General features: G+C 42.5%; 3 protein-coding genes across 5 annotated transcripts; 1 reads left to right on the top strand and 2 right to left on the bottom strand.

Annotated features, from left to right (window-relative positions):
- Positions 1 to 3,564: 3,564 nt before the first annotated feature.
- On the bottom strand, positions 3,565 to 4,275 carry LOC308290169 (tetraspanin-1-like; the record flags this gene model as incomplete). The annotated part of the gene is made up of 1 exon (XM_080731944.1): positions 3,565 to 4,275. One exon carries the CDS (start codon positions 4,273 to 4,275, stop codon positions 3,565 to 3,567), a length of 711 nt encoding a protein of 236 aa, XP_080588070.1.
- Positions 4,276 to 6,950: 2,675 nt separating this feature from the next.
- On the bottom strand, positions 6,951 to 56,039 carry ppp1r13l (protein phosphatase 1, regulatory subunit 13 like). Of its 3 annotated transcripts, none has more exons than XM_080730845.1 (13): positions 55,884 to 56,039; positions 42,189 to 42,258; positions 39,704 to 39,822; positions 34,195 to 34,846; positions 33,578 to 33,670; positions 33,264 to 33,352; positions 31,839 to 32,280; positions 27,203 to 27,711; positions 24,960 to 25,097; positions 12,606 to 12,739; positions 11,450 to 11,616; positions 8,273 to 8,466; positions 6,951 to 7,690 (listed from the first exon to the last, which is right to left on the bottom strand). In XM_080730845.1, exons 2-13 carry the CDS (start codon positions 42,229 to 42,231, stop codon positions 7,655 to 7,657), a joined length of 2,616 nt encoding a protein of 871 aa, XP_080586971.1. In that variant the 5' UTR covers positions 42,232 to 42,258; positions 55,884 to 56,039; the 3' UTR covers positions 6,951 to 7,654. The 3 variants fall into 3 exon arrangements, with proteins under 3 accessions (XP_080586971.1, XP_080586972.1, XP_080586973.1); XM_080730846.1 differs by lacking the exon at positions 55,884 to 56,039 and adding an exon at positions 46,444 to 46,564; XM_080730847.1 differs by lacking the exon at positions 55,884 to 56,039 and adding an exon at positions 46,127 to 46,233.
- Positions 56,040 to 56,957: 918 nt separating this feature from the next.
- On the top strand, positions 56,958 to 60,449 carry opa3 (outer mitochondrial membrane lipid metabolism regulator OPA3). Its single transcript, XM_080730858.1, has 2 exons — positions 56,958 to 57,108; positions 59,301 to 60,449. Exons 1-2 carry the CDS (start codon positions 56,967 to 56,969, stop codon positions 59,654 to 59,656), a joined length of 498 nt encoding a protein of 165 aa, XP_080586984.1. The 5' UTR covers positions 56,958 to 56,966; the 3' UTR covers positions 59,657 to 60,449.
- Positions 60,450 to 60,948: the final 499 nt, after the last annotated feature.

Here is a 60,948-nt window from a genome sequence, read left to right on the forward strand (position 1 = left end):
TAAAAGTTACTTTTAAATATAAATCCATGAAGTCTCTTTGTCTATCTGTGCAGTAAAATAACTACAAATATGGTCACTTTAACAAGGTATTATAATTATATTCTCCACACTTGTATTCTTCCCATCTTGACAAAATGGTATATTCCCAGGTTCTGCAGGTCAGCTGCACAGGTGCAATGCATTATTGTTAATAATGAATTTTTGCTGCACTTGAAAAACCATTCCAGGCTGCCATATCCAGCCCAAGAAACCTTAGAAACCTGTGTAAAAAAATGAAAATATTCTGGGTTTTTTGTCAGACATTGTGAAAATAGCCGATCTACATGCTCACAACGCCTCGCAGCGCGAGGCGTTGTGAGCATGTAGATCTGCTATTTTCACAATAGAACCGTGTTGTACAAAATGTAATGCCTCTTTTCCATGAGGACTCCCATCTTTGCCATACCCTAGCTTTTGCTGAACTGACGCCACTGATTGGAGGTAAGTCTCTGTGACATGGTGCCATGTCCAGGGTGTGTACTTGTACAACATAGCAGGGGGGTGCACTTGTATAAGACACTTAAGGCCAGGGACGTGCAGATAATGTTAGAAAGGCAGGGGCTGAAATTTCTAAAGGGGCCTTTTGGTGAAAATATTGAAAACAGCAGACCTTCAAGCTCACAATGCATAATCAAGTCAATACTGGAGATGTGGCGTACGGCATGTATGTCTACACAGAGAGGGCAATTCTTTCAACATAAGAGTTTGGACAAGGTAATTTTCTTGAACACAGCCTTCAGGTATGGCATGGAAAGAGGGCATTTGCATTTCTTTCACCATAGTAAAAACGGCATTCATGGTCTGGAGAGGGCACTTTTTACAGACGGATAAAAGGGTTCAAGCCCCCTTTGAGAGACAGCCGCTGACGGCCCTGTCCCTTTGATGTCTATGTGTGCATGTACCTGCTTCAGGCAACAGAAACAGGACAGGCTCATGCCCAGGGTTCATCGATGTGTCCGCACACAGACAGATGTGTCCGCACACAGACAGATGTGTCCGCACACAGACAGATGTGTCCGTAGCAAGACTTGGCCTTGTCCGTGGCAAATTTTAGATTTTCAGTCTGCAGGTTTTCCTCAGAATAATGTATGACACTGATTAACAACACTCGCATGACTAACATGTCATTTTGACCTGTTTTTGAGATTTAGAAATGGAATTAGAATGCTCAGGAAACACTCAAAACATTTTATTTCATATTTACAAAACGTCTCAAATGGTAGAAAAAAAACAAGACTTTGCTTGTATGATAAGGAAAAATCATGAAAGGGAACATTTCTCAGAGTTTCCAGAGCAAAATTAACTATGACACTATGTATAGCACATTGGCACACAGTTACTGTATATACAGTTGCAAAGGTATATATATATATATATATATATATATATATATATATATTATATATATATATATATATATATATATATATATATATATATATATTATATATATATATATATATATATATATATATATATATATATATATATATATATATATATATAATATATATATAATATATATATATATATATATATATATATATATATATATATATATATATTATATATAATAGCTCTTCATGTGTTTCTGGCAACATTATTGTCAACCCATTTGATGTTCATGCAACAAAAAAAAAGAAAAAAAGTTTTGACAAAAACGTACTACTTACTACTAGCTAGTACTACTACCCTTTATAGTAATGTTATACTAAAGGCTATAATTCATAGACATGGTCAAGAGAGAACCTTTTCGGGATGAAAGGAGCCTTTAAGTGTCTTTGTCTTTCCCTTCCTTGAGCTTTCTCCGTGGCTGGCCCAAATATTTGGAACAGCCTTCCGTCCACTGTTGGGTTCACACCCTCCCTGGACACCTACGAGTCCTACTGTTGGGTTCACACCCTCCCTGGACACCTACGAGTCCTACTGTTGGGTTCACACCCTCCCTGGACACCTACGAGTCCCGACTCTAAACATCTCTTCTCCCTGGCAATTGGTCCACCATAGATTCTTTCCATCCAGTCTGCAACCCTCCCCCCATGCTCTTACCTTGTGGTCTGTCGTTGTTTTATATCTATACTATAATTTTGCGAATGTCTGAGTGTCTGAGTGTCACAGCGTTTCTCCTCAGTGGCTGGAGCAATCGCATCACCATTAGCATATGAACACACCTGACATAACTGTGAAGCCCGTTTGTCACTTTCACAAATCGTATGCTGTATATTAGCATTTTTATGGTGTATCTACTATCTATTCTGCATCTAGCTTGAGGCTCATCTATTCTGCATCTAGCATGAGGCAACATGTTTAACCAGCTCTCTGTGTGTGTGTGTGTGTGTGTGTGTGTGTGTGTGTGTGTGTGTGTGTGTGTGTGTGTGTGTGTGTGTGTGTGTGTGTGTGTGTGTGTGTGTGCAGGCAGGCGGGTGTGTGCGTGGGCGGGTGGGCGGGCGGGCTGGGGGGGGGGGGGGGGGGTAGCCATTAAACGAAACGGGTATTTCTTACATTGATGCTCCTACATATTATCATGCAAGCACCAGTTAAAGTTACTTTCCATCCCTCATATACTGTATGCACAGTGCACATCCCATAACCCACACACTGCACATCATTTTGGAGCTCATATCTTTGAACGGGTAAGGGCTAGTTTCATATAATTTGCTGAATGTAAAATGTTTTAAAATGCTGTTTATTTTTGCTGTTGTTCTTGTTCATGTTGTACAGCACTTTGGTCAACCTGGTTGTTTATAAATGTGCTTATGAATAAAATTGACTTGACTTGATTTCTGTTCAACTGCCTGGAACTTTCCCTTTTTTGAGAGGTGCTCTTGGAAGGAGCTAAGCTCCAACATATGGCTTTGTCCATATGTAAGCCCAGGGTCACATTGGCCAATTAAGCTTCGCAGGACGCTTAATGAAATTAACTCAAATAGCACAGCTCACAATTTTTTTTTCTCTATTAAATAAATATATAACATGTTTGTCCAAAAATGTATCGTTTTGGCCTGGGGGTTCAATATAGCTTAATCTCTCAAGACAGCCTCAGAGTAAGAGAGACAGGCCGAGAAGGCGTCGCCCTTTCTTTGATGATGTGGTTCCCAGATTGAATATAGCTTAACAATCATTTTCTTCATAATAAAGGCCTTTGCAGGCAGAGCAAAGGTAATCGGGATCAGGACTCGAACGAGCAACACGCTTTCAGGCTCCAAGGAGCCTATGTGGTATGCGCCTGGACCGGTAGGCCAGCAGGCACCCAAACAGGCAGGGTTTTTCCGCATAGAAGAAACGGACAGATGGTGTCTCTATGACCTCATGCACACCAGGTCTGAATTTATTCTGACCTGGTTATATTGTCCGTCTTTTCCGTGCGGAAAACTGGACTTTTTCTGCAAAGGCCTTAAGAGTCCTCCTCTGGTCCGACTGTCCTCCAGTTGTCATGTAGCCTGCCCTAGACAACCTACCATGCATGCTTCCAAAGAATGACCTCTCTTCTCCAGTTTGGAGGTCACAGCATTATTAGTTTCCCTTTTATTTCATTTTGCAGTAGAGGGTCATGGATACAGCCATGGCACAGACCTCCACAACTGCAATGCCCAGGATCATTAATGTAGAAAAGTGTTTGTTGTCTTCAAACAGTTCTTTGGTCCTCTGGAGGCAGCCAGTTATGGCGATGGATGCATTGGCGATGGATGCATTGTCACACACCTGATCTGACTCACTGGGGCAACACTGGGCTGGGAAGGTCTCCAAGTTGTCGTTGTAATATGGAGAACCAATGAAGTCTTTGTAGTCGTAGACTCCACAGCAACCTAGCCGGTCCATGGTCTCACTCCAGAGCTTTGTGATTTCTGGCTTTGCCCCGTAGTATGTTTTAATGTTCTCCACTGCTTTGGCGCCCACCTGGCTCATCACTTCCTCCGTCAATGGATTGAACCCCAGGATGAGCCCTGTTCCGGTCAGCATCGCTATGAGCGCCATCAGCACCGTGGCGAAGAACAGGAGCAGGACAAACCTGGTTAACTTGACCGCAACGCAACAGCCCAGCAAACCGACGATGAGCAGGACCGCCCCCACGGTCATCATCAGGTAGCTCAGGTCCAGGAGCTGCTTGAGCTCTGCCGGTGCGTCCTCGATCTGACCGAGAATGCCCAGGTCCAGGGACGGAGACACCCTCATCCAGATGCCCAGAACCAGGGGGGCAGCGCCTGCCAGACAGATGATGCCATTGAAAGCAAACATCATGAATCTCAGGAGGAGTTTTAAACACCCCATCTTATTGCAGCTTTACTTCGTTGAAGTTGATGTTTAATGAAAGAGTCCTTTTGTGATCCTAGTTGATGCCAATGTTTGAATGTCTTTGCAACACACCTCATAAGTATGATACGGCCGACGGGTGGGAATGGGCCGAGACCCTGCTAAATAGCCCGACTGATGTCATAGAACTTACGTCGTAAATAACTGATATCATAGACTGGTCACATGTCGTCCATGATCCACATATTTTTGAGCGGTGCCAACCGCTCCTACATCTTCACATCCACTCCTTCAATCACACACAGGAATTTCATGGAGGCCATGAAGGCCATGGCCGCCATTGCCCCTCAGTTTGGCCTTGTGCCCGTCTAACCAATGTCATGACTTGAGGCCACAGTGGCCTTAATGCCCCTGTACCACTGTCTCTCTCTTGTCAATATGTAGCTAGTAAACACCAGTGTCTCTTTCTTGTCATGTAGACACCATTGTCTTTTGTTGAGATTGTTTACTTCCCGGAGTCCCCATCTTTAAACCAATCCAGTGACTTTGATTGGTGCAGGACTGAGCATGGATCAGATTGTAAATACCATCATTTATCTATTTCATTGCAGATTAGGTCCCTAACCCTTAAATTCAACAAATTATTTCAATGGACTAAAATCATGTTTTATTTGATGGCCTTCCTGCCCTGGCATTTGGCCTTTGTGCCCTCAAAAAAATGGACAACACCAAAGGCCAAGTGGTGTTGCCCCAAAAAGACAAAATTCCAGGCCTGGTATGTAGGCCTACCGGTACGTACAGTATAGGCTATGTATGTCGGTGTCTGCATGCAGCTGTCTAGTGCATGCAGCTCCTTTTGAGCGGGCTCCTATACAGTACGTGGCTGTGCGTGTGTCTGTAGCCTTTTTCCTCAGCGTTTTGCCATAGTAAAATGTGTGTACGTAGCATCATGTTTGTCTAGTGATGTCATATGTCGTATGTCTGTAGCCTTTTTCCTCAGCGATTTGCCACACTTATAGCCTGGAGGGCCGTCGGTGAGGCTGAGATTATGAATTCACAAGGGAACGCCATGGCCTCCATCTGTGGATCGATTCCAAACGGAGGGATTTTTTCAGATTCTGATTATAGATTATAAACATAAAAATACATTTTCAGGTGCATGGGAATACTACTAATGTTATCCAATCAGAAGAGAGGAATCAACACTCATATAAAGGATGAATAGAGAATTTAGAAGTGAGGAAACAAAAGAGAGAAAGAGAGAGAGAGAGAGAGAGAGAGAGAGAGAGAGAGAGAGAGAGAGAAGAAATGAGCAGACAAAATTGCAGTGGTGTAAAGTAACTAAGTATATGTACTAAAGCACTTTACTTAAGTACAATTTTTAGGTACTTTTACTTTGCTGGAGTATTTCCAATTCTCGATACTTTGACATTGCGATGCGACGCATTGTTAGCTTGTAGATCTGCTATTTTTATATAAGGATCTTTATACATTTTATACATTTGAAAACGTGTGCAATAGGATAGATATTCTACATAATGAGTCATTTCTACTTTTGGTACTTTAAGTAGGTCTACCTTTTTACGCCAATAAATTTGTACTTTTACTCAAGTACATTTTTACTTCCGGACTTTTACTTGTGCTACTGTGTATTTCTACACTGCAGTATTGATACATTTACTTAAGAGCTGGAGATACGGGGAGTAACATTATTTTTAAAAATGCAAAATACATTAAATTATATGTGTTTATTTTCCATCCAAGAAACAAATATGCCTACAATAGTCAAAAGTTATTAAATATGTATTATAGAAATACATTGAATAAGGCAAAGAGGCCAAATGAGCAATTATTAGGCCATTAATACCTTCTTTTGCTTTATTATCATCATGTTAATTCTATGTTCTACTACATCATACATTTCTAAGACAATAAAGAGATTTGAATAATAACTGCCAATAATACAAACTTACAAAGAACATAATATTTAGAAATGGTAGGAAATATAGCAGTCTAGTAGAACAAATAGGCTAGTTTTTCATATAGGGCTGGTGTTGCAGCCATATTTGACTATGCACTGACACCTACTGGTCATGGGTGGTAAGAACAAGCACAGACGTGGAAACCACACATTGTAAGCAGACCACAAAATCTGTTGTTTTGCTTTATCAATTTTATTGAATAGCTTGATAATTGCTTATTACCCAGGCAGGGGTTCAAGGTTAGTTGCGGAGCAGTCTATAAACAACAACTTGTCAGTGAAAAAAAGTTAAATGTAGCATTCAAACTCTTTCTCCAACTGGGTGAACATTACAATAAAAAAGTGGCTTTCATTTTCATTATAACGAGTAACATACAGATCTCCACGAGGTTGTCCCTCGTGACCGTAACATGCGGTGAAGGAATTCCAACTTCCACATTGCATAATCACTGTAATCATGGGGGAGTGAGCAGGGACGTGCTGGCCATTGGGAAAAGCGGGACAACTCCCGAACGACCGGTTCATTCTCGGCCGGTCCAGGCCGTGCCATTAGGAAAAAATTAAACTGTTTGCACAAAAGTAAAAATTAAACTGTTTGCACAAAAGTAGTGAAAACAGCAGATCTACAAGCACACAACGCCTCGCACCGCGAGGCGTTGTGTGCTTGTAGATCGGCTGTTTTCACTAGTTTAAATCATTTTTTAAATGATAAATACAAAACAAACAGTTTTGGACATACAAGGTTTCCACCCGACAACAACGAAATATAGGCCTAATTCATGTAATTGGCCCACTGGCTTGTCACTTGTCATGATCTGAAATGGCAAATCTTTGAGTAGCAGCAGCGCTATAGAGAGAGATCTCTCTATAGCGCGCAATGAGGGCCTCTCCAACTCTTTTTCCCAGGCTGAATCAGGGGCCCAGCACGTCCCTGGGAGTGAGACACAACATGGGCGAATGGAGAGATTCAATCCTCCAGCGCCTTTCATCTCACTGGATCCGGTCCGACTTGCCTAGCAAGAAATATCCAATAGTGTGAATAAACAACGGGTCTCTGAAGCACCTTGTCAAAACAACCAACCGCAATGAATACTGACTGACAGAGGAAGTGTCTCCTTCAACGTGGCTTCTCTCCCAGATTGACTCAAACTAATGGCTGTTCTTTAGGTCCTTTTTCATAGTTCATTCAATTGGATCCCATCCCATTAAAACAATGAGCCTGTAAAGCCTAAGCCTAATTAGGTCAAGTCGGATACTATGGCCAGGCAGGGAGAAAGACCCCCGCGTGTTGAGGGGTGGGTGAGGCGAGAACGTTAGTCCCCCGAAAAGGTCTGATTGTCCTCTGTGGCAAATGTGATCAGCATTGATTTCTTTAAAGGGCACTTAGCAGAGGGATTTAGGTCGGACCTTTGGGAAAAGCTGTAAGAAAGAAAGAAAGAAAGACAGACAGATATGGTCATTATCGTGAGTGTGAAATGTTCCATACATTTTGATAAATATTAAACATTATCATCATAGTCGTCTCTGTTGGGTGGAAACCTCATTATGTCCAAGACTGTTACTTTTCAGCATTCAAATGAAAGAAATATCAAAAGTAGCAGATCTACAAGCTCAGATCCACAAGCTTTTTATGCTTTTGTGAGACGCTGTAGTATGATCAAATAGGGAGTTAATTTACAATATACTGTATATACTGTATATGTTGCAGTTTGTTTGAAGAACCACTACGATTGAAAAAGGAGCGCTCATTTTCTATTGACCATGACGGAGGCGCGCCGTGAGTCGCATGAGCCGACTCAGCGCCATTAGAAGTTCTAGGGACTGCTTTTGTGAACGACTGCACTAGAAAACAAACGCTCCTTTTTAAATCGTACTGGTTCTTCAACAGGACTGGAAAATATATATATATACTGTATATGGAGATAGGAGGTTTCTGCCCGACAGCGACGATACATCATATCATCGTCACGTCACTATGCGAGGCCTTCCCAACGTCTTTACCCCAAAGTAGTTGTTAGGAACGAAGCCCTCCCGTCCGCAGAGCGAGGCCCACCACCAGTGCACCCCCTCGGGCTTCTGCAGGATGGTCACCATGTCCCCCTCCTTGAAGCTCAGCTCGTCTGGAGCCTGGGCCGGGTAGCTCCACAGAGCGTACAGCACCCCGCTGTTCTCCACACCCATCGCCTCCTCCACACCTGACAGCACACAAAGGTAGCATCTACATCAGTGGTTTTCAACCTTTTTCATGTCAAGGTCCATTATTTATTCGGCATTTGAGCCACGGACCACCATTTGATGATATTTAGCCTCTCAGACCCAAAACTTTGAACGTTTCGTTATCGTTGGATAAGATTTTGTCCAATTTTTTTTTTACTTGAGTAAATGTATCAATATTGCAATGCTCTGTTGCAAGTAGAAGTATGGTGTTAATAATGTGTTTTGAGTAAAAGTACAAAAGTATTGGCGTCAAAATGTACTTAAAGTAACAAAAAATTAAAGTACACATAATCTTATAACCAGTAAGACTCCACAAATAGGGCAAAAATGTGTTTTTCCAAAATCTTCCTGATCCATGTTGATGACATGAGTGTAGACATGCTGTGTAGTGATTTTCCTGATTTTAGGGCAAAATCTGGAGGAGCAGTGTCCAAAAATGTGTTTTTAAAAATCGGCCTGAAGGTGGCGCTATATGGGACAGATTCATGTTGATGGGATGAGTGTAGACATACTGTGTAGCGATTTGCGTGATTTAAGTACACATAATCTTATAACTATACTTAAACACTGGTAATCCACTTATGCCCTATCTTATACTTTGTCGCATGGCTAAAATAGCTGATCTACAAGCTCACCACGCATCACATCGAATTGAATTGAATATTATTATATATATTTTGTTTAAGTACACAGTGCAACAATTTTAAAAAGCATTGTGAGCTTATAGATTGGCTGTTTTCTCTGAAGAGATTTGCAGTAGAGGGGGAAAAAAAGAGGCTGACCTAGTTTAGAGCCCTGCGGGACCACGGTCAACTAAGTATATGGTTTAAGTGGATAAGTTATATAAGCAGAGAGATATGCATTTCTTTTGGTTTCAACCTGCATGCCTATACTGTATGTCACAGCTGAACCTACTGACAGCTGCTCGCTAGAACATTGTGATTCTTTTTCTCCTCTTCTGCATATCTTCCAGTCTTTGATATACGTTTGTGCAAACCTATACGTTCTCTATGTGTGTTTAATGAAGTTCAGAACTACATGTGACTCTTCCTTGGGGTGAACTAGTAGAGAAAGGTATCTGCAATAAAGCAGACAGCCCGCAACACTCCAAGTTAGATGAAGACTTTTAAGGTGCACGGCTCAAAATAGCATATGAGAAAGAAGTAGTCGCCAGCACTCAAGGAATCTCCTTTTTACATGATTTTATTTACCTCAATGGACAGAGTCAACGGACGCGTTTCGACCCTTCAGTCTTCTTCAGCGTTGTATCAACGTTATACAACGCTGAAGAAGACTGAAGGGTCGAAACGCGTCCGTTGACTCTGTCCATTGAGGTAAATAAAATCATGTAAAAAGGAGATTCCTTGAGTGCTGGCGACTACTTCTTACTCTTCCTTGGGGTCACTTCTGTTCCCTGAGCTTGGGCCTGCTTGCAGATAGGTAATTCCAGTCAGTCCGTCAGTCCGTCCGTCCGTCCGTCCGTCCGTCCATCCGACTAGCCAATTACAACTTGACGGTCCCTCCAGGACAGTGTTGGGAAAGTTCACTTTAAAAACGAACTAGTTCAAGTTCAAGTTCAGAACTTCAAAAATGAACTAGTTCATTTTTAGTTCATAATTCCCCATTATGAACTAAAGTTCATGGTTCCCCAAAATGAACTACATAGTTCTTTTTTAGTTCTTTTTTTAACCATATTTTTTTTATACTTTTGGCTATTCAAAAAAAGGAAAAAAAAAATATATAAAGGTCTATATATATATAAATGTTTAGACGTTGCTGCATGCTATTATTTGTCAAAATTATTGACTCAGCCCATATAGAACCACACACAGCAATAATTTCATCCAACTTAACATTGAGGTGCCCACAATATTTATGTGCCCACTGCCTAGTTCCCAGTCTTCCTGCACCCTTATTGTGAAGGGCTGAATGTAATAACCATGTTATTGTCTCATTGTGTGAAATATCATAATATTCAAAACAAATATTTGACTCCAATTGATTCCCCACACAGTATTGACTTGATATAGCAATAAAAAAAAATATATATTACACAGCAGTTGTGGGAAAACTAAGACATTGTTCAAAAAACACAATTCCGATTTTGGTCATTTTGGAAATAGGGCAAAACATATATTTTTCTTCAATCTACTGTCTTGACACTCTAACCAAAATTGTTCTATAAACCATAATCTACAAATTGGAAGTGAAAGAAACAAAAAATTACATGTACAAGGAACCCCACTAGAAAAAAAACAAAAAATTACATGTACAAGGAACCCCACTAGAAGGCAGACGTTTCTAAACCGTGCACAGCATGTTTCCGCGTTGGTTAAAATAGCTGATCTACAAGCTCACGTTGTCTCGTGGATGCGACGCGTTGTGAGCTTGCAGATCAGCTATTTTCGCCGTGCAACACACATAGGACAAAGTATAGTCAGTCAGGCTTGCGAGACGAGGAGGAGATTCACAGTGCAGCAGCAGAGTGCAGACAGCACCGCATATCGGAACGTTCACGAGATGCAGTAGGCACTGCTGCGTGCTGCTGCGTGCAGTGCCTACTATTGGAGCATGTGAATGAAAAGAGAGACGAGAGGAGCAGAGGACAGATGACCGCGGAGGCGCGGACCGCCGCATGAACGGCCGACGAACGCCGACGAACGTCGTTCACGGGCGTCAGAATGACCGCGTTCGACAATATCGTTCATCAAGCGAAAACAATTACGTTCAGTTCACGTTCGCCCAAAATATGAACGTGTTCATGAACGATCGTTCTTTGAACGCGTTCGGGTACAACACTGCTCCAGGATATGGTGACGTAGCCTGGCATGGCCAGACTATATCCCTTCTTAGACTCTAAGTGATATAGTCTGGCCATAGCTCTAGTCTTAGAGCTATAGTTTAGCGGATTTGTCTAGTCTACAGGCTAACGTGTGCGTTTGTGCGTTGCGATCTCCTCACCCCTCAAGAAGCTGACACATTCCTCGTAGCCCACGGCGTAGGGGTCGCACTTCTGGGCGGCGGTGGCCCCGTCGCTCTCCGTCATGGCCATGACCGCAGCACCGTTCCTCACCAGGAACTCGCATAGTATGCGGTCGTTGCAGGAGGCTGCACAGTGCAAGGGGGTCCTGGAAAAGCAATATTATTACTATTAAAACATTTAGGCCTAGAATTATTGAATGCTTTAAACCAGTGAAAAATAGCAGATATACAAGCTCACAGCGCGGCACCGAGTGCCGCGCTGCGAGCTTGTAGATCTGCTATTTTTGAAAAGTCGTGAAAATGTGTGAAAATCTTTTGAATATAATGTATTTTTAAAGCGAACGTCTCACGTAACTCAAATTTTGCTTCTGGTTCTGGGTGGTCCCTGGATCTAAATATTTTGACTTTTGAGATGGGGGTCCGTGGTCAAATAAATATCATTTTGGGGGTCCTTCACATGAAAAGGTTTGAGAACCACTGACATAGTAGTCTCTCAAGAACAGACTAACTGAGCTCCATTTAAGTGAAAAGGACCTTTTCTTTGCTGACATAGAAACATAGGTTTTTCAAATAACCTTAGAAGGATTCAAAAGACACTTATAGAATCGGGTAAAAATTCTAATTTTCACGATTCTTCAAAAATAGCAGATCTACAAGCTCGCAGCCGCGCTGTGAGCTTGTATATCTGCTGTTTTTCAATAGTTAAAGCATAAAATAATGATACACTATTATGTGTACCCGTTCTAAATGGGTTAAGGGCCCGTTTCGTTCCTAACTTTCAATCATTTAGCCGGGGACCCCCTGGAAACCCCTCAAGGACCCCTGGAGGTCCCTGTACCCCAAGTTGAGAACCACAAGCGATATCCACCAATGCCCAAAGGCATCCTGGACTGAGGTTCATCTACGTCCATTCGTCCAATTAAAAAGGCACACTAGAATGGATCGTTAACCACTGGTGTAGTGACATGCACCCAGTGAGACAAAGGTATACTCCACTGACTCATCTGCTTCCAATTAAAAAGGCACACTAGAATGGATCACAATGTTATAAGCAAAGTAGCGGAACGGCACTTCTCCTCCACTGCTCAGTGGAACCCTGAAAGGTAAACGCAGGTGAAAGGAGAAGGTTGTTTACCAGCCGTGGCTGTCCGGGGTGCTGACGTTGGCGCCGATGCGAACCAGGAAGTCCACCACGTTGTAGTGGCCCCCGCAGATGGCGTTGTGGAGGGCTGTGATGCCCTCGTCGTTGGGCTGGCTGGGATCGCTCATCTGTGGAAAGCATGGGTTCAAGCAAAAATAAAACCTCACGACTGAAACGTTTTGCTAGGTCGAGTCCTAATCTAAACAGCGTGCATAAACAATTAGCACAAGATGTACAATCATAATGTTTTGGTAAGCCATACAGCCAACCAGTTGAAGAAATTGTAAGTTGAGGTTTTAACGTTTACGTTTATGAACTGAGACCATTAGTGTTTTCTGGAAGATTGAGCATGTATATAACGAAACATAGCGTGCCGTGTTAGTAAGCAGATTTTTTTGCTGAGCAACATGCTTCCATAGAAGACATGCTGACTTCTATGGAATCCAAATGACTGAAATCATCCGTGGTGCTGTGAACTTTAATCCATGTGAAAGCATACGGTACAACGCATGAATCAACTGTCCTTTTATCACGCTGCAGCTTCAAATACATACGCAATTGACATAATATGTTCACAATTTAGGCACTTGGCAGAAGCTCGTAACCAGAGCTCATTATGAGTGTGAGCTCAGAGTAAATATAGAGTGCGAAGAAAACAATTACAGTAAGTGCAATAAAGTAACTATGATACTAGGTAAACCAGGTAGACATCAAACCTAAAGTCTGCCAAAACAACATGCTTTAGCTTAACATTCAAGGATTGGTCAAGGATTTTAAAATATATATATGAATAGCTTAACATTTGTAAACAAGTAACCAACATACTGTACATTAGGTCTGCATAATGTAGCCAGTATCTAGCCAAAACGCGACAAGAGGTGATACAAAGAAAGAGGGTGAAGTGTAGTGTAATAGATTCTATGAAATGTAATCTATTTGTTTTATATGTGCAGTCACGTGTCTGTCACTTTACCTAAGAATACAGTAAGACTGACTCAGCAACAGCTGTCGGGACCGTGGCTCCACGCGCGCTCCGACGTCATCAGTCCATACATGGAAGACTCTTCAGAATTGTATCTTTAGACATTGTTTAGGATACACCCTCTCAACTATTCTTGTCACACTGTCCGTGTATATAATGGGACCATGCCTGAGAAATGGGAGCGACAGATGGGGATGCGTGTCGCTCAGAGCTCTTGATAAGATTGTTCAATAAATGTTGTATTCATTATACTCCACCCTCTAAGAATTCAATTCAATTTATTATGTTATTATTTATATAAGTATGATGTTTGAAAAATTCTACAACAGTGGAGGTCCTGCCGAGACCGGCATAATCTGTCTGTCAGCTTTTCTCTTTTTCCGTACAGGACACACTGGCTATTGATTCAGAGCAGCTGTCGGACAGGGATCGCCGGTCGAACTTAACGGGGTGAGAGTATCGTGAATACAATATGATTTGGGAGGCCAGACGTGGTCATTATAATTGCATGTACCCGGGACAGGCCACGACATTTTTATGCGGCTGTCGTACTTGCATGAACAAAATTTAATAGAGAGATGCCTTGCATGTATAGAAGGTATCTACCGTATCTCGGAAGTATACTGTTTAAACGTACAGTACCCGTGTAATTCGGGGTGAAAGCTAATACGTAGCTCCACGTGATCGTGGGTTGTTGTTTCTGTTAGAGTACAGTACCTGTAGGAAACCAGGGTTAGGGTTGATTATCGATTGGGGAATCGCCTTTCGGCAATAATCATCTCGGTATAGAATATTGCATGACGTAATCAGACGAAATATTCTCTAAAGACGCCGCACATGGGCGATTCGTGGAAGACGAAAATATAAGGACGTACGTAACCAGACGTAAAATATGAAGGCCTAATTATGAAATAGTCGTAACCAGACGGGATATATTTAACTATGAAAGCCAGACTTGGTTGTTAAATAACTGCCCACAAAGGGGGGATAATATAGTTAAATGGTAATTTAAATATATTACATGGTAATGATATTAATTAGTATGCATTTATGATAGTCAACTAGAAGTGGGTAGTTGGAAGAAAGAAAAAACAGAACCCAAATAGGAATCGGTATTATCTTTTCTTTCCACTTTCTTTCCTCTGTCTGGGGTAGAATGACCTGGGAAAATAAGAAGGTCTTATGTCATTAGGACATTGGGTAGACTGTATATAGGTTTTGCCACGACCTTAAATATTTTGTGAAAGGCGTAAGACTCGAGCAGCTGCTGGGGGTGTGAATGTGAGTGCGTGAAAGTAAGGAAATACATTTTTGGCTTATATCAAATAAAGAATACCAGGCGGACGGGAGAGTCTGTTACCTTGTATACATAGTCAGTCGTGGTCGAGCGATCAATATATCTGAAATGAAGAAACTGTCGTTTGACTGGTAATAAAGAATCCCCGACCACCATGGTCAGCTGGGAAAAACCGGCTTTCCGGCGAGTTTAGGCTATAATATAAGCCTATAGACTTCAAATTACACATTATTATTTGTCTAAAGTGTTAGAGCTACAACAAAACCCCTATTATCTGTCTGACACGGCAGCTGCCTGCTTCGGTTGCGTTCTATTTTCGCCGTACAACAGTTACGCGTGGTGGGGGTTGACAGAGCGCCTATGTGAAATGAGCAGAAATAGCGTTAGCAGAATGAAGCTTCCGGCGCTGGTCTCTTCAGAATAAGAGTACCCCTAAAAGCCGGCTATAATAATACATTATGTACTGCACGTTAGGTTTGAAGCTCTTGGAGCCTGGCTTATTTCTGCCGGCTCCCAGATCGGAAATGTTCTTTCTGCTCACTTCACGGACCTTGTCAGAGCTACAAGCTGACAGCACGGTGAAATGCGCTGCGCTGTGGGCTTGTAGGTCTGCTATTTTTAAATAAAATACAGGGTCACAGCAGGCACGGGTTCCTTTGCTGGCTATTTTAGAAGCGTACCGCACCGGCCATACGAAGAAGCGTATAGGCCTACATTGAGGAGACGATTGTTCTCGTGCGTCAACGCTTGCATAATCATACAGCAAAGGAAACCTCGGCACAATTAAATAGACATTATTTGATTTGACTCAAAAAACCCAGGGACATTGAGCTCGTTATGACAGACCTGGTGAGAGTAGGATATTATAAGGCTGTAACAAAATAGACCACTGTTAATAGTGTAAGATCAGCTGTTTTCAAGGCATGATGGGGGATATATTGATTGTAATGGTTGATGAAGGCTTAAGTTGGTCTTAATATTTAAGTGGGACATCAGTTTGACTGTTAAGGCTGATTGGGAACATATACTGTAGCTGCAGTGATTGGTGACTAGGCTAGATCACATTGTTTGATTAACAGTGATGTTTGAAGGTTAAATGGATGAATTTACATGTATGTGTTGACCAGATCATTCTGGGTTGACCTTTAAAGCTTGACTTAGATTATTTTACCAGGGTTAAATTAAGGTTGGGTAGCAGTCTATTCTTAATTATTAACACTACGGTAAAATCGGTTGGCATTGCTTTGTGCCAGGTATTAAGTGAGGTAATTTGTGGGTGAGAACCACATCATAGACATGGTAGTGGACGTCAGTCTAAATGGTTTAGTAGTTCATTAATAGACAGCTTGGGCTGTGATTGACATTATGCTATTTGCTGACTTGGATAGGACAGTGTAGAATAGCTGGACATGGGGAACAGGTGCCGTGCTTTAGGAATGGTGGGGGGCCTGTGGAAGACAACCCCTGCTGTGAGAATAACATTTCTGTGGTCCATCACAAATGTGTGTCAGTCTGGGTGGAATGGCTGTTTCGATATTTGGGCCTATTTGGCCTTTGTACGCTCATTTAAAAGGAGAATGTAACTTATTTCAGCCAGTGGACTGAAGAAGGGATTGTCCAAAATATATCTTTAGCTTTGCAGTTTAGCAGTTGTAAAAATAAAAATGACCATATGAACTAATGAACATTGATTTAAAATAGGCTGTAGTCAGCTTGTTGTCAGGCTATTCTCTTCATAGGTCAAGCAAGGACTAAGGGTAAGGGTAGGAAATAAACAGTAGTGCAAAATATATATGGTTGGCTGAAAACTTTATTGATAAAATGTTTCTCTAATTCAGTGAAACTCAAGCAAAGTGATGGTGTAATCTGGTTACACAAGTATGTCACATACAAGAAGTTAAATGTTTCAGTAGAATCTAATTTTTCCTAATATAGACAGTAAAAAAAAACGGTTGCCAACCTGTCAGTATATTTTCGCATACTTCAACTTGTGTGGAGACCAGTGCTCGGGGGAGCACTGCTACTAGTTTATTTTTAAAGTCTTAGCAGCCAACATGGCAATTTCTTTGAGAAAGGATAAACAACCGATTGGTTGGATGACTAGCTTTTAAGTGTAACCATTTTAAATTCTTAGATGTGGCATGTAAAATGTATCTAAAGAAAGGGAGCTGAAAAACGGGCACTAAATAGTGGTGAATGTATGTACTTAATATTGTAAGATGGGTAGTGAAATTATCCAATGTACTGGGGTTTTTCCCATGTGAAAAATAGACATAATATTATAATATTATATTATTTGTTATTAATGGAAGACAGGTTAGTAGTCAGATCTAGAAAACTGACTATAAGAAGGTTAGTATAAAACGGTATACGGACAGTGCATGTATTTCGGAGTCAGGACGTAATAGAAATAATTCTCTCACAGCAGCTGTTCGGTCCATAGTATTTACAGAATTGCTTGAAGGAAGATTCTGTGTAACTGTAAAATAAGATCGCATGACATTTCCCACTTAATTACTATCATTGAAGTTATAATTAAATACCAGAAAAATGAAGATAATTGTAACATTGGGGTAAGGATAGTGATAGTGTATGGTTGTATTGTTTGATCATATTGGTATAGGCCAACCCTCAAAAGCATAGACAAACTAAGATTCATTACATGGTAGTGGTGAACAAAATGGGGAATCCTTCCAGTTGCTCACTGCGTCTCCATTTAGTGTCTCACTTGTCGCATGGTGCGATTACTGGGAGGAAAACTGCACGTACATTCGCACTTCCAGAACGACATGTGTTGACATGGAGCAACACAATGACTAAGAAGGAATCTAATTCCAGAGACATTTTGAGATTGGCATGACCTACTGTGAGGGGCACACAGAGGTCACCAGGGCACACGGAGGTCGCCAGGTGGCAACTGGCAACAAGGACAGAGACTCTGATGACGAACATTCCTGGAGTCACATGGGAAGAATGAACTCTCTTGATGAACTAATGATTTTGTCTTTCCGTTGACTATTTTTTTTTTTTCCTTGAATGGGTGCATTTCCTCTCCGGGTGGAGCGCGGTGTGGCGGTGGGACATTGATGGATCCGTAGTGAGCTGACTGTGAGTAGAAAGGCTGTTTCTCTAGGTATAAGTGGCTTCCATATGATAAAAAATGCAACATTACTATCTAGATAAATATAGTCCTATGCCAGGGTGATACAAACCAGTATATAGATAAACCATTTACTTATAACTCAATCAAAATTGTTTACAGAACATGTAGAGTTTTGTAGAGTGTTTGGAACCATGATATTTTGGATTTGAAATATAGACCTAACTAAAAGAGGGTGAATGGGAATGAAGTATTCTGTAAAATTTGAACCCTATTTAAAATACTTTATAGTAGTAGTATGCTTAGTTAATATGCCCATAACTATGTATAATGGGATGGTTCTTAACCTTGCCAGTCATAGGACAGTCTGTGAAGAGAATTGTCTCACTGAAAATTATTTAACCCATCAGATAAAGTGTTCCTTAACCCTGCAGTGGCCATATTAGTCCTTTGAGCTTAAAAGGGGGGTCACAAATGAAATAAGTTAGATTTGTCTAACAATAGAAGCCACATTTTTACACTTACATAGGATAAGGGTCACATTGTCATTAATATTGGACCCAGATCATGTAAAATAGTGCAGTGGCATGGAATTGAAGAACACAACAGTGGTATCAGACTGACTGTTGCCAATATAATTAAGGATAATTATAACTGATTTAAAATCGTATTTGAATAGATCCCTACTGTAGGCCAATAACACATTTTGTTCTCTTCCAACGTGCTAGAGTGAACACAAATATAATCTCTTAAGTCTATTAAAGATTAAAATAGGAATAATGCGATTCTGTGTGGGTGGTGGGGTCTTAGGTCTAAGATAGAATAAAATAATAGTGTTTTTAGGTGGATTGACATAACAGATAACCCAGGTACTCCAGTAGAAGCCTACTAGTGTGTGGTACTGTCCAACTCTGTAATAGCCAAACATACAGGCAGGCAGCACAAAGAGCAAATATATTTTTGGGCTAAATCTCAGCTGTTGTGGCCACTTGCAGATCAACTGTCATGACTTGGTTGGGAAACAGCTTGGGGAGGTCAGTTCAGTTGTTCAAACTTATAGTAAGCACACAAGGGTAGACGGAAATGGCTGAGTGACAGGAACAGTGTGGTCGTCAGGTGACATTAATTGACACGGTTGAGATGATATCTGCTGTTTAGCATTCAGTGATTAAATGAAGAGTGCACATGGAGTGGAGCTCTGCGATAATGTCCCTCCACTTAGCCTTATAATTCTGTTTTTTCTCACAGGATATCTATAGGAGTAATGTTGAAACTTGTTGGATAGTACAGTACATTGCCACAGCGGATTGATCTATGTATTAAATGTATTACACTACTAATAGGCAATAGGCAATATGGAATCATAAAACAAGGAAAAGAATCCTGTGCCTGATAAAATAATATATGATTCTAGGGAAATATATGATTCTTGGGAAAAAGGTGTGTTTCTATACATATGGGGGTCAGTGTGGGGTTTAGTATTTTAAGTTGTTAAATTAATTACAGGCTTAACCAGTACGCTGCTTTGAGGATTTTGTTTATATACTTGAATTTTAGTTAGTAGTAAAACACTGAGGACGGATATATCAGTGCTGAGAGGATAACATATGATTAGCAAATTAGACCCTCTTATTTAACTAATAAGCACTATCCATGAAATTCCTAGGAGGTTACTGGATGGAACCCGCGACATGGGTTCCTCGGTTGTCCCTTCCTCCTCCCACCACTCCCCAACAGTAGCCCCATGGGGGTAGCCCCATGGGGGGTGTCTATATGTATTTTTATCTCCCTGCTCCTAATAGTTATTGATGATCTTCTGTGTTGCGCCGAGCAGATTAGCAGCGCGTCACAAACGCAACCGTTGTGAGCTTGTACTGTAGGTCATGCTCAATTGGAAGACCGGAATGCTTCGGTTTGGAGAGAGTGAGCTTGACCAGTGCTTCTCAAAAAGAGGGGGGAGGTGATAGGAATTATAAGAGAATTATAGATATGAATTAGCCTTTTTATGAATTATAAGAGAATTATGAGCATTAGGCTATTAATTATAAGAGGACTAGAAGTAGTTACAATTTCCAGAGTTGTTGTCTCTAGTCTCTAGTAGTTACAATTTTGGAATGGCTCTAGTACATTTTCAGGTTAGATTATTAGGCTATTATTATTCAGAATTGCTGTCTCTAGTAGCTACATAATGTAGGTTTGGTTGACATTTTTAGGTTTGTTTTTGTTTGGTCACCTGTTCAGTTCTCTACTGGCCAGAGGGACTCCTGCTGGGTTAATGACCAGCTGATAGAAATGGGAGGTACACCCTTGGAGTCACTGTATGTTTGGGAATAACAGGAGCCTGAACCACAGGCCACTGCCCACTGAATTGAAATGCAAGGAGTGCATGTCTGAGGTTGAGTGATACCCGGGTATATTGAGCATATATGGGTCGAATCTGAGGTTGAGTGATACCCGGGTATATTGAGCATATATGGGTCGAATATATGTGTATGTATGAGTGAAGACAGTGTTTTTTGAGAATCACTGGTTTGTATATGTGTATGTATGAGTGAAGACAGTGTTTTTTGAGAATCACTGGTTTGTATATGTGTATGTATGAGTGAAGACAGTGTTTTTTGAGAATCACTGGTTTGTATATGTGTATGTATGAGTGAAGACAGTGTTTTTTGAGAATCACTGGTTTGTATATGTGTATGTATGAGTGAAGACAGTGTTTTTTGAGAATCACTGGTTTGTATATGTGTATGTATGAGTGAAGACAGTGTTTTTTGAGAATCACTGGTTTGTTGGAGAATAATGTTGAATGCATTATACGGAGTATGTTTTCAAAATTAGGATGTTTTCACCTTTGAAGGTGAAAGAAAAGTCACGCTAACTATACTTTTGATTTCTCTCTATAGGGATCCTGAGTCCCATTTTGGACGGAAATGAAATATATTGTATGTCTTCTATATGTCATGGGATTGTCTAATGAAAGATTGTTTTCTCCCACGAATCACTTAGCTATGGGGAAGGTGTCAATGTGTTTTAATTCAAAATTGGTTTTTCCCAGGAAAGGATTTTCCAATTTTTAGGTGCTGAAATACTATGGGGGTCTTAAGAGAGGAGAGAAAACACAAGTGGTGAAGGTTTTAACAGATTTATTCTTTCTTCCCAACATACTGTATGTGTGGTTAACACAAACTAACTAACTAACTAAACCCATAACAACATGTCTATGCTATGGAATGTCGTTGGGAAGATGAAATGTAATTACAGGAGATGTCAAAATGTTTCCAAAAACATTGAGTCAATATGGTAAAGGAACACTCCTAACAAGGGAAAAAATGGAAGGAAAGATATGTCAAATATGTCTAAACCCTATGGTAAGAAAATACTTCCACACATTAAGGTATGTAAAAATATAAGGTATCATTCATTATTGCACTATTTATGACCATTTTGTACTACAAATTGAATATTGTTTAAGTGATAAATGCTCCCCATTGCCATGTTGGAAAATACAGAATATTGATGGCTGTATAGATTATAAAAATCATTCTAGGTTAGGATGTGATAACCCTTGGTGCTGAGTTTTCTATTTCCAGTTTTATGAAATCCAATAAATTAAACCATACATGAAAGATGAGACGGAGCCATAAAAATGAGATGTATGGAAACCAAAAGATGTCTGGGAAATCACCATGGAATTGCCGCCTTGCATCCCAACCAGATGAGATGATAGAACTGTGCAAGGGACATACCCTAACTGCCTTGCATCCCATCCACTATGAAGGACGCTGTCAATCCAACTGCTATGAGGACGTTGTGATCGGAAAAGGGGCATGGAAGCCCTGTGTCGTGACATTGCCCAAATAAGGGAAGAAGAGACATTACGAACCAACCTAAGAAGGAACTCATTCATTCAAGTGGAGAAGAGTGCAGGAGAAACACATACACAAACAAAATGCTGGCTTTACGAAGTGATCGCTCAAACCTGAGGGTCGTAGGATGGAATTTTCCCAAGATATGCATCATTGGTTTTTTCGCCCCTACCACATTAAAATGTGTCTAATAAATATCCTCCTGGAGATGGAAAACAAATCTCATTACATTTACTGTTAATGACCATATATGATCATATATGATCAAAGGGAGGAATTGTAATAGATTCTATGAAATGTAATCTATTTGTTTTATATGTGCAGTCACGTGTCTGTCACTTTACCTAAGAATACAGTAAGACTGACTCAGCAACAGCTGTCGGGACCGTGGCTCCACGCGCGCTCCGACGTCATCAGTCCATACATGGAAGACTCTTCAGAATTGTATCTTTAGACATTGTTTAGGATACACCCTCTCAACTATTCTTGTCACACTGTCCGTGTATATAATGGGACCATGCCTGAGAAATGGGAGCGACAGATGGGGATGCGTGTCGCTCAGAGCTCTTGATAAGATTGTTCAATAAATGTTGTATTCATTATACTCCACCCTCTAAGAATTCAATTCAATTTATTATGTTATTATTTATATAAGTATGATGTTTGAAAAATTCTACAACAGTAGTGCAGCAGAAAAACAAATAATATGTGTGTTTCACTTCTTACAATAGGTTACAGAATAGATAGAGATTTGGTTGTCATTTATAGAACATTCAATTTAGATGAGGCAACGGTGTTGAAAGGTAAAACTTATGGTTGTGTCCCACAGCATGAGTTGAATTATAACTTCTTCTGGGCGAGTCCCCGAACATATCTACAAATCATCCACAGAAAACATGCATAGCCGTGCAACGCAAGCCTCCATTAAAACTAATGGTTTCCAGTCCAGTGACACCGCAACTACAAATAACCAACCCGCAGCACTGATGTATGAACAGGTAGACATGTACACTCTACATGTATACTGGCGGTGCACACTTATAAATGTATACTGTACATTGTACAATATTTGTATGCACGTTTCACCAGTGTTTCTCCTGGGATGTTTTCAGGTGGTTGGTGTGTTGCAGTGTGACCGCATGGCGTGAAGGTACAGGTATGGTGTGTTGCAGCAACAACAACAACATTGCTACATGAAGGCCAGCACTCCACCCACTTTTGTGGGGTTTTGTGTCCCAAGCAAGTCCGTTGATTCATAACACTACTTTGAAATCTATGTCTGTCATATTCACTACAAACGTGTGTGTATTTATAGGATCATGGAACTTGATTACGCACACACACCTCCAGGGCACTCAAGTGGCGCAGTGGTAAAAGTCACTGCCCACCACCACAGAGGTTGTGGGTACGAATCCACCGTCGTGCATCCGGCTCTGCATCCGGCTCTGGGGGAGTGAAGCCGGGCAGTAGAGATGCGCGGATAGCGGTTTTAGCCGCGGTGGACCGCGGTGATCCGCGGTGCAGTCGGATTTGGATCAATCAAATATAATTATTCATTAATTTCGGATATCCGCGGATGAAATAATGCAGGAAATAAATTATGGCCTAATATATCTATCAATAAAAAGCTAAATCTAGGTATGCTTGTGTCTGTGTTAGTGTGTGTTATTTTGTATAATTTGTAAAGTAACCATCATTTTTCATGAGGCAATGTGCAGTCCACGATAAAACTAAACAGCTGTGTCCACTTAAAGGCAACGGCATCAAGGCATGCATCGTCGCACTCATTACCTCTGGTCGCGCTGCAAAAGTGAATCTCTCTCAGCTCCATAGTCCATATTGTAAAGTAGGCCTACTGTACAGTAGGTAAGTTAAACTTCCCACTAAGTTGTGTTTGTTCCTCTCTCTTTCGCTCTCTCCCTCGATCTCTCTCTCTCTCGTGTGTCTGACTCTGTCTGCCTGCATGTCTGTCTGCATCGACGCAGCACCGACTCAAAAAAAAAAAGAAAGAAAAAAGACAAACGGAGACATTCCGTAGACTAGATCAATGCATTTCTGTGATCGCACAACTAAGAAAACTAACCGGGAATAGCCTACCAGAAAATAATATTAGCCTAATAATAAGGGGAATAATAATAATACTTTGGAAGTTGCGGATGCGGATGGATGCGGATTTATAAATTGGATGATATAATTAATGCGGTTGGATAATGGGCAGATAATTAATTTGCGCGGATGGATTCGGATGACTTCAAAAGCCTATCCGCGCATCACTACCGGGCAGGGAGGGTAATATTGGTAATTGTATGTAATGTAATCCTACTGGCTGGTGGGGCGGCACCCGTCAGCAGGGAGTGTTGGGCCGGAGGAGTAGGATGGAGGCTCTACTACGTCCTCCAAGTGAGTGGCAGGCGAGTCAGTAGGATATGACAGCAGTGACAACACAGAAATTGTGGGGAGGAATTAACCCATTCAGACCGGGTACACATTATTGTGTATTATTATTTTATGCTTTAACTATTGAAAAATAGCAGATCTACAAGCTCACAGCGCGGCACCGAGTGCCGCGCTGCGAGCTTGTAGATCTGCTATTTTTGAAAAATCTTGAAAATCAGCAATCTGGCTAGCCGTCGTCAAAGAAAAGGTCAGCAATCTGGCTAGCCGTCGTCAAAGAAAAGGTCAGCAATCTGGCTAGCCGTCGTCAAAGAAAAGGTCCTTTTCACTTAACTGGAGCTCAGTTAGTCTGTTCTTGAGAGACTACTATGTCAAACTTTTTCATGTGAAGGACCCCCAAAATTACATGTATTTGGCCACGGACCCCCATCACAAAATATTTAGTTCCAGGGACCACCCAGAAGCAAAATTTGAGTTACAAACGCTCGCTTTAAAAATACATACAAGTCAAAGATTTGCCCACATTTTCACGACTTTTTCAAAAATAGCAGATCTACAAGCTCAGTATATCTGCTATTTTTCACTGGTTAAAGCATTCAATACATCTAATTAAATAGCACATCGACTAAATTGGGGAGAAAAAGTGGGTAAAAAGTAATTGCCTACTCTAAATAAAATAAAATAAAAAAGAAGAAATGCCCACACACACCTCCTGCACAGCCCTCTTCACGGTGTCCAGTTCTCCCACCAGGGAACCGTCCAGCAGCAGGACCAGGGGGCTGAGGCGAGCGCGTCTCCCAGTGCCTCGGTGCTCTCTGGAGGCCCGCCGCAGGATGGAATGGTAGCCCTGAGGGAGGGAACACACACACACACCACAGGACCATGAGGATAGTTTGAGCGGTGTGATTATATACAAAGTGAATGCAAAGACAAGACGACGCACGACCGGTCGCTTCGGTATCTTCGCCCCAGTTGGAAAAATCCAAGTGAAGCGACCTTTGCTTCCACCCATCGCGTCCTGACAGCCAATCAGCGTTGATGTTGTCCGGAGACACAATTCTTTTTCGAGTGTTTGGTTTTGGGACTTCCAGGTGTTTCTCCTTGATTCTGACATGACATGTAGGGCTGTCACAATTATTACATAATCGTCTAATCGTGATTATTTGACATAATCGTGATTATTTTTCATAATCGTCATAATCGTTTCCATGTTGAAATGTTGTTCATATATATATATATTTTTTTTTAAAGTAAAAAATAGTGGAAATAGCAGATCTACAAGCTCACAAGCTTGTCGATCGGCTATTTCCACTATTGTTCTTTTTTAACTATAAAGTTGTCAAATATGTCAGTAATTTCTTTGTATATTTAGGTTATGTGTCATATCTACCATGTGCAACTTCAAAGCCTAAAAGCCAAACAGAAATGTAATTGTCAACGATAAATACACAATTAAATCGTTAATCGCAATTATTTGAGTGACAATTAATCGTCATGTAAAATGTCATAATCGTGACAGCCCTGATGACATGTTTTTTTCCAATGCTGACCAGCGCGACCAAAGTGAAGCGATTGAAGCGACTAGAAACAAAGATACTTCAGGTTTGAACACAGCATAAGAAGCACCTTAGACTTTGAACAACAGCTAGTTCGTAAATACCCTCAAGTTCATGTGTGTTTCATCTTGCGGAAGTGTCACTGTGGAGTGGGCTAGCTGATGATATTTAAAAAAGCACTAACATCTATCAATTCAAAAGGAAAACATATTTTTTGACATTTATAAACAGGAAGAAAATCAATCAACCGATGACTACTAGACTACATTTATTTATCATATACTGTGTATTATATAAACCTGAAAAAAGTTGATAGCACCCTGTGAAATACTTGTAAACTATTATTATTAAGTCTAACTTAACCAATTAATATACTGTATTGTTACTATGTTACTTATTCATATTGTTATTAATATTATTATGATATTATGATGATTGATGATATTATACAATATAATATTACAGTAATTATTACTATACTTTCAGTGAGACCTGCGCCGCCCCTTCCACACTCGTGCTTTGTACAGCTATTTGCTATCTTGACTCACATGAGAGAGTTGTGAGTGTGTGTGTGTGTGTGTGTGAGAGTGCTAGGGTCACATGTGTGGGAGGGTATGCTGTATGCATGTCTGTTAATACAGCATATTAATTATGTCATTTTGAAGTGTGCTGTAAATCACTTCCTTTTATTTATCTATTTGCAAACAGAACCAGGGGTAGGGCTCGATAAGCTTTTGCTTCTCTCTGTACCCTTTTCCAGCATCTTGGACACTTATTTTCTTTTTTGTGATTGTGCACATTGTTTATGTATTTTGTTGTCAAAATGTGCAAGAAATAAACTAAAGGTGAACTGAACTGAAGATAGAAAGTGTCTCTTGAATACCTTAAATTGACCACTGATCAGAATTTTACGAACTCAACCAGTTTTTATTTCTTAGTTTTTATGACTATTTAAAATTCCTTTTTTCTTTCAATGAACCACTTAGAGTGCATTATAAATACAATTTATTATTATGAATTTATCATTATTAGAGGGAGAAATTAAATAAACAGCTAACTGAATGGTGTTTTATGGTGTTTCTTTGCTTAAACATTTAACCACATGAACCCCAGCCATAGGGTACCTATTCTGAGGCGAACATTCAGCAAAGACAGCACATGTCGCAAGCTTGTAGATCTGCTATTGTTACTGAAAGGATTAGGTGTAGAGGGGGGGAAAAGGAGCAGGCCTAGGGTAGAGCCAGAAGGACGCCTTTCCGTATATAGGTGTAAGTATATTTATACTTACATGGCTGTCACGTGAAAATAGTCAAGAAGACGGCGCAAGGACACGACACTCAGCTATAGGATTGTGAATTATATGTCTTGCCCACACATGGTTTGGTACACGTCTTACCCTGTGGTCTTGTAGGACTGGGGTGGACGTCAGCGGGGCTGGGAGCGCCGGGGGCGGCTGTGCGGGAATCTCCTCCCCCTCCGAGGAGCTGCTGCTCTCTTGGCCGTGCTCCTTCTTGTGGTGGGGGCCTTTCCTGCGAAACAGCTTGTTGATGAGGTGCTTGTACTGGTTGGGTTCGTAGTGCGAGGCCTTCTTCAGGGGCACGGACTGGCTGCCGTGGTCGGCCTGGCCGCCCGGGGAACCGCTCTGGACAGAGCCACGCCTCTTCAGCGCCCGGGGGATCTCCGCCCGGATGCGGAGCAGCTCCTCCAGGTCGGGGAGGTCTTGGCTCTGGGCCTCGGGGGCCACCACGGGCTGCAGCCGCGTGGGGCTCAGGGGCCGCGGAGGAGCCAGGGCCGCGGCCTGCTCCGCCTCCCCGCCCGCCTTGTCCGACGCCCTGGGCATCTCGGGAGCCGCCGGGACCAGGTCAAGACTCTCTATCTCTGCGTCCACGTCGCCAGGGTTCAGCACTGCAAAGCACACACGTCGTAAAACAACACTAGATTTGTACATGCCTCATCCAGGCTAACTTTCAAGTACCCCGAAACTGAAATGCATTATTTATTCCCCATCTGGTACTCCAACCTTCTCTATGACAGGGGTCTTCAACGTTTTCAGGCCAGGGACCCCTTAGTTGAGAGAGAGATGAAGCAGGGACCCCCCACAACTTTTTCATAGATTCCATATAGTTTCATTGTTTGACAGCACAATCATCAGTGTATTTTGGATTCATGTAAATTTGTGTTTTCAGATATTTAACCACTTGAACCATCACTACTTAATAAACTTGACCTTTCACTGTACTTAGTCTGCTCTTTTTCCCCCTCTACACCAAACCTCTTTGCCGAAAATAGCAGATCTACAAGCTCACAACGCCTCGCAGCACGAGGCGTTGTGAGCTTGTAGATCTGCTATTTTTGGCTAAAAATATCAGACTATGGATGCTAGGGTTCAAGCGGTTAATATAAAAAAGGAGAAAAAAAGGTTTCTATCACACAAAGATTTGGAGGACCCACTGTAGTGACTCTGAGGACCCCCTAGGGGTCCCGGACCCCCTGTTGAAGACCCCTGCTCTATGATATCCTCCTATGTTCATTTAACTCTGTTCCATTTGTACACTTTCAATCATTTAGCTGGGGACCCCCTGGAAACCCCTCAAGGACCCCTGGGGGTCCCCGGGCCATACCCCAAGTTTTCCAATAATATTTTTTATTGATTTTCAAAGTTATGACAAAAAAAAAAGAAAAGACAAGACAGACAGACAGCTCAGCTCAGACACGTTGCAAAAGCAAAGGACACAGGTATCAATGTACATTTCTTTAGATTATATACAGTATAACAATATACATATAGAATTACACTCATATACATACATTATGTACACAAAATGAAAAACAAAACCACGGTGTTAAAGAGACAAAAAGTGATGTTCCTGTCTTATCCATCAAGGTTAGCAGCATCACTTCTGTTAAGAAACCCTATTGTCAAGGTCTCAGCTAAGTGAGGACCAATAAAGCGTAAATATGGGTCCCAAATTTTATAGAAGGTATCGGTTGTAGAGCGCAGCAGGCAAGTCAGATATTCCAAAGGCATGCACTGCATGATAATTTTATCCCAGCCTCTCTTTTTTGGCGGTTTTTCATTTATCCAAGACAATAAAATATTTTTCCTCGCAGCATAGGTCAAAAGATTGAACAGACGTTTGTGGAACTTGTTGACAATCTTATTATCAGGAAGTCCCAGAATCAGACACAAAGGGTCAAGTTCAAGCTCTACATTAAAGATCTAATTCAGTTCTTGTACAACATCATACCAATAACGTTCAATCTTATGACATGACCATATGCAATGAATATAGTCTCCTTCTTCAGTCTTACACTTAAGGCAAAGGGGGGATAAATCAGAATTCATTTTATGGCGAAGGCTAGGTGAAATCTGTAATCTGTGTATGGTTCTTAACTGAATCGACCAGGCCCTATTACACACAGAAAGTTTTTTGCCATACCCCAAGTTGAGAACCACTAGTGATATCCACCCGATGACCCAAATGAAAGGCATCCTGGACTGACTCATCTACTTCCAAATAATTGAAAAGAAACACTAGAATGGATCACAATGTTACACAAAGTTGCCAAACACTGGATTAGTGACATCCTCCCAATGAGACCGGTAAGTGAAGTACCGGTAAGTGTATCACTATCAACGGTAAGTGTAAAACATGCACGTGTAGGAAATGATATTAGGAAATTGAGCTGTCACTGATAAAGCAGCTTAGGGCTGGTCTACCGTAAGTTGCAATCACTTTTGTCAATCAGAGACTTTCTCACTGTCCCAAAGATAGCAATGTGTCAGACCACACCTCATTTTAAGACCTACAACGCCCATCAGTGCACAGGGGAGTCAAGTGCGTTTGGCAATTTTGCAATGTGGGCGCTGAGTGTGAAAATGACTGCGCTGGTTGTAAACTAGCAATGATAATTGCTAGCGCCCTTTAGCGTCAGGTGTAAAACTCAGTGACTATGTGGTGACTCAGAAGCTTCTCCGTTGGGGCGTAGCAGGGAGTAAACATGGTGAAAGGTTAACACTTGACCCAGTGTGACAGCAGCAGTGACACGGTTCAGTCTGAGTGACATCAAACACGGTCCTGTGATCATGACAGCCACTGGATACAATAGTAAAAGAGCAGCCGCACACGCACACCGCGATGCCAATCATTTATTCAGAGGCTGAAAACACACCACGTTTCAAACAGACAGTGGATAAAAGCCAGATTTTAGAAAAACATCTGTCCACTAGCGCAGTGGTTCTCAACCTTTTCAGTATGTGACCCTCCAAAATAGTCATATTTGAACTGGGGACCCTCCACCACCCTGGAATGTAGACAATTTAGTTCCACAGATAAATATTGTGAAGATAGCAGATCTACAAGCTCACAACTCAAAACTGTTAATTTCACAATGTTTGACCATTTTATAGTTTTATCCAATAACGGCCTTCTTTTTTCTTTTTTTCTTCTTTTTTATATTTTTGTATTAAAAGGGTCCTTAAACTCTGGGGACCCCCCAAAATGATGTGGGGAATCCACAGGTTGAGAACCACTGCTCTAGCGGTTTGACTGTTGAAAACTATAGAGCCAATCAAAATGTGGGAAATCTTCTCAATACGTGGGATGTGAGACGAGAGATAAAAATGCTGTGCAGTCCTACATAAACTGGGACACCTGGTCACCCTGCGGATGAATAAATCAATAGGTTCCCAGCATGGCACCATAAAAGGAGCAGATGCTGCCAACATGTTGCAACACATCGTGCTTTAAAATATAACTGCCTTCTGTGCATACAGTACTGTTGTATGTATCACATACGGTTTGGCCCTGCTTTTTTATTTATATATACTTTTGTGCCTTTATTGATAGGACCGTAGACTGACAGGAAATGGGGAGAGAGATGGGGAGTGACACGCAGCAAAGGTCGTCGGGAACGGGATTTGAACCCACGACACGCTGTCAGGCTGAGGCTGGCATTGCATTGCACCCTAGGGTGCCCGGACCACCACGCCCATAAGAATCGGTCCGCGACCCAAGCACTGTTTGGGAAACACCGCTGTAGAATGACTGGCAACCGAATAGCATTACACCATTACTTGTTGGCAGTTGAGGTCAAACTGGTTTAATCCGAGCAGCAGTGTTGCAGTGTCAGAGAACAGAGTGTGTCATTTATTCAACAGCTACGCTAGTAATCCATGACAGGAAGGAAACAGGACCAGACAAGCCTTGTTCAAGGTCATGGATCTACATCTGTCCAACTGGTGACAGTTCATGTTACATGTAAGCACCAGAGGATATACAATGTATAGATACATTTCTTATGAAAATGAATCATAAAAAGAAACTAATACATCCACAGAGGTTTTATAAAGGTGTGAAATAAATCTATTGCTTTTCCCTCATAAATTAAGATCATTTTTAGATCTCTCTGTCAGTACATGTCCCTTTTATGCCCATATATGGGGATCTCTGTATCTGTCAGTCGTTGTCCCTTTATGCCCATAAATGGAGATCCCTGATGTTATCAGTATATGCTCATATATGGGCATGCTCCCTTTTGTTCCAATATATGGAGCTGACTGTTTTGTTTGTGCCTGATGCCATGATGACACATTGAGGTTAGATAAAGGGGAACACACACTGGACACGGACCGCTATTTCGGTGTAGCTGCATTAGGAACTCCTTATATGGTTATGGTTGGGTCCAACTGGCCAGCCCTCCCATAAGCCAATTCTAATATAGGATTTTGACTGGCGGTAAATGTAGGTTTTGTTCGAGTAGCAATGTTGCAAAATATATGAATGCTGCCTTGGGATGGGGAAATAGCTAACCTTATGCTACAGGTGTTGTACAATTTTTTTTTTTTAAATTAAATAAAAGTCTAGTGGTTGAATGTTGTCTACTGCTCCTTTATCTCAACATCATCCACACATGCACTGTGGGCCTGCAGATTCCTGCTGCTTTGGCTGTGAATGAAATGTGCTGAACAATTCAAATGAAAAGGTCCTGTGTATTGTTGGACGCGTGGCACCCATCTGTACGGTACGTACCTTCATTGTAGAAGGCGGGCTGCATCATCTCATGAGCGTGGGGCTGTGAGGGAGGATACATGGGCTGGTGGAAGAATTCTCGTGGCATGGGCATCGGCATGGGCATAGGCATGGGCCTGGACATGGGCATAGGCATAGGCATGGCACCCTGGTAGGGGCAGACATCCTCCATCCCCATGGCCATCGGATGGTACGCGTAGGGGTCCCAGGTTGGGTTCTGGAGACGCATGATGACGGAGAGAGGGATGGGCTTGCGCTGCCGCGGCGGGGCTGTGGTGGGCGGGATGGAGATGCGGGAGATGATGGGCTGAGGGTGGTAGGGCGAGTGGGCGGGCGAGGACACGTCGGGAGGGACGGAGATCCGTGCGTTTCGGGGCAGAGACGCGTGGGACGGCTGCAGAGACACGTGGGACGGCTGCTGCTGGGAGCGAGACAAAGAGTCCTGCGGGACGACAGGGGACAACATTCAGGACAAAACATAACGACTGGAACAAAAGATTCTACTAAATTAGACATTAGACCAGTGATATCGTTGGGATCACTTGCAACAGCGAGTTGATGAACGACAGAGACACTGACAGCCAATCAAAATCCGACAAATAAAAGGTGACACGTTCAACAAATTACTCAAATTACTCAAATCACTCAAATCATCATCAACATGTTTAAGATAACATGAACACTATCTTTCATCAGTGTGACTTCTCACTTAATTAAATAATTATTGTTAAAAATATAGTTCAGTGGTTCTCAAACTTTTTCAAGTCAAGGACCCCGCCATTAACACTTATTAGCCTGCGGACCCCCATTTGAAAAGATATGCCAGGGACCCCCATAAGGGAAGAATTTTAAGGCTCAACCATTTTAATTTCAAGGACCCCCAGTTTGACATGCATTAGGTTGCAGACCCCCGTTCAATAGCATTTCTAATTTATATAGTAAAATCAATGTTAATTTACAGTAACTCTGAGAGTGTACAAATGGAATCAAAAGGACGGGTTAGTTAACTCTCTGAGTTACATACCAATAAGGGTCCATTTGGTTCCTAACTATCATTTAGCTGGGGACCCACTGGAACTCCAGGGGGTCACCTTACCCCACTTTGAGAACCAATGGTATAGTTATCATCCTTGGTTGGGTACGGCCCTTAGCTCTGAGAGATACTCTCGGAGTGACAATACAGCCCCATAAGGGTCCTTCTGGTTCCGATCCTAACCATCAATCATTTTAGTCCCGTTGAGAACCAGTGCATTGGGCAGCGTTCGTGGCGGTGAATGCATAATAAGAGAAGTGACGAGGGGTTATGAACAGGAGCAGCTGCTTCTCCATACTGTACATATTTTTCATACTTAGTCTTGTTGGGTTTCAGGTTTAAGCATGCATGGGAACAGAAGCATGCACCTGATCACACACGTGCACACACACCTTTTTGGGACTCGGGCCTGGGGGAGGACCATCTAGATTGGACTCCTTCCAGTTACTGTTTGGCACCGACGGCCTCAGCCAATCTGTCTCTGTAACAGGAAGGACAGACAGTCACCGCACGCTGTGGGACACAGTCACCGGTCAGGCAGTCACAGAGGCATGAAGGTTCCTCTGGCTGTTTCCAGTTTGAGGAGAATTGTTTGTCCTGGACTAATTCCAAGGAGCTACAATCCAGTAGAAAGTGGAAAGAGTGAAAAGTGAAGTCACACAATGGGCAGGAGGGATGTGTGGGGGGAGAGCTTCTGAGAACTCACTGTTGTAGGTGTGGTGAGCTTTCCTCTCGTAAGACGCGTCCAGATCTGTCTCATTCCACTTCCCAGCACTCTTTTGCCTCTGCATGCTGTCGTCTGAGTTAGAGAGAGGGAGGGAGAGAGAGAGAGACACAGAGAGAGAGACAGACAGACATTGAGAGACAAAGAGAGAGTCTGTCTAGCGTTCTTTACATAACCTCAGTCATACTCATATCTAATAAAGTGCTGTTGCCACTACATGTTAGGTACAGGTGTTAGGTCCTGGTATTCTCCAGTTAATTTCTTTTTTTAAAGATGTGGTGCCATGATTCCCCCCCCCCCCCCCCCCCCCCCCCCCAGATGGGTGGTGACCCAGCTGAAAACGTACAAAACTATGGCACCACCTCTTTAAGATCAGAAATGTGCTTGAACATGGAATAAAGTGCTGAAAAATAAACGCATTTAGTTGGCGTGTAGATGGCGACTCATTTACATAATCTTACCCAACTTAAAACCTAAGGCCCCAGCAGACAAACATCTAAAAAGAGGTGCGACAGCATGCAAGGTGTTTCACTGGAAGAGGTTGACCTGTCTGACACATGCAGACAGGTTAGGTTACCCCACCCCCAGAAGATACTCACCAGCTTGCTTGAAAGCACCAAAATTGCGAGGCAGGGTGCTGGACATGGGGTGACTGTAGGGCCGCGGAGAGGAGCTCCTGTCCGGCTGCGGAGACCGGCGCCCGCCGTGGCCGGCACCGTCGTACGGCACCTGCAGGGTGGGACTCGCCATGGGCCCGGGATCTATGTGGGGGAGCGAGCCTCGGGGACGCAGGCCCGGCTGCGGCGACCTTTGCCCGGCGTGGATGCTGCCGGGAATCGGCAACAGCCCGGCATCCATGTGGGTGATGGAGCCTCGCGGACTGCGGTTGTACCGGGACGGGGAGTTGCGCCTCTGGGTTTGAGGCGACTGGTTGGGGCTCATCTGACCGTAAGTGAAGTGGTCGGAGGAGGAGGAGGAGGAGGAGGAGGAACGTGGCGGCCCCGCGGACTGTCTTTGGTGGACGGGCGATGAAGGCCTGTTTTTGGCGCCGGAGATGACATTGTTGAGGGGTCGGGGGCTGGTGGAAGAGGGGGAGAAGGGCGCGGAGGAGGAGGTGCTGTTGCTGGGGCTGATGCGGCCGCCGCCGGCTGTGTCTCTGAAGACGGTGACAGTGGAAGGAGAGGAGGCAGGGGACAAGGTGCTGGACACGACCATGGGCGTGGACCTCTCTCTGGGGACCACAGAGATAGTCTGCAGGGCACAGCAGAGGTCAGGTCAGCATAGGACACACACACACACACACACACACACACACACACACACACGCACGCACGCGCACACACACACACACACACACACACACACACACACACACACACACACACACACACGCACACACACACACACACGCACGCACGCACACAGGCACACACAGGCCTTCCAGGCAGTTTGAGGGCGATAACGTTAATGTCTCCTCAGCATTAAGAGAGTAAACACAGCTTCAGCTAATTCAATGAATAGTGGCTACGTTTGATTTAGCTGTATCAGTTACCAATCATTGATAACACTATTGACTATAGTATAGACCTTTTTCACAGCAGCCATTTTGACATAACATTTTAGTAGAGTAAACACAGGTGTTACCAAGTGCTTGTTGGCTCACAGGAAAGCCACGGCTTCATGGAACTGAACCTTAATTAGTAGCATTGCTAACACATGACCCTACTATATCATAGTAGGGTCATGTCCGTAGAAGCAGCTTTCTGCTTCTACGGACCGACAGTTTGGAATAAACTCCCACTACACCTAAGACAGGCAGCCTCTGTGGATAGCTTTAAAGCACAGCTCAAGACCTATTTCTTTACTCTTGCTTTTAGCTGAATTCTTTTTTTTATCTCTTTGATGCTATTGACGTCCACACTGTTCTGAAATTGTTCTTCAATGTTTTATGTTTTTATTGTTCTGCTTTATTGTATTCATGTGTATTTTATTTTTTCTGTTAAGTAACTGTGCTTCATTTTCTGCTCTGTAAAGCACTTTGAGCTGCATTTCATGTCATGAAAGGTGCTATACAAATAAAGCTTTATTATTATTATTATTATTATATCAATATGGCTGCTGAGAAAAAGGTCTGTTGTGAGTGTTTGCTCTGTCTTTGGTATAACTAAGGCATAGGCTACACGGATCGAGCTGGATATTTCATATATCCCGGTTTTTCAGATATCCACATAGAAAAATATCTAGGTCCACACGACAAAGATATCTAGGTCTAACAAGCACACACACACACACAGTAAAGTCTTCAGAGATATCCGGGTTCCCTGTCTACACGGATCCAGTGAATCGGCCCCAACAGCACCAAACAATGTCCAGATTCAGAAATGTCCAGCTTCATGTAGCCGGCACCTAAATCAAGAGGACTCGCTCTTGATTTAAGTAGCTGCAGCTGTCTTTTCCCTGCTTGTGACAAGGGACACACATCATTGCAGTTAACACAAGAGGACTGCGATGGCCATACCCACCACAAGAACACTGGCTTAAATAGTATTTTATGTCAGTCTCCAAATAAGGGGGGGATATAAGATTTGTTTGCTGGTTAGATATGGGCATATGGCTTACAGTATATCAAACTCGCAAACTGTTGCACAATATTGCCCACATCAGGAACGCCCCACGGTAGCTTAGACTCGGGAATTTCCGTCTGTACTGGCAGGATATTTCATTATCGCCTGAGTGGAACTCTGAGAACACCCTGTGCTGTGCTGCTTTGTTAGACGTGGCTGTAGAGGGTAGAGGGGCCGTCTGGGAATCGGAAGGTCGTCGGTTTGACCCTCAGATCGCCCGGTAGAAGGGTTGATGTGTCTCTGAACAAGACGCTTAACTCCTTACAACTCTGCCCTGTGTGCCCCTGTGAGCCATCTGAGCAGCCCACTGTTGATTTTGACAGCAAATGTTGATTTAGTTTTTTAGTCATAGTCTTTGGATTACAATTTCCCTTGACTAAATCTACAGTTGATTTTGACTGCAAAAAAGTTATTTTGGCTGGCCTTGATGACATCGTAAGGGCTGATTTTACACTTGGTTGCATGCTGAAAATTGCAGATCTACAAGCTCACAACATGTCGCAGCTCAACGCGCTGTGAGCTTGTAGATCTTCTATTTTCAATGCAGAACACCCGAGCGCAACCAAACATAAAATGACTGGTCTTTTTAGTTCTACTGAATGTCTTCTCCACTATATTCCTTCCCTAACATTTCTAATTTAGTTTTCGTCAGTGAAAGAAAGTAGTTGTCTAGTGGACGAATATTTTTCGTCATAGTTTTAGTCAGCAAAATCATCACAGCCATCTGCTGGGTGAATGCCGTAAAGTAATTTCCCCTCCTCTAGAGACAAGTAAATACTTCCCTTCTTATCCCTCACTTATACTATGTTGCGCAACACTGTCAGCGCAACTAATTATAAATAACCCTTTTTATCTTGAGTGCAGAAGGTTTGCTGTCCTCAATATAGAGGTCAAAGACAGACAGACAGTCAGACACGCAGATGCCAGGGCTACAAGCAGGGTGAGTGTGTAGTGCAGGGTTTCCCAAAGTGGGTGCCGCGATGCCAGTTCAGGGGTGCCGCAGAATCATTTGATAATATTATTCATCACTATGCAGCATTTGCACTGTACTTGACGAGTACTTTTTTTTATACGACCAACTCTCTTCACCAAAAATAGCAGATCTACAAGCTCACGACGTGTCACGTTGTGACCCCCCCAGAATAGGGATGCTGGGGTTCAAGTGGTTAAATGTCAAGTATTAAGTTATACGTTATATAAGTTATTTTCAGTCAGTTCTGATGGAAACTTTTTGTCTCCGTGACACAGCCTACCGTATCTCGGGTGGAAATATGTGCATATTTACCGTACGTCACGTAATATGATGACAGATTCTAAAAAATAACAGTGTAATTCAGGGGTGCTTTGGAGGAAAAAGTTATTTACAGGGGTGCCCTGTGACAAAAATGTTTGAAAACCCCTGGTGTAGTGTACCTGGGGGGTGGGCTGTGTGGTGGAACTGGTTATAGGCCACTTTTAACCGCACAGATTCGGCGACGATTCGGCGGCGGAAGGCGGCGGAAAGCGTCTGTTGCCGAACGGGAGCTCATCGTCAGGTTTTCGGCAGCGGGTCGGGAACCTTATCGACCGAAAACTGGAAAACTGGACTTGCTCAGTTTTGTTCAGTCGCCCCTCGCCGTCGGTAAGATTGAGGGAGTTGTAGAATAGTTTACTACTGCTCCAAAACCAAGCCAAAACAAGCCAGAGACATTTTCCCGTCGCATATTTTTACTAAATACCATATTCTCAATCTGTGAGTGAAATACGCGACCAGGTCTATGAAAATAAGCCCAAAAGCGCGACCAGTTTCACCTCTGAACTCTATTACATTAGTTATTTTATAAAATAATGTTGAAAGCAAGGCCAAATAAGCAACTACACTTCAGAAACAAGCCCAAACAAAAGCAACCCACATCTAGCAACATTATAGGAAAACAGGATCAACGTTGCTTATAAGGAGCAGACCTGGCACCACTGCCATACAGTTAGGGATGTGAAAAAAAATCGGAAATCGACGCGTCGATCGACTCACGCTCACCGCGACTCAAAAAGTACGAGTCGAAAAGTCGAAGAATATATATATTTTTTTATTTTTCAAAAGTTTTTCCCCCAAAAAAGGTTTTAATCGTTCAAAAACGTTATAAGCGTTAATGTTTTCCATATGTGAGAGGACCGTGTGTGTGTGTGTGTGTGTGTGTGTGTGTGTGTGTGTGTGTGTGTGTGTGTGTGTGTGTGTGTGTGTCGGAGACGAGTGCATGCCGCCTGCATGTGTTGTGCATTCGCATGCATGCGGCGCTAGTCAGGTCCGCGGACTACTGGTTGAGAAACACTGCTGGACCGTGCTGATGTGCGCGTCATAGCAGTGCGCGCTGACTTGCCTGACTGTATCTCTATGGACTGGATGCTTTTGTTTACCTCCTGCCTCTGCGTGCACGCTTGACACGAAAGCTCGCTTGTTAATGGCAGCGTCGCCGTTGTGTGCGATGATCACAAACCACACTACTCGTCGTTAACGTTAATGCGACACACCGGGGATATATGAGAGCGAGCGGTCAGCGCTCCCGCACGTTCCATGGACTTATTGTCACTCCGCTTCTAGTCTCTAGAGAACAGACTCCATGCTAACAAGGAAGAGCAATTATGTATTATCATTATTATTAGGGCTTTGATGCAAGTTCTGATGGGTGCAGCATACGTTGTGTTGTTTAAAGTAATGCGCCGTTGTGCTGCTCTCCTCTCAGCTGCTGCTTAGCGAAAAAAAAAAAGTGAAAAAAGTCGATCGACGCGTCGATTTTCGGCCGCGACGCGTCGATTCGCCAATAATGCGTCGATTAACATCCCTACATACAGTAACTACAGTCGGCGTCGTCTGAAAAAAATAAAATAAAAAATAAGTGCTTAGTTTTTTGCAGTTCTTTGCAGTCTGTGTACAGTCAGAAGGAGTCTCCTGTAGGCTGTTTGGTGTGTAGACACCTTAAGGTGTAGTGCAGGGGTTCCCAAACTTTTTTGTCTCAGGGCACCCTATAAATATTTTTTTAATCCGAGGCACCCCTACATTATAATTTCCACTCCCAGCACCTTATATTTATAGCATATCGTCGTTGTCGGGTGGAAACCTTGTACGTCCGAAACCATTCGTTTTGTATTTATCATCTATAAAATGTACTAAACTAGTGAAAACAGCCGATCTACAAGCACACAACGCCTCGCGATGCGAGGCGTTGTGTGCTTGTAGATCGGCTGTTTTCACTAGTGTTGTGCGACAGAGGTTTCTGCCTGACAGTAATGATTTTTTTTAGTGATTATGTTGCAAGGAAAACGTTGAGATAATAGCCATTTTGGTTAGAACTGACTGAAAATAACTTCAAGTTTAAAATGATACTATTTTTTCAAGTGTATTATCAAATTGTCTCGCGGCACCCCTGGACTGCCGTGGCGGCACCCCAGGGTGGCGGCACCCCAGGGTGCCCCGTCACCCACTTTGAAAACCTCTGGTGTAGTGTACCTGGGAGGTGGGCTGTGTGGTGGAACTGGCAGAGGCTTCCTGGAGAAGAGAGCTGAACTCCCGGGACAACTCGTCTGCCGTGGCCAGGGACGCGTTCAGGTCATCATTCATCGACTGGACTGGAAGTGAAAAGAGAAATGTGACAGGATGAAGGCCCAGGGCGAAGAACCCATACGGATTAGGGATGCATATAGGGTTTAAGATTTGTTTGGGGGCTTTTATGCCTGCATTTGACAGGACAGTAGGCTGACAGGAAATGGGGAGAGAGAAGGGGGGTGACACGCGGCAAAGGTAGTCGAACCCGTGAAGCGCTATCAGGCAAAATAGAATAGGTGGCTGGACCGCTACGCCAGCAGTCCAGGCCCTCTGCATACATTTATATCCGTTGGCTGCACGATAGCCCCCCCTGCACCTCAATGTAGACATATAGTAGGGAGGCTGGAACCGGTATGTGTGCGTTCGGACGACTGTACAAATACAGCATCTGTTTTGCACTGGAGTATATATGGGCCTTGAGAAGAACCTAAAAGTTCCAAATGAAACAGTAGGACTGTACAGAAACATGGAAACGTGTGGGTATGTTGTTGACTGCTGAGGTCTTATGGTATCGTCCTTTAATTTGCATCTGTGTTGCTTGATAAATACTTCAACACTGAGCTGCAACATATGTATTTAGGTGCAATAGAAATAAGGAGGATTATTCTTCTTCTTCTTGTTGTTATTATTGTTATTATAATCACTAGCGTCTAGTCGGCGACCTGGCCAACTCGGAACAATGTAAATAGGGAATGAATGCCCCGCCCTTTAATGCAAACCCCATTATACCTGTTTTCATGGGACCCGTTTGGACCATCTGTCTGCCTGTGTCCATTTATGCCCATATATGGAGATATCTGTATCTGTCTGTCTGTCTGTCGGTGTCCATTTTATGTCCATATATGGAGATCACTGCAGTTATAGTTCTGGGTCCATTTTATGCCCATATACTGTATGCCCATATATGGAGATATCTGTCTATCTGCGTTTATTTTATGCCCATATATGGAGATCTGTGTATCTGTCTGTCTGTGTCCCTTTTATGCCCGTATTTGGAGATCTTTGTGATTCTTCCATACATATATGCCATATGGAGATATCTGTTTATCTGCGTCCATTTTATGCCCATATATGAGATCTCTGTCGCTTTTTTAAACAGATGGTCAAAACGGGTCCTATGACAACAGGTATAATGGGGTTTGCATTAAAGGGGGAACCGGCACTGTGTCTGCAACACAGTCGGAGGCACAGACAGATATACAGAGATCTCCATAATGGGAATAAAGGGACACAGACAAACAGATGGAGGAGGAGACAAACATAATGCAAACCCCATTATACCTGTTGTCATAGGACCCGTTTTGACCATCTGTTTGCCTGTGTCCATTTATGCCCATATATGGAGATATCTGTATCTGTCTGTCTGCGTCCACTTTATGCCCATATATGGAGATCTTTGACCATCTGTTTGCCTGTGTCCATTTATGCCCATATATGGAGATATCTGTATCTATCTGTCTGCATCCATTTTATGCCCATATATGGGGATCTATGCAGACACAGTGCCAGTTCCGGAAAATCCTGATGTCAGAATCAGAATCCGAACCTTTCGTGCTGGTTCCAGAAAATCGTTATCTGGTCGGGTCGAGGCCGAGCACTGCACTACCTGCTGCGGTGGGGAACGCGCGTGCCGAATTTGAAATAGGGAATGAATGCCCCACCCTTTAATGCAAACCCCATGAATGCCCCACCCTTTAATGCAAACCCCAATATACCTGTTGTCATAGGACCCGTTTTGACCATCTGTTTGTCTTTGTCCACTTATGCCCATATATGAAGATCTCTGCACACACAGTACCGGTTGCGGGAAAACTCTGATGTCAGACATCAGCTCCGCAAACAGGCATTCATTTTATTCCCATATATGGAAAACGCGCGTGCCGGTGGGACGAACGGTTCTCGAGATACGCGGGTTACATACATACACACTCACTCACAGAGATTTTTTGTTGACTCATGTGGCGTACGTGATGTCAGAGCCTTTTATGAAGTGATGTCACAATGAGTCAGCGCTTGCGCCGATTTCCTCCGGAACAGCCTGATGTCAACAATCAGCCCGCATAAGGAGATTACGAACGTTTCGCGCCGGTTCGGGAAAACCGCGCGTCGGGTCGGGTCGAGGCCTGGCACTGCACTCCGTGTCGCGGCGGGGAACGCGGCGCGTGCCGAATCTGAAGCCGGTGGGACGAACGGTTCTCGAGATACGCGGATTACAGACACGCAGAGACTTCTCGCATTTATAGATAGATTAGTTTAGTGGTAGTAGTAGTTATAGGAGTTGTTTCAACTGATCAGTGAAGCTGAGAGACCGAGACAACCAGAGATTCCTGGATTTTATAGATTGTTATATTTACACACTGAAGATAAAACAGACAGACTTTGTACTTACACAGCATGCTGCTGCCCGTGCCGTAGCTCATCTGAGAGCTCATGGTTGGCTGCTTGTTGTGTCTGTCTCACTGTTAAAGAGGAAACACACATTGAGGTCATGAGGCAGTCGCTTCGCACCTGTTTCCACTATGGGACACACATTATGCCCTGACAATGAAGTTATGCCTGATTTATTTTACACTTAGTTGCACACCAATGTCAATGAGGAAAATAGCTGATCGACAAGCTCACAATGCTTCAAAGCACAACACAATGTGAGCTTGTTCATCGGCTATTTTCCCTCGCAACACTGGCACGCAACTACCAAGTACAACTAAGTACAAATCAGGCTAGGACTCAGCATATCAAATAAAGTAATATTCACATTCCACAGTTACTCAGAACGTTTTGTGCCAAAATGTTTCACAACATTGATTGAATATGCTTTCAAAGATTCACAACATTGATTGTATGCTTTCAACACATCAATGTCAAGTGTTCTCTTCACATAAACGTATCAAGTCAAGGTTGCTCATAGACAAGCCTTGCAGACCATTGATTCTATAAGTTCTGACATTGATTGACTGGCGGGTAAAGAGAAGTCTGCACGCTGCAGCCAGCAGTAGATATAAGGGCTTGTCGGAGCTCAACAGGGACAACATGCATCAGAGAGAATAACACCTACAGTAGGCACTTCAGGACAGACTATACCCAAATAAAAATACACTGAGAACTATATTTTTATTTGGGTAGTCTCTCCTAAAGTGCCTAGGTATTATTCTCTCTGATTGATTGACTGACATCTGTATTGAAAACACATAGTACATAAATAGTTTAAATCTCAATAAAAGGCATTATAAACAAATTATAAAGTAGTCTTTATCCCTGCCTCCTTCCTTCCTTCCTTCCTTCCTTCCTTCTTCCCTTAGCTGGCCCCTTGCTCCCTCGCTCCCCGCAGGTATTCTGCAAGAACTCGAGCCTTCGTGTATAAACAAGTCACACCATCTTCATACTCCCACCAAGAATAAATCACATTTATATCACACCGCTAAATGACATCACACAGCCCCCTCGTTCTTCAACTTTATTAGGCCGTTAGGTTACACCCCTTGACTTCCAGGAGGATTCGTCTCTCTCCTCTCGTCTCTCTCCTCTTGCTGACTCACAACCAAAGCCAGGTGTTCCGGTCTGACTGCGGCCGGGACACCTGGCTTTGTTGACAGACATAATGGATGACTAATCACTAAACAGGCCAATTTACTATGAACAGATAAAGAGAGAGACTGATAGACCTGTAGACAGACACTGGCTGTGTTTACATGCACATATTCTACTTGTATTCAGAATGACTGCTCATTCAAAATAAAAAATACTCATGTAAACACCTCAATTGGAATAGAATATTCCATTCCAGTCAATTGGAATGATAGGGCAGGGTGGTATATACCGTTTGAATCAGAAATATTATTATCTTATTCAGGTTCCATGTAAACAGTTGGGTATGAGTTCATTCTGAATGAATAAATATTGTCCATGTAACCACAGCCCTGATAGACAGACAGAAACAACGCAGAACCCTGGAGGAAGACAGACATAATACAGACAGACAGAGATATAGACATGGAGTCAGACAGACAAACAGGTGCAGTGTACAGTGATTCACACACCTGGACAGATGACAGGGTGCACTAACACCACACACACGCCCATGCACATGTACAAATGCACACACGCACGCACGCACGCACGCACGCACGCACACCTGTGTGCATCAATGGGTGAGTTCATACAGAAGCACAAAGCTACTGCCTGTGAGGGTATAGTTGATTTCACCAGTTAGCTAATTAATTAGATCACTAAAAGATGTGAAATCTAGTTTGGTATAATGTGATACTTAATATGCTGCGTGTGTAGTACTGTGTACAGTAATTAACATATTATGAATGCAATTACGTTGATGGGAGTTCCACTCAGCCTTTGTTGAATGGTTTCTGCCTGTTACACTTAAATAATAAACAGAAGGAGCTAGTCACATCAGTCAATCAATAACGCAGTTTTAAAAACAACTATCGACCAAATAACAATGAAGAGCAGTAAAAGGGTAACAACAGATAAATATCAAACTAAATACTGACAAAATAAATTATTTACAATATTCATAGGTTTGGTATTTCCACTTATTACACTGGCCTGGAGCGCAGTCCGAAGAAAGAGAAAAGAAAGACAAAAAGGACAAGATAAAGAAGACTAGACTATAGGACAACAAGAACTCTACAACAGGAGGGAGTAGAGGTGAGAAGATGGTAAAGTGGATAAATACTGTATGGCTGTCAAAGTGTGTTATTACGTCAATGAAAACAGAGATATGACAAGATAAACTAGGCGTTAAGCGCTAAGAATGCAGGCCTTACGGGGAATATCTCTGAAGGGAGGAAACATTCCAGAGCATGAACCGACAATGCAAACACTGCATCTGCACATTGCGTTCTGCATTAAAAGTCAGGAAACAACCGGACATAAGTTATTCTAATATATATATATATATATATATTCCTTACATAAGGTTGATAATCAATTTTCAACAATATCATGCAGTATCACTATCGTTTTTAATTTGTGTAGTCAGATAGATAGATAGATAGATAGATAGATAGATAGATAGATAGATAGATAGAAAAAGAAAATAAAAGTACTGTTTTGTACAGTCAAAAAAAAGCAAGGCACAAAAAAGGAGAAGAAGAAAAAGTCAATGAGTTCATTGTGTGTTAACAAGTAAACAGACGCTCAAGTTCAACTAAGCTTCATCAATCACTCAAGCGATAACGCACCTTTCAAAATCCTGAAAGCTACAGTGCAGGACAAAGTGTCTGTAAATAACATTTAGTCTGCTACTTGTTTCCAGATCAACGTCGCAATGTGCAAGTGCAATAGAATAGAGCATAACTAAGGCGAATTGGGGCAGTCAGTCACACTGAAATCAGTTTTACTTTAATGAAAAACAGTACAGTTCATCTGAGAAATAATATCAGGTAACTGTCCTTCTATGGAATTATATATATACGGTATATATATAGGGTTAGGTTTAGAGTTCAGGGTTAGACTTTAGGCTTTGAGCTAGCATTCACCAGGTCAGCATTCACCTGGCAGGTTATCATTCACCAGCATCGGCAGGTTAGCATTCACCTGCGTCAGCAGGTTAGCCTCGGACTACTGGGACCTCGAAACAACGCGGCACATCGAAATATTGAAACATTGTGTGTGTGTGTGTGTGTGTGTGTGTGTGTGTGTGTGTGTGTGTGTGTGTGTGTGTGTGTGTGTGTGTGTGTGTGTGTGCGCGCGTGCGTGTGCGTGTGTGTGTGTGAGAGAGAGTCACACAATCACACAAAGGCGCCACTGATCCAGAGAAACGTAATAATACTGCATCAGTTTAAGCAAACACTTCATTCAATCATTAAGACATAAATTGCCTAATAGTTAACGACTTTTAGAAACGACATTCTAATGAACAACTGCACTTCTCCTGGAGGTGCAAACCCTGCCCGCACAAAAATCTCTTGTTGCAGTAATTCTTCTTTGTTGCAGTAATTCCTCTCCATTGAATGGGGTGATTCATAGTAGATCGGGTGGTTTCTCCCTTCCTAGACTATAGTTTCACCACTGATTTTGAACTTTTCACCCCAAATGTTTATGGGAAGAGAATGTTACAATTTAGGCATTAAGCAGACGCTCTAATCCAGATCCAGTACCGAGGTCAGAGTAAGCAGCATGAAGTTCCATGAACCCTAGTCAAACCAAAACCAACAACAGGAAAAGTACAGTGCTTGGGTAATCGGAACGCTAAGAAAACAAGACCTACAAAATAACTAGGACAGCAGGCAGGCAGGCAGGCAGGCAGAAATTGAACATAGCATCTAAACAACACATCATATCTACAAAGAATACTTAATTATTTCTCACCCTGTCATGTATTGCTGACTGTTGACAGGCAGGTTAATATTCATCACGTTACAGAGGAAATTATGTATCAAGTGTAAGGTCATCAAGGGGTCGTCACAACACCGTCCAGCATGCACTCAGACAACAGCCATGCTGTGTGTGTTGAGTGTGTGTGTGTGTGTGTGTGTGTGTGTGTGTGTGTGTGTGTGTGTGTGTGTGTCTCACATTCCACACCACCACAGTCCACACCTCCCTGTGAGGCACTCAGCAGAGCCAGGAACTGAAGCTTATCTCTATTTGCCAAGACAAGAAACACGCAGGGTTTTAACGTGACTCACACACAACCGTCGGGGTGATCAACCTCCTCGCTCGCTCAATCACTGAACACTCTCCCTGTTTCTCCTCTGATATTCACTTGAACCCCCGTCCACTGCACCCATGCCTTCTGGTTGTGTCGCATTCCATCCCGCTTCACTTTCCCTTCCTTTTTCCAAGGACTCTCGCTATGTGTACTCACTCAGTGTGTACACAGAGAGTGTGCAAATGGAACCAAATGGACCCATGCGGGTCCAGTTGTTTCCAATTTCACACTCTCTGGGTTAAATTAACACTGTGGATTTTTTGCTGCGTATCAATAGTGTCAGGTTACTAGTGCCTATGAAAAGACTTCCAATGAATTCCCTAAGAGAGTCACAGTCTTTCTTGAAATCTACCAAGAAAAGACAGTAACATACTTACAAACAATAGCCCACATATCACTGGATTCACTTGAGGAAGGCCCTTAGCTTTTTTGTCCTTTGCTTTTCTTTGGGGATTTTTGGTGATATGACCCAAATAAGAGGAGATGTGAGTATTTTGTCCTCGTTGACTTGGATGTTTGAGATGTCCTTCCTTTTTAATCTTTAGGAATATATCACTGGAGGTATAAACATAATTATTACATGAAACCATCTGTATGTTACTACACAAATGTGACAAACTCATTTTAGAATGAGTTTGTCACATTTGTGTAGTAACATACAGATGGTTTCAAATATGGCCTAGTTTTTTTTTTGCAACGTAAAAACTTGGGAGGCTTGGAAAGACGTTCGCATGCATCGACCGATAAAGAGAGAGAGGGACCTTTGTGTTGTGACTGTGGGAAGTTAAGGGAGATTATGAAAGACAATAATGATTATGCTAAGCAAAAACCCCTGGGTGTGTCTGCACTCTGCAGCATGTGACCTGAAGCTGCAGCACCGCCCTGTCTATCCCTCTCCAGGCTTTCATGTTTTATGTTCCTAAACCAATGACTTCTCATTACATGTCAGGCCAATTCTCTGGTTCCTATTCAACCTCCTCCTTTCCTTTCCTTTCCCTTCCCAAGGACGCATCCTTTTAATTTCCTGCCTCTCATCTTTTAGTATCAAACCAACGCTCCTTCATATCCTTCCCCTCTCTCTCACTCTCTCTCTCTCTCTCTCTCTCTCTCTCTCTCTCTCTGCCACACACGCACACGCACACACACACACACACACACACACACACACACACACACACACACACACACACACACACACACACACACACACACAAACACTGAGCTGGGCATTACTGTAATAGTCAGAAGGATAAGAATCATACATGTATTCTAAAGCTCACACTTTCCTTGTCAACCTCAGCCCTCTTGTGTTAGACATGCTGTCAAACTGAGCCTAACACATTTCCCACAGGTGACATTTAACCCATTAAGACCTGAGGCTGATTCTACAAATGCTTTCTAAACCAGTAGTTCTTTCAAGATTTTCATAAATAGCAAATGTACAAGCTCGCAGCGTGACATGCTGCAGAGCTTGTGCGTCAGCAATTTTTTAATAGCCTACGCGAAAATCGAAAATGAAATCCAGCTGAATTCATAGGCCCGGCGTAGTATAACCTGCAATTAAAAAACAAGCATGCAATTTAAACAGTAATAACGCTAGCCACTAGCCAGCGATGTCCACATTGCTAGTAGTAGTGTAACTTGATTTTGGATAATTCGGAATACCAATGCTTCAAAGGCTGCAGAATCAATCCCATCACATGCAGTCCATTGCCAGCCAAAGTAAACATTTGGTTTCATGTGAAACATTAGCCTGCCACTATCTCATCAGATGGCATTGATTTGAAACGGTCTTCATGTGAATAGTACATGCAATTTATACTGTGCTTTTCTAAGTGCTCAAAGTCGCTGAACGCAGTCAGCAGCTTGAAACAGAAGGTACTGTTGTGTAGCCAAAGCCTGTGTAAATGGCAAATGCAGCTGGGAGACTCTGTGCATACTTAAGTGACATATCAGGTATCCATGGCGCTGTGCTCCAGGGAAAACAATAATTAATCAGTTGTTTCTGTCTGTGTCTGTCTGTCTGTCTGCAGTGTCTGACTGTCAACCCTGGAGTTAACAGAGGGTTTCTAGAAAGTACACTCAGGGCATATCAGTTGGTGCCAATTCTCTTCCATCAGTACCACAAAACATTCCTGGACCGGTGGCTCCCACCCGACCTGTCTAGCACTGGCATCTGAATTTAGTCCTTACCGTGAGATCAGATTCAGGACCCACTTAATAGGCCCGGATGGCTGGTGTAGCCGTCTGGGCACCTACTGTAGGCTGTTAATCCAGCCTGACAGCGTGTCGCGGGTTCGAGTCTCGTTCCCGACGACCTTTGCTGCGTGGCCCCCTCCCCCCCAAACATAAAAAATGTAATAAATATCGGCACCCACTATATAAAATAGAAACAATATCCCTTAAGTTTCCTTTGTTACTGACACTGTCACACAACTCACAAATCCTTTCTGGATCGTGACACATTGTAGTGCACTTTCCTAAGTGCACTACTTTGTGTGCACTACTTTGTCCCTTTGTGTGAATTACTTTCATTTGTCGCTTTCTGTATTTCAAGAGTACTATATAACAGAGTACAAGAGGCAGTATTGTGACACATTTAGAAGATGGAAAAGCTGTGGTGACTTTTCGGGTTCTTGAGAATTAATTTCCTAGTTTTAGACTAAATCTGGACAAAACCAGACAAGCCTGTCCTTAAGTGTACAGCTGCAAATTTCCAGATTTCTTTTCTGTGGTATAGTTGAGATAGTTATTAAAGGACTTCTGGGGAATTCCTGGTGAATACCATAATTCATCAGGTTTCTCAGAAAAGAAAGAGAGCTTTACCAATTGGCAGTTTGCCTTAGGTCTGCTGACATGGTGAGCTGTGTGGGTTGAATTCAACAGAACTGGGCTGTGTAAGAAATGTAACAATAGAACACTCTGCCCTTGCTAGTCTTTCATGGTGGGTTATAACTTAATGCTTAGATAAATACAAAATGTCTGTGCAGATTAACACACAGTGATTTTAAATGTTATATTATACTTTAATTTGTATTCATGTGTATGTTTTTGTAAGTGTTTTTGATTTATTTTATTGTATTGTATGTTGTAATCCCTGCTTGTTTGCGTCCTTGGCCAGGGCTCCCTTGTAAAAAGGATTACCACCTCAATGGGACTCACTCACCTGGTTAACCTCATGAACCCTAGGGTCTTAGCAGGTCATAACAGACAAACATTCTGCAAACGTAGGCAAACATTCAGTTCAATTAGCCAATCTACAAGCCCACAATGTGTCACAAGGTGACAACCTTGTGAGGTTGTAGATTGACTATTTTAGGCAAAGAGATTTTGGTGTAGCGGGAAAAAGGAGAGAGACAAGTATACAGACCCCTGGGGGACCATGGTCAGTTAGGGTTTAAGTGGTTTCAAATTAAATAAAAAACAAAAATGTGCAATTCTGGGAAATTGCAAGTGTGGTTGCACTGATGCGAGTTTCGAGGAATCCACTGGGAAGGGGGAACCGTCTTACCATTTATATCAGGGGTCTTCAACAGGGGGTCTGGGATCCCTAGGGGGTCCCCAGAGTTACTACAGGGGGTCCTCCAAATCTTTGATCTTTTTTTTCTCCTTTTTTATATTAACCACTTGAACCCTAGCGTCCATATTCTGATAACTTTAGCCAAAAATAGCAAATCTACCGTGCTGCGAGGCGTTGTGAGCTTGTAGAACATCTATTTTTGGCAAAGAGCTTCAGTGTAGTGGGGAAAAAGAGCAGACTAAGTACAGAGTGAGGTCAAGTTTATTATGTATTGATTGACAGTTCAAGTGGTTAAATATCTGAAAACACAAATTGACATGAATCCAAAATACACGGATGATTGTGCTGTCAAACAATGAAACTATATGGAAACAGGTTGTGGGGGTCCCTGCTTCATCTCTCTCTCAACTAAGGGGTCCTTGGCCTGAAAACGTTGAAGACCCCTGATTTATATTATATATTTTGATGTCATGTGACACAACAGTGTGTGAAGGATGACCAAAAGCTTCACTTTTCTCATGTGCAAAGGTGAACAAAAAGGTACACTTTGCTGGCAAAAGATTCTCTGACCTAGAACATTAGGGTGTTGCCTGCCTATAGCGACCACACTAATTAAAAATAAATAAATATCCCATTCACCATGATTGCCTGTGCTAAAGAAAATGCATCACATAAAACAACTCTGTAGGCTACTGATTTTCCCACGAGCCAGAGATAATAACCATTATTGTACAGCAGGTACAATTCCAGCAAACCAAAACACATTGCGACAGTGACAATAACAACTAATCTCATAACACCAAGCCAATTATAGTTTTGACACTGTTTGTTTGCTCGGGACTGACGGGATGCTGCGCCTACAAGCAGCCATTTGTGGCATCTAACACTATTCCAACTATCTTCCTCACCTCCAAAGCCACACTGGTGTCCCCACCAGGAATCTCTCGGTGACACACAACATACAGTGTGTCTGTACTCTTCCAACAAAGAGCTATGTCACACATCTAATGTCTATGATCGGGGCATCCGGGTGGCACAGGGGTGCCCGGTGGAACTTGGTGAAGAGAAGCAGCTTGTGACTCCATCATGTGTATTTTAGGACAGGGTTTCCCAAAGTGGGTGCCATGATGCCAGTCCAGGGGTGCCGCAGAATGATTTGATAATATTTGGAATTCATCAATATCACTTCAGGCATGAAGTAGAGCGGCAGCTTGGGAACCGGAAGGTTCCCAGTTCAATCCCGGCTCCCCCAGAGTAAGTGTCCTTGAGCAAGACACTGAACCCCTAATTGCTCCAGATGAGCAGGTTGGTGCCATCTCTGCCACCGTTGGCCCTATCAATGCCAAACTTTGCACACACACTCCTTGGATGGCAAATCACAACCTCCACCCCTCATTTCTCACATGGCCCTCTTCTAGCGCCACCATCAGGCCGACCTTTGCAAAACACTTCTCCTAGCCTCCTAGTACGGATTTTGACCTAAAATCACACAAAGCTGTACATAGTATCTCTATAATCATGTCATCAACATGGATATATCCCATTCCCCATATTCCCTTCTGATTGGCTATGATTGCCTTCTAAAGTTTGTGTATGCGACCTGACAGTCGCTTATCTCCCGATTAGGGAGTCTTACTGGTATATATCATATATGAATGCATCATTAAATGGAAGAGAACAAACCCTTGATTAAACCCTTTTTCAGTTTCAGATTCGCCCAGCTGACAATCTGGGAACCCATGTGCAAAGATTTTTCTTTTTTTCATCTTTCTTTCTTTTTTTTTGGAGCTGTGTGAAGCACAGGCTCCCTATACGTGGCCGTGTGGGTCTGTCTGTCTGTCTGTCTGTGTGTGTGTCTGTGTGTATGTAGCCTGAACTTCCTAAACTTCGGCACGCTACTAGTCCCACAGTTTTGCCACCACACACTCGCGCCATATGTCAAATCGACCGGCTTACTCGGGAATCGTGGGCTAGTAACTTGCTAAGAGAAAGGTTCAATAGTTTAATTGATATTAATTTATTAGTGAATTAATTTTCCCCATTGACTTATAATGGGAATCGCAAAAACTCACATTCAATTATTTGTCTCTCGCAAACCATAGGGGCTAGAGTTTCAAGACTTGGAGAGGAGGTTCATAATGATTTCAAGGATTAAATAAAAAATAATTGTGTCATTTGGCCGCATGGTGGCGCCATAACACCCCACTTTACGTTTTGGCCTGTAACTCTTGAACCGTAGGTCGGAAAATTAAAAATATTTTTTCCCTGGATTCCTTGGGTCATGACGCATCTCCCCATATAGGCCACGCCCATTTGCGCCATGATAGATTTTCCGCCATCTTGAATTTTCTCCAAAACACACTTTTTGCTCCTTTTCCTACATATTTTCTTCAAATGTCACAAAAATCGGTACACATGATCCACACACACACACACACACACACACACACACACACACACACACACACACACACACACACACACACACACACACAGCTCCACTTCACACGGGTGTGATTTTTAATTTTGTTTTTTGAAGTTTGAGGCTGAATCTGTCTTGAGAGATTAGAGCTGACAGCTGCTCAGATGACCATGATGAGTGCTTGTGGGCGGTTCTGATACAGGGACACTTTGACACATATCCTGGCAGGTCAGGGGCTGACCTTCTGATTACCAGACGGCCTCTCTGGCACCCACTCAGCTACAGTACTACTAGTACCGGGAAGCAACAAGAAAACAATGTCATGGTGTAATACTGTGTGCGTGTGCGTCAGGGGCGTCAATTGGGTATGGCAGGGGTATGCAGCTGCCATACCCTGGGTCCAGGGGGGAGAATACAAGTTACTTTAAAATATAAATCCATGAATGTCTTTGTCTGTCTGTGCTGGTTATGTTGTTAAATTACATTAAATAACTACAAATGCAAAATTTAACAAGGTATTATAATTATATTCTCCACACTTTTATTCTCCCCATCTTGACAGAATAGTAGCCTATATTCCCAGGATGCGCAGGTCAGCTGCACAGGTGCAATTCATTATTGTTAATTGTGGCACGTTTACTATATTATGCCAAGTTTAGCCGCACTTGAACAACTGTTCCAGACTGCCATATCCAGCCCAATAACCATAGAATTTTTGGGGAAAAAAATAGAATGTACTTCTTAAAATAAATGTATCATGCCTGTTGCTAAGCGCGCGTGCAAGACACCAGTCATGTTGCCATACCTTACCTTTTTCTGAACTGACACTACTGGTGTGCGTGTGCACGTGTGTGTGATAGACAGACAGACAGACAGTCAGTCACAGACAGTGAGTGACACAGGGAGGGAGACAAGAGTTTTGCCACATGTGTCTATATGTATTGTTAGGATCAGGAACAGGGGAAAGTCATATTCCAGGAGTGGTTGGCATAGTGACAGATGCCTGCCTGCAGGTTTTAACACAGCTCACAATGCTGCCCAGCTGGTTCTGAGCAACAGTCACGACTGCCTCATAGAACACATGCCGTTCTAAGCTAATTATCACAAAGGTTGGTATTCTGTTACCTTCACAGCATTGTAAAACTTGACATTTCAGACAGGGCTGTTCACGGCGGTTGAATGGGCGCCTGGGTGGCTTATCTATAATTCACCAAATGTCTGAGTGAGTGTCTGAGTGAGTGTCTGAAACAGCGTTTCTCCTCAGTGGCTGGAGCAATTGATCTGAAATCGCATCACCATTAGCATATGAACACACCTGACATAACTGTGAAGCCCGTTTGTCACTTTCACAAATCATATGCTGTATATTAGCATTTTTATGGTGTATCTACTATCCATTCTGCATCTAGCATGAGGCACATCTATTCTGCATCTAGCATGAGGCAAAATGTTTAACCAGCTCTGTGTGTGTGTGTGTGTGTGTGTGTGTGTGTGTGTGTGTGTGTGTGTGTGTGTGTGTGTGTGTGTGTGTGTGTGTGTGTGCAGGCAGGCAGGCAGGCGGGTGTGTGTGCAGGCGGGTGTGTGTGCAGGCGGGTGGGCGGGCGGGCTGGGGGGGGGGGGGGCGCAGTATCTCTGTAGCCATTAAACGAAACGGGTTTCTTACATTGATGCTCCTACATCATGCAAGCACCAGTTAAAGTTACTTTCCATCCCTCATATACTGTGTGCACAGTGCACATCCCATAACCCACACACTGCACATCATTTTGGAGCTCATATCTTTGAACGGGTAAGGGCTAGTAAGTTCAAATAAATGAAAAGGTTTTTTGGTGAGGATCATATTTACATATTTATGTATTACACAACGTGCCACCAAAATGCAGGGGCATCACAAGGGGGGGGGGGTGTGGGACAGAGTTACTAGGGCCCAAGGTGGAGTGGCCTTAATTATTTTATACTTTAGCTATTGAAAAATAGCAGATATACAAGCTCACAGCGAGTGCCGTGCTGCAAGCTTGTAGATCTTCTATTTTTGAAAAGTCGTGAAAATGTGTGCAAAACTTTGAATATATGTATTTTTTAAGCGAACATTTGTAACTCGAATTTTGCTTCTGGGGGGTCCCTGTAACTAAATATTTTGAGATGAGGGTCCGTGGTCATATCATTTTGGGGGTTTGAGCACCACTGACATAGAAAGTTTTATTTTATTTTATTTTTATTTTTTTACTTAGGATTTGAAATATTCAAAGACGTGGAACATTTTCACGATATTTCAAAAATAGCAGTTCTACAAGCTCGCGCTGTGAGCTTGTATATCTGCTATTTTTCAATAGTTAAAGTAGACTTCCCAGGGCCCAGAATTTGGTGTGACACCCGTGTGCCACCAAAATGTGGACTGCTCTACTCTAACCACCACTAAAGACCACTTGTCTGCAATTTGCAACTGGTCCAAGAATGGTCTTCTACACAGCTTGACACCGAAATTAATTTTGTTTTCTGTAGGCTACGTACATAAGTTTATTGCAACTAGTGTTGATTATATCTTGTAGGTTGTTGTAATGTAGCCTATTTCTTTAAATGTCTTGATAAATTGAATACATAGGACCACAATGGAAACAAGCCCTTAGGACCTTTTGTGTTTTGGTTGATGTTTTAACAGAGTATTGTATATTTGCCTGTCATTAAACCTATCGATGAATTAAGTTCCCAAAGGACCCTGATGGAAACAATAGCCATTTTAGCAGACTTTGTATTGTACTGTACTTCCATGCAAACTGTTAATAAAGTATCTAATCAATCAATCAAAATCCTTTTAGCATCATTGAAATCATCATACCACTGTACCATTTGCAAACTGTTAGTAAAGTATTCAATCCAACCACTTATGATCATTCTGCAATGACAAAGAAAATGTGACTGACTAAATTCCATTTCCATCACTTGACCAGTATTGTGGGTTTGAGATTTAGGTTTTTGTGACAGTTTGAGGTCACTGCTACTTGCACATCATCAATGTCCAGCCAGTAAAAAAAAGGCTACATCACTGCTTCAGCTCAGAGAAGAAAGGACACATCTGATCTCCATTAGCCTAGTTTGAGAGTTATGGTCTGAATAAGCTCCTCCTCACATTCAATCTCTCTCTCTCACACACACACACACACACACACACACACAAGACACAATTGAACAATAAAACCAGACTTTCAGATGTTAAATAGTAGGCTATAGGCTAACATACTATATTCATTCTTTAAACGCTGGCTGACTTAAAGCCAAATAATTCTCTTAAGTCTGTCACATGAGTTTCATGAAAGGAACAATAACAATCATCCATCCATGATCCATCCATCCATAACTCTCTTTCATACATTATCCCACGCAGTGTAAATGCATGCGTGGGATGGATTGGAAGAAAGTTATGGATTGTATTATTGATGATTACCTATCGCGAACTTGTGAGACCAAACTCCCTTACCTATAAGAAGAGACCGTAGTTCTTCTTCCACTTCTTGAAGGCAGAGGAAAATCCAACCGTGATTAAAAGGTTCTTCCCAGAAGTCGCAGAAGTTATTCCGTCTCTCTCTCGCCCTCTCTCTCTCTCGTGTGTGTATGTTTCTATGCGTGTGTACAGTGTGTGTGTGTGACTGTGTGTATGTGTGTGTGTGTGGGGGGGCCGGTCCAGACATTTAGTCATAGCTGCGTATTGACTAGAGTTATTTTGGAACATAAGGTCCAACCCACCGCTGGCTGGCTCCGCAGCGCTCTGCTGGTAACCATGGTAACCAGGCTGTAATGTAACCTGATACAGGTGCCCCTGCTGCAAACCGCTGGCTCACAGTTAGGATAATCATGGGATAACAGTCAGGATCTCTTTAATTTTCATGACACCTTTATTCACTCGGATAGACAGATTCAGTCGTGTAAAGTAGCTTAAGTACTACTTAAGTACAATTTTAGGTATTTGTACTACTTAAAGTTGATAATTTCCAATACCTTTATTACTACATCTCCCTCAGAGGCAAATATTGTACTTTTACTCCACTACATTTATTTGAAAACTTTAGTTACTAGTTGTAGATTTTGATTATTATTGCAAAACCACCACTTCAGCCGTTTGAATAGCAGATCTACAAGCTCACAATGCATAGCAATCCGGACTTTTACTTGGTCGTTTACTATAGGCTAACTTTTACTACTAGTATTTCTACATTGTAGTAGAAATACATTGATTTTAATCAATCTTTATTCAAAAGTTCATGACAGTACAAATCACTGGTACAAGGTCAACTAAAAGGAGATCCTAGTAAGCTTTTCGGCTTATTTACACAGGAAATACTTTATGTATCTCATATAACATTGAATACAAACACAAACGAATGAAACGATGTATTAGTATAGTAATAATAATGTAATTAAAGTGACATTTTGACGGACGCACTACGTAGGCGAGTGGACCAAAAGTCGATGCGTCGTGGCGTCATCAACAGCAACGTCGTGCGTCTCCCTCCCGCCCCGCCCCCTCGCTTCATTCTCGCACTGGACGAGTGTTTCCGCTAAAATGGTGGTCGGTGCCTTCCCCATCGCCAAGCTGCTCTACCTGGGCGTCAGGCAGCTCAGCAAGCCGGTGGCCAACCGCATAAAGGCCGGCGCCAGACGGAGCGAGTTCTTCAAGACCTATGTCTGCGGGCCTCCCGCGCAGGGTAAGAGCTCACGCCCGTTAAACGGTTCCTCAATGACGGCTAGAGTTCAGCCCTTCAGCCGCTGCCCCGGAGGTTGCATGTACTAGCACGGAGGAGTGAAACAGCCAATCGGGTTCACTCGGCTCTGACGTTCCGCCAATCGTTTCGCTTGCGGCGGTGGCTTGTATGCCTGTCTGACCAATGGCGTTCAAGGCGAACTCACGGAGGAGGGACTCGTAGGTCATGTTTTCAGTAGAGAGCGAGAGAGGATCAATATTAGAGCCTACTGTTATCATTCATTCGTGGTCTATGAGTTAAGAGATACATTTTAGCTTCATAAATAAAAGAGTAAAAGGGTAATACATTTACAGGAAGGGATTTCAAATGAAAGTTGACCTACTGCTTATGTGTACAAGCTTTGCTCTGGAGTGGAAAGCACTCGTCTTGACTGAGCAGCATATCATGTATGAAATAATAATACAATGTATTATTATTGTTATTATATTACTGTGGAAGCCTGCACCTGCCTCATTATACACGAATTTGAATGATGAATAACTCCAGTATTACTCCAGTATTAGTGCCTCCTGTAGGCCTATTGAGATCTGCATGGTGTATGAGTTATACATGTAATAATAATGTATTTATATTGCACTTCAAAAACATGTGTATGTACTACGTACAGTATGTGAACAATCTACAGTCAATCCACAGTGAATAAATAAGGAAGAGACTTCTGAAGATTTCACTCTCAGAGTCAGCGCTGTTAACTGTTCTTGTTGTGAATAATTTGAAATGCTCTATAAATTTGATATGAAGGAGCGGGCTTTTAAGCCGTGACATCATTTTGTAGGCAGAGGAGAACTCTGCCCCCAGAGCATTTTCTATCCCTCGCTATTTAAACAGATCCGAGACAAAAATAACGACTAAAGTATAATTCTAACACTTTCCTTTCAACAACAAAGAGAAGAAAAATGTGTAAATAGTAAAAATAGTAAAAAGATTCACGGAAACTGGGGGCAGAAATTCTCCTCTGCCTACAAAATGATGTCATACTTAACAGCCCCTAGTCAACTTTTTCTTGAAAAACGGATGCTAAAATAAAAATAATGTTCGAAAATATTTTATAAAAGAAATATGCTTCATGTGTTTCTGTTAAAAAATGTCCACAAAAAGCGTAAAATATTGATAAAATAATAATTTTGGCCATTGTCAGGCTGTTTTGTTTACATACTAGTCTATTCTTTTATATGGATTGATAGGATGTAAACAAAGTGTCAGTCTCCTTTAAAACAAAAATATGTTTTAGCACTACAGCCATCTTTCCTTGTGTTTTTATTTAGAAGTGTAGTCCACTCTAAACAGGGAGAAAGACAAAAGGGAAATGTACTGACTCCTTTAAAGGTGTAATGTCACGCCACAACATTTACATTTATACAGTAGGTCACGTGGTCTCTCTGTAAACAGTCTGAAACAGGCAGGGAGAGAGCAGTGCCTCTCCCTGACGCACAATTTGGAATCACACCACAGCTCTAGGCGGAGCCGCTCGTTTCACCAGCGTCTACTCAGCAGGTAGGGTTAGGCATTGTTTTACTGGGGTTAGGCTTAGGTTTAGACATAGTTTTACTGAGGTTAGGGTTAGGTTTAGGCATAGTTTTACTGAGGTTAGGTTTAGGGTTAGGTTTAGGCATAGTTTCTGTTTTACTGAGGTTAGGGCCTAGGTTTAGGTTTTAGGTTTAGGTGGTCGGACCACCGACCCGGCACCTCCGTGTGGTGCAAAAGGAGCGCTAACTAGCTCTGGTTCAGCCAATCAAAAGCTTTCGTGGGCAGGGTTTGCCTGGAGCTGTTGTGTGATTCAAACGCCTCGCTGACTCGCACTGACCAGGAAGTAGCCTCAACTTAAAATGTATTTTAATTGTAATTCTGCGCATATAAAATATATGTACTCAATTGAATATCTTAGTTACATCGATATAGTTCGCGTGAACTAGTTTGTTGAAGATTATTCATTATAATCAAAATCGGTATGACATTACATTTTTGGGGTCCTTGACATGAAAAAGGTTGTGCACCACTGATATAGCAACACAAGTTTGTCAGAAAACCGTTAGGATTTAGAAGACATTCGTAGAATCGGTCTCGGGTCTTTAACAGGTCAAATGGAAAACAGTCACAAACGTTCGTGTCATAACGAAGCTCTTTATCCTCAACAGTGTACCACTGGGTCGAAATGAGAAGCAAGATGCGCATCATGGGGTTCCGGGGCGCCCAGATCAAGCCCCTGAATGAGGAGGCGGCGGCCGAGCTCGGGGCAGAGCTGCTGGGAGAGGCCATAATCTTCCTCATCGGGGGAGGCTGCATGGTGCTGGAGTACAGCAGGCAGGCGGCCAACTCACGCCACAAGGAGGACGAGCTAAACGAGACCATCAACGGTCTACAGACCCAGATAGGAGAGCTGGCTCTGACCACAGAGACACTAAGTGCACAGCTCAGAGAAGTCAACAGGCTGCTGCTGTCTTTCCCCCCACCCAAAAAAGAAGAAGAAAAGAGAAGTGAAGGTGGCTCATAGCCAAGTGGTGATGGGAAATTGTCACTAATGTGTGTAAATGAAGATGTGTGCAACGAAGTAGCACTGCCATAACAGCCCAGCTACATAGCGCACACACGCGCGTGCGCGCACACACACACACACACACACACACACACACACACACACACACACACACACACACACACACACACACACACACACAGAGTTTAACACTGCACCTAAAGCTTGGGTGCAAGAAGTGGACCTAAGCATACAAGTATGTTGTGGTTTCTGGGGTATTTTGCTCATGTTTTGGGCAACTAATTGAAAGGGGGATTGCTATGATATTCATAGTGTGATTATTTGGTTTATCTAATGCCCTTCCATTACAGTTACAAGTTCAACTGTGTGTATACAAAGATGGTGAACATGAAATATGTAGACCTGGCAACATCATTTTTTGTCTTTGTATTTCAATGATCCCACAGTGTTGAACTGCCTGAGTGAAGAGCATGCATCACATATTGTGTTATGTTGTGGTTCTCAATCATGGTATCGGTGAACTAGAGTAGACTTGTAATACCAGCTAAACACTTTCACCTGCCCATCAGGTTTTAATACGTTTGGCTTATATTAGATCGGTAGATTAGTTCTCCATTACCAGAATTGAGAACCACAGGTCCAATGCAGAGATTTTTTTTTTTTTTTGCAATAACACACAGTAAACCTATTGTCATAAGTATCTGCCTCGTCGGTAGTTTTGTTTGGCAATAATTCATTCCTTTCTTCAGTTATTTAAACATATTTACACTTTGATTGTTGGCTAGTTGATAATGTGATTATGTGGCTTTGGCATGTAAATGCTTGATGTAAATTAGTTGAAAATAAACGTTAATGCTTTGATGCATTTTCACATGTCTATCATTCCTCAAATCATTGAAGACTGTGGGGGACAAAGGGAGTTGTGAACCGTGATCAGGAAAGTATGTACATTACATTGAGCAAAGAAGGACCTAAACAGCCTTCAAATTAAAAGGCTTAGATGTCCAAGGTGCTCCAGTGTCCTTCCTGTGACGCACCGGACCTGCATTGCATGGCTGAGGCACTTTTTAAGGAATTGGACCAAACAGTTTGGTGGAAAGAAATATGTAGTTATTGGTTCGACACCTTTATCAGATTCAGAAGCAGACGATTTGACACAGCTTGTTAAATTAGGTTTATCTTATGATTGAAGGGAGGATGGGCCAGTTGAACATGTTATTAGAAGACAACCAGAGGGGCAGGAGTTTAGATACTGTACACAGTCCGTGGCAAAGACATGGTCCACCATT

The sequence above is a fragment of the Nannobrachium achirus genome, assembly GCF_963921795.1.
Source record: "Nannobrachium achirus genome assembly, chromosome: 8".
Taxonomy (NCBI): domain Eukaryota; kingdom Metazoa; phylum Chordata; class Actinopteri; order Myctophiformes; family Myctophidae; genus Nannobrachium; species Nannobrachium achirus.

Excerpts from the sequence above, each read along its gene's own strand:
- opa3 (XM_080730858.1), top strand. The coding sequence starts at position 56,967 with ATGGTGGTCGGTGCCTTCCCCATCGCCAAGCTGCTCTACCTGGGCGTC. Across the intron at positions 57,109-59,300 it reads CTGCGGGCCTCCCGCGCAGG|TGTACCACTGGGTCGAAATG; the intron begins GTAAGAGCTCAC and ends TATCCTCAACAG.
- ppp1r13l (XM_080730845.1), bottom strand. The coding sequence starts at position 42,231 with ATGAGCTCTCAGATGAGCTACGGCACGGGCAGCAGCATGCTGT. Across the intron at positions 34,847-39,703 it reads CCACACAGCCCACCTCCCAG|ACTATCTCTGTGGTCCCCAG; the intron begins GTACACTACACC and ends TGTGCCCTGCAG. Across the intron at positions 32,281-33,263 it reads CAGGCCCGAGTCCCAAAAAG|GACTCTTTGTCTCGCTCCCA; the intron begins GTGTGTGTGCAC and ends GTCGTCCCGCAG.